Below are 72,089 nucleotides of genomic sequence, written 5' to 3'. Positions count from 1 at the left end.
ATAGCAGCCAGGAAAAAATAGTTAGCTCCATGTTCAGTGAGAGACCCATACGTTAATGGGAAAAGGAACTGAGATAGACATAGATATTCACTTCCAATACCTAGATACACACATATGGGTTAGCATGTGTATTTATACACAAACACCCCCAACCTCCCACACACACACACACACAAATAGAAATTAAAGTCTGAGTAATGTCAGAATGAACTCTGGAGCAGAAGTAAAATTTTAACACTGGAGACCACTAAAGGTCACAGAGAAAAAGAAAAACTTAATTAAGATGTATATAGTTTCAAGAATAGAGATATTAAATATGGAGAGATGTAATTTCTGGAAATTGACCAATGAGTAAATTTTCTCTATTGAATATAGTATTATTGCTTTGGTATACTTAACATATATATATATGTAAATGTTGAGTATGAAGAGAATATCAACATAATATGCACCGAAAAAATTTGAAAAATAGCATGAACAGAAAGTTTGATGAATCCAGTTTAATGAATTTTTAATAAAGTTACCAAGGTGTATGAAGTCAGGAGATCATAATGAGCAGGATCCATCAGAGAGAGGAACAGTGTCATAAAAGATATCCACACCTTTATGATCCCTGACATCTGCTGTGATGGAAAGGCATCTCAATGGAGATATGATTATTTTCCAGAATTAGTCTTAGGCATATTAAAACAATGATTTATCTCAAAATGTTGAAAATATAAAACACCATGGAAAGTATAAAATGGACCATAGACTGATAGACAAATGAGAAAGGAGAAAAACTCCATGAGGAAAGAATGTTCCTCAGTTTAGCAAGTTTGCTCTTCTTCTTCTTCTTCTTCTTCTTCTTCTTCTTCTTCTTCTTCTTCTTCTTCTTCGTCTTCTTCTTCTCTCTCTCTCTCTCTCTCTCTCTCTCTTTCTTGCTCTGTCTCTCTCTCCTTTTCCCTCTCTCCCTCCCCTTCCTCATCCCTCTTTCTCATCTCTCTCTTCAAAAACCACATAACTTTAAAGGAAAATACTTCAGTGGATTTAATGAAAATTAAGATTTTCCACTTCTTTAAAGCAATAAGCAAGTGGGATAATAGAAGCAGAATGGGTGAAGAAAAAATCAGAATGAGAGCAAATAAAAAAGTCATTTGTGAAATGCTAGGATAGAATACAACACACACACACACACACACACACACACACACACACAGGTGTGTGCACATGGCAATGGTGAATAGAATAATATGTACCCATAAAAGAAAATACTGTTTCACTGTAAATGGAAAGAGCTAATTACATAACAATTTGGAAATTTTCCATAATAATTAAATGGAATGAAAAAGAGCAAAAAATAAATATTATACCCATGTGACCTCTTATACTAGAACATTTAGAAATTTCATATTAATTGTCTTAGAAACCCCCACTATGTAGCTCATTTGGGTTGCTCTCTACTGTGCAAAAATTAACCTAGCTTCATTGCATGCATTCCAGCACACTGAGGCCCAGTATCCTATTCTCTCCTACTAGCATAGCATTCCTTGAGGTTAGGGGCAACTGGATGTTCAGTCAATATCAGAGATTCTGTCAGTTATGTCACATAGGGAAGCCTTACAAAGGCATCTACATTTTTTTCAAGGTCCAGAATATCAAGTATCTTCAGGAAGTCCTTCCTCACACCATCCTTCTTCCCTCATTGTTGCTCCAAGAAATTCCAGGAATGGTTATTTGGGGCCATCTATTTTCTAAAGTAGAGAGCCCTAAGTAATTCCCTCATCTCCAGACTGTTCAAACGTCACCTACACAATAAATGGACTTTGCTTCTCCTCCAAAAGTTGTAATCCCCTACAAATCCAGAAATTGTTTTTCTTACCTGGAACTATTATTTCTGTCTTACACATTAATTTTTTAAAAAATTCTGCATGTTTTCATTATTTAAGTTGGCAGTATTGTTTTATTTTGTTTTCCCTGTGAAATTAGAGCCTAAAAATGGCAATGTTTCTCAATCTGTATAATTTAAAAGAGAATTTCAACTAAATAATTTCTCAATAAATACAGAGTAAATTACTACGTGAAATACTTGTGAGTACATACTTTAGAAAATCATTTGGACACAATCGGAGGATCCAAGATGGCGGCGAGCAGTGTGGACCGCGTTTGGAGGCTCCAGTGAACAATTCAGGGAATTGCACAGATTTCTGAGCCAGGAACACCGAGGTCCGAACATCACGGCAGCGGGAGTGCTCCACGGTTCGGAGGGACCAGGGTGCGGAGGACCTGCGTGCCCCTGCACACGGGAGGAGCGTGGTTTTTCTCTGATCGGAGCGGCAGCGGTAGAGGCGGCAGCACCAGCGGCACCAGCAGCGGCGGCTGAGGTTTGCAGCTCATAGCCTTCCGGTGGAGGCGATTGGTGTGGTGGCTGGTGGGAATTGCTGCGGGAGAGGGGACTCGGGGCAGGATTTGGGTCGCGTGGAGCCTTTGGACCCAGATTGGACTCGGCGGACAGTTCGGCCCCAGAGTCCCGGGTATTGGCCCGGCCCAGCAAACAATTCTGCCTGAGGCACTAACTCAGCGTGGCCATAGCTCCCCTGCTGTGGCGCAGGCGTAGTTGAGCACGCTGCTCCACACTAGGCACTACCTCAGCTCAGCAGCAGCTCCCCTGCGGTGACACAGTCTGGGCGGAGCACTTGGTTTCACCACAGGCGCTAACTCAGAGCAGCCGCAGTTCTCTGCTGTGGCGCAGGCTTGGTGACGTGCTCGGTTCCATCCTAGGCACCACCTCAGCTCAGCGGCAGCTCCCCTGCGGGGACACAGTCCGGGTGGAGCACTTGTTCCACCACTGCGCTAACTCAGAGCAGCCGCAGTTCTCCTGCTGTGGCACAGGCTGGACAGAGCTCTCGGTTCCACCAGCTCTAAGACTCTGGTTGGACACAGTGTACAGTTTGAATCAGAATTCCTGGCTGAGATTGGTGGTCAGTTCGGGCCCTGAGTCAATAACTGACCACAGCACGCACTTTGGGCCAAAAGGCCCTAGTGGAGCTTGGTGCGTAGTCCCAGCCCAAAAATTCTGGCTGGGCCCTGTGTGCATTTTGGGCCCAAAATCCCTAGCTGAGCTTGGCAGACGGTTCTGGCCCTGAGAATCTAGCTGAGTTCTGCCCGTGGTTCGGTCCCAGTGCTCCTGGCTGGACTTGGCAGGGAACACAGAAGGCTGTGGATACCTTGGCCTGACCCAACGCTCATTCAGAGACCCAGAACAATTGCAGGATCCACAGCAGAGAGGGACTGAGGATCACTGGCTGTGAGAGACCAGAACAACAGGGCTAACCTCCTAACATCCACACCAGTGAAGCTTTGAGCTCGCAGCCTAGGGAAATCGTAAGAAAACAAGTGAATCTATCTTCAGACACCCTCCATTCAACTCTGGAAGCTACCCAACAAAAACAAAGACGGCAAGATGTCTAAAGGACAACGAAAAAGCATACGCAAAAAACCCCAAAACAACATGGCGTCTCCAGTTTCCAGCTATCCCAAAGAAAACCACCCAGAGAACTCAAATACAACGGAAATACAAGAAAATGACCTCAAATCCTTAGTAATGAGGATGATAATGGAGGAAACAAATAAAATTCGTAATCAAATGCAGGAAGACGCAGACAAACAGGTGAGAGACATAAAAGAAGCACATAGAGTGGAACTGGAAAAATTGCAGGAAAATGCAAACAACCAGATGAAAGAAATAGCTAAAACGGTTCAAGCTCTGAAGACCTATAAAGAGGCAATGGAAGAAACTCAGGAATATACAAAAAATCAGATGAAAGAAATCAAAAAATCAGTTCAAGATCTGAAAATGAAAATGGATTCAATGATAAACACACAGACAGAAGAAAAACGAGAACGTGAGACCTCAGAGAAGAAGGCGAGCAACACAGAGGTGAGCTTTTCTAACAGAATCCAAGAGATGGAAGAACGAATCTCAGGGCTAGAAGATACAATCACAGATATTGAATCAACCATTAAAGAAAATGCCAAATCTGGAAAACTCCTGACACAAAACATCCAAGAAATTAAGGACACCATCAAAGAAGAAATTTGCGGATAATAGGCATTGAAGAAAGAGAAGACATCAGACTCCAGGGCCCAGAACTATTCTCAACAAAATCATAGAAGAAAATTTCCCCAATCTAAAGAAAGAGATGCCTAAAACATACAAGAGGCCTACAGAACACCAAATAGAATTGACCAGAAAAGAAAAACTGCCCGCCACATAATAATCAAAACACAAAACAATGCAGAACAAAGGAAAAATATTAAAAGCTGCAGGGAAAAGGGCCAAATAACATTTAATAGTAAACCTATTAGAATTACACCTGACTTCTCAGCAGAGACCATAAAAGCCAGAAGGTCCTGGACAGAGATCCTGCAAACCCTAAGAGAACACAGATGCCAGGCCAGACTACTTTACCCAGCAAAATTATCAATAACCATTGATGGAGAAAACAAAATATTCCATGACAAAAACAAATTCAAACAGTACCTATCCACAAACCCAGCTTTACAGAAGGTACTAGAAGGAAAACTCCATCCCAAAGGGTCAAGCTACAACCAAAACTACCCAGGAAATAGATAACTATCCCATGGCAAAAACACAACTACACAAACGCTCGACTGGAAACAACATCAAAATTAAGACTCTTAACAGTCACTGGTCATTAATATCTCTCAACATCAATGGCCTCAATTCTCCAATAAAAAGACACAGACTAACCGAATGGGTACATAAACAAGACCCAACATTCTTCTGCATCCAAGAAACACATCTCACCCATAATGAAAGGCATTACCTCAGGGTAAAAGGTTGGAAAAAAATATTCCAAGCAAATGGTCACAAGAAGCAAGCAGGTGTAGCCATTTTAGTATCGAACAAAATAGACTTTCAACCAAAATTAATCAAAAGGGATGAGGAAGGACACTTCATACTTATCAAAGGTAAAGTCAACCAAGATGACATCACAATTCTGAACATCTATGCTCCCAATACAAGGGCACCCACATATGTAAAAGATCTCCTAAAAAAGCTTAAACCACACATCGATCCCCACACAATAATAGTGGGAGACTTCAACACCCCACTCTCACTGAAGGATAAGTCATTGAAACAGAAACTAAGCCGAGAAATAACATCATTAACCAATGCCATGGGTCAAATGGATCTAACAGATATCTATAGAACCTTTCACCCAAACAAGAAAGAATACACCTTCTTCTCTGCACCCCATGGAACCTTCTCCAAAATTGATCACATCGTAGGTCACAAAGCAAGCCTCAACAGATACAAGAGGATTGAAATAATACCTTGTATCCTATCAGATCACCATGCTCTTAGGCTGCAATTCAACAACAACAGAAATAACAAAAAGCCTACACGTTTGTGGAAACTAAACAACTCTCTGCTAAATGACACCTGGGTCAGGGAAGAAATAAAGAAAGAAATCAAGGAGTTTCTGAAATTCAATGAAAATGAAGAAACAACATACCCAAATTTGTGGGATACATTGAAAGCAGTGCTAAGAGGAAAATTCATAGCACTAAGTGCCTTTAAAAAGAAATTGGAAACATCGCACATAAGCATCTTAACAACACAACTGGAAGCCCTAGAAAAAAAAGAAGCAGAAACACCAAGAGGAGTAGACGCCTGGAAATTATCAAACTCAGGGCTGAAATTAACAAATTAGAAACTAAGAAAACAGTCCAAAGAATCAACAAACCAAAAGCTGGTTCTTTGAGAAAATCAACAAGATAGACAGACCATTAGCCAAACTAACTAAAAGGCAGAGAGACAGTATTGAAATCAACAAAATCAGAAATGAAAAGGGAGACATAACAACAGACACTGAAGAAATTCAAAGAATCATAAGATCCTACTTTGAAGGCATATACGCCACAAAATTTGAAAATCTAAGGGAAATGGACGATTTTCTTGATCAAGTTCACTTGCCAAAGTTGAGTGAAGAACAGATAAACAAGTTAAATAGTCCCATTTCCCCGACAGAAATAGAAGCAATCATCGATGGTCTCCCAACCAAAAAAAGCCCAGGGCCAGATGGTTTCAGTGCAGAATTCTACCAGACCTTTAAGGGCGAGCTAATACCGATACTCTTCAAGCTACTCCAAAAGATAGAAATGGATGGAAAATTACCAAATTCATTCTATGAGGCCATAGTCTCATTGATACCTAAACCTCACAAAGACTCAACAAAGAAAGAGAATTTCAGACCAATTTCTCTTATGAACATAGATGCAAAAATACTAAATAAAATACTTGCAAAACGAATACAGGAGCACATCAAAGATATCATTCATCATGACCAAGTAGGCTTCATTCCAGGCATGCAGGGATGGTTTAATATACGGAAATCCATCAATGTAATCCATCATATAAACAAACTGAAAATAAAAAACCACATGATTATCTCCTTGGATGCAGAGAAAGCATTTGATAAAATTCAACACCCATTCATGTTTAAAGTTTTAGAGAGATCGGGGATACAAGGCACTTTCCTCAACATAATAAAGGCTATATACAGCAAGCCAATAGCCAAAATCAAAGTAAATGGTGAGATACTCAAGGAAATTCCTCTCAAATCGGGAACAAGGCAAGGCTGCCCACTCTCTCCATATCTCTTCAATATAGTACTCGAAGTTCTAGCCAGAGCAATAAGACAACAAAAGGAGATCAAGGGGATCCAAATGGGAAAGGAGGAAGTCAAATTATCCCTCTTTGCAGATGATATGATAGTGTACATAAGTGACCCTCAAAACTCCACCAGAGAACTCCTAAAGCTGATAAACACCTTCAGCAAATTGGCTGGATACAAAATTAACTCAAAAAAGTCTGTAGCCTTCCTATACACAAATGACAAGCTTGCAGAGGAAGAAATTAGGAAAACCACACCCTTCACATTAGCCACAAGCAATATAAAATATCTAGGAGTTACCCTAACTAAGCAAGTGAAGGACTTGTATGAAAAAAATTTCAAAACTCTGAAGAAAGAGATTGAAGATGACCTGAGAAGATGGCGTGATCTTCCTTGCTCATGGATCGGGAGAATTAACATAGTAAAAATGGCCATCCTACCAAAAGCAATCTATAGATTCAATGCAATCCCTATCAAAATAACTACACAATTTTTTAAAGACATTGAAAGTTCAATTCTGAACTTCATATGGAAAAACAAAAAACCCAGAATAGCTAAAACAATCTTGTACAATAAAAGATGCTCCGGAGGAATCTCCATACCTGATCTCAAACTGTACTATAAAGCAATAGTACTTAAAACAGCATGGTACTGGCACAGCAACAGGCTGGTTGATCAGTGGAATCGAATCGAAGACCCAGATATGAATCCACACACATATGGTCACTTGATTTTTGACAAAGAAGCCAAATCCATTCAATGGAAAAAGGATAGCATCTTCAACAAATGGTGCTGGTCTAACTGGAGGTCTATGTGTAAAAAAATGAAACTGGACCCATATTTGTCACCTTGCACAAAACTCAAATCCAAGTGGATTAAAGACCTCAACATAAAACCAGAGACACTAACTCACTTAGAAGAAAAAGTGGGAAAGAGCCTGGAACATATTGGCACAGGAGACAACTTCCTGAACAGAACACCAACGGCCCAGGCCTTAATGTCAACCATTAATGAATGGGACCTCATGAGGCTGAGAAGCTTCTGTAAGGCAGGAGACACTGTCAAGAGAACAAAGCGACAGCCTACAGACTGGGAAAAAATCTTCACCAACCCTACATCTGACAAAGGTCTAATATCCAAAATATATAAAGAACTCAAGAAATTAAACACCACCAAACCGAATAACCCAATTGAGAAATGGGGCTTGGAACTAAACAGAGAATTCTCAACAGAGGAGTATCAAATGGCTGAGAAACACTTAAAGAAATGCTCAACCTCCTTAGTCATCAGGGAAATGCAAATCAAAACAACTCTGAGATTCCATCTTACACCCATCAGAATGGCTAAGATCAAAAATTCAAGCGACACCACATGCTGGCGAGGATGTGGGGAGAGAGGAACACTCCTTCATTGCTGGTGGGAATGCAAACTAGTACAGCCACTTTGGAAATCTATCTGGTGCTATCTCAGAAAATGGGAATAGGGCTTCCTCAAGACCCAGCTATTCCACTCCTTGGAATATACCCAGAAGATGCTCCAGCACACAACAAGAAAATTTGCTCAACCATGTTCATAGCAGCCTTATTCATAATAGCCAGAACATGGAAACAGCCTAAGTGTCCCTCAGTAGAAGAGTGGATAAAGAAACTGTGGTACATATACACTATGGAATACTACTCAGCTATTAAAAACAAGGAATTCCCGAAATTTGTGGATAATGGATTGAGCTAGAAATGATCATAATGAGTGAGTTAACCCAGAAGCAGAAAGAATCAAATGGTATATACTCACTTATATCTGCATACTAGCCCAAGGGGCATGTCCCACGAAAGCCTTCACTTACCAGGAAACTGGGACAGAGGGGAAGGCATCCTATTGGGACTCTAAATGAGAGACGCATGGGAGAACAGCAAAATAAAAGGATCCAGAGGGTCCTAGAAATCTACAAGTAGAACAATATGATAGGCAGATTTGGGCCCAGGGGTCCCGCTCAAACTAAGGCACCAGCCAAGGACAATACAGGAGGTAAACTTTAAACCCCTTCCCAGATCTAGCCAATGGTCAGAATATTCTCCACAGTTGAGTGGAGAGTGTGATACGACTTTCTCACATACTCTGGTGCCTCACATTTGACCATGTCCCCTGGAGGGGGAGACCTGGTGGCACTCAGAGGAAGGACAGCAAGTAGCCAAGAAGAGACTTGATACCCTATGAGAATATATAGGGGGACGTAATCCCCCTCAGGAACAGTCATAGGGGAGGGGAATAATGGGAAAATGGGGGGGGGTAGGAATGGGAGGATACAAGGTATGGTATAAACATTGAGATGTAACAAGAATAAATTAATAAAAAAAAAAAAGAGTTAAAAAAAAAAAAAAAAAACATTTAAAAAAAAAAAAAAAAAGAAAATCATTTGGCAAAAGTTTTCCTCCAAAATGATCTCTTTTTATGTTTTTATTTAATTTTATACATCTGTACATTATTTACTTCACTTCTTTCCTTCCTTTAATCCTTCCAGTTATTCCCGTGCATCCCGAACTCTTTTTCAAATTTATGGCCTCTTTTAAAATATGTGTCTGTATTTGTATAAAATAATATATAAGAATAGCCTGATAATACCATATACATAATAATAATATTTAAACATAACCTGATAAGATGATAGATGAATAGATAATAGATAGATAGATAGATAGATAGATAGATAGATAGATAATGTATGTATGTATGTGTGTTTGTATAAAACTTAAGACTGACCATATAAAGTCTGGTATTGGATAAATATAAGTATCTGGCTATTTATATGTCAACTTGACACAAGCTAGTATCATTTTAGAGGAGAGAACATCAATTGAGAAATTATTTTAATAAGACCGGGCTATGGACACACCTGGAAGGTATTTTCTTTATTAGTGACTAATGAGGGAAGGCCCATTTTATAGTGGCTTTTGTTATCTCTGGACTGGTGTCCTTGGGTTCTATAGCAACTGAGTGAGTTACATGGAACAAACCAGTAAGTAACACTCCTCCAAGGCCTCTGTGTCAGCTCCTGCTTCCAGATTTCCAGTTTAAGTTATCACTTTGGGATTCCTAAATGAACTGTGATCCAGTATATGTAAGCTAAACAAACTCTTCTCTTCCCAAGTTGCTTTCAGTCATGGTCATTCATTGTAGAGGAATATTAATTCAGAACCTGGCCGCTCTGGCAAGAGATCAAATCCAGAGACGTTCTAGGTCTGTGTGATCTGGCTAGAATGTCAACAGGCAAATAAAAATTCCTTATACATATGACACTCACTGTGGTTGGTAAAAACATCCAATGTGATTGAATAAGAAGAAAGCCAACAAACATTGCAAAAGCTGAGACCATCTGAAAGAAATGTATCAGAGGACAGGGAATGTCTAAAAGAAAGCCACAGAGGAAAATATCTCCTGGTATCATCTCCAGAGGAAGATTCAGTTCTTTGAATTCTGATGGATTTCCAGAGAATCTCAGGAGACCTCAGACCAGCTGCAGCCTCAAGCCCAGAGCAAACAACAACCCAGGACCTGAGACAGTGAATCACAGTAAGCTACAGCAAATGACAATTTTAATTATATAAGCAGACTTTTTCCTGCATTAAAAAATTGAGAAAATCTATTTCAGATCCCTTGAGAACAAAGGTAGAAGTTGAGAGGATAGAAATGTTTCTTGAAAAAGCCATTGCAGTACTCAGTAGAAATATCACCACTAGAGTAAGCACTTCTCTATTGTCAATTGCAATCTAGATGTTTTTTTCCTCACAGAGAAGGGAAAATAAATAGTTGTACAACAAGAAAAATTAGCTATAATAATACAAAAGCTCGAGAGACATGAGGCAGAGGAACTAAGAGAACAGAATATGTTTAATTGTAAATGTATGGTGCCTAATGAAATGGTGAATCACGGTAGACAGGCCACTGATAACAGGTAGGAAGCCTGGATCAATGGACTAAAGCCCAGCTGATTGGCATGAAGCAGCATGTGGATTTTGAGTGTGTAAATGTCTAGTTTATGTGTGAATTCATAAAGATTTAATTGTACACTAATAAACAGAAAGGAATAATAAGATTATCTGAAAGACACTGGTTTGTGAACTGGGCCTGGTTATGTACCTAATTAATCCCAACCCTCAGGGAGGAAGAGGCAGATGGATCTCTGTGAGTTCAAGGTCAGCCTAGTCTGGGACAGGCAAGGCTGTATAGAGAAACACTATCAGAAAACAAGAACAAAAACAAAAGCAAAACAAGACAAACAAACAAACAAAAAAGAAAAGTACAAGTCAAGGAAAAGATGAAGAAAGACAACAATGCAGATGATGCAGAAAGCAGTTCATCCCCTGCTGAAGTGGGTCAGATAGTTCATCAGACTGGCAGACTGGAAAATCTTGATGCTGCAATGGACTATTGCTGAAGGACAGGTGGTCCTATCAATGGATTTTCATAAAGATACTCGGACTGTTAAGTTTGTGGGATTGATAATTGTTCCTATTGTAAAAGTTGAACTGTGTACAATTTTTAGCTTAAACAGAAAGAGGAAATTGTAGAGGAATTTTAATTCAGACGATGATTTTTCTGGCAAGAGATCACATCCAAAACCTGATAGGTCTGTGTGATCTGGCTGAATTACAAACACACCTTTGATCCAGGAGACAGAGACAAGCACATCAGAATTCAAGGCCTGTCTGGTATAGAGTAAGTTTCAGGTGAAGAACTCACTTATAAGTGGATTTTAGCCCAACATGGATGACCTCTGACAGTCTTCACTCAGAGGAGGTTCTAGACAGATGCAGGGCCTAGCTATTGGACTCCAGGTAAGAGGGATATGGAAAAATGGGTATATTACAGGACCCAGAGGATCTAGGAGCACCACACGAAGACCATCAGGCTGGCAGATCTGGACCTATGGGGGCTGGCTCAAACTGCTATACCAACCAAGGACAATGCATGCAGTAAACCTAGACCCCCGTATCAGATCTAGCACATTGTCCACAATTGTGGGAAGAGCTGGGACTGCCTCTGACATGAACTCTGGTGCCACCTATGTGACCACTTCACCTTGGCGGGGATGCCTAGTGGCACTCAGAGGAAGAGGAAGCTGGCTATGTGGATGAGTCTTGATAGGCTGTGATCATATAGTAGGGGAGGACATCCCCTTCTGTCACAGGTCTAGAGGAGGGGAAGAGGGAGAAAAAGGGAGTGGGGGGACAGGAAGATACAAGTGAGGGGATAACAATCAGGGTGTAGTCTGAATAAATTGTAAGAACAGTATTTTTTTATATAAAAAATAAAGAAAAGATTATGATCCAGGACTGGTGGTGCATACTTTGAAACCCAAACGATGAAGGAAAATTTAGTTTATAGAAGAAAGCACCTATGTGTAATTGATAAAAACATGAAAAAAAAAAAAACCATGATGAATCAGAAAAAAATTTGACAGAATAGGATGCACCTAACTTTTATGAGAAGCTAAAGGAACCAGAAGCTATTTAAAAGGTAATGGAGAGAGGGGAAGAAGGAAATTATTCTCCACATGTTAACAAGTTATGATTTCTGACTTCAGTGAAAAGTTATTTGTATCTGTTAGTATAAAGATTCATATTTAGGATGCAGCTACACATTATACTTAAGAGAAGTAGCAGTAGTAAGTTCTCCACCAGCTTCCATGGCCTCACCAGCTAAGAATGGTCAGCTTCAGTAAGTATATGGGTCTAGGCATGAAATCCCTACCATGGAACAGTTACACAGTTGTTGGTTATCACTGTTATAGGGGCCCCTATTGCACCTTTGGGGGTCACTGTTGTACTCATCTTTATTGCAATTCATAGTTGTCAAGATGGGTGGAAACCCCAATCTCTCTTCTCCCTCAGCAGCTTTCACTGAAACCTCTGCTACTATAAAAGCTGCTGCTCATGGAGCCTGTTCCCTTGTTGGATCCAGTGCGACTCCTCCAAGTTCACTGTTTGAAGTTCATGATGTCTTCAGCATTGAGAGACATCCTCCTGTGTTGGAAGACATTACCAATGGCAGTGGTTATAGCTTAAACTGGTTTGGGAGTGGCATGGGCTCCACTGACCAAAAGCTTGTAAGGACATTTTTCACGCCCGGTGCTGGAGTTTTTGTTAGATAGACTATGATTCTTGGAGATAGCATTCTCATCCCAAGTGAGGTAACCTAATTTAAGCAATATGTATGTATATACACACATTTATATGCAATTATAAATTATATGAAATAACTTTTAAATTTATTTAATGAATAGTTTAAAAATAAATTTGGCAAAAAATTTTTGTTCCCAATATTGATTTTTGCTTAATTTTACTATGCATTTATGTTTATTATATTTGGATCATTTTGTTTCTCCCACTACACCTTTCCAGTTCCCCTTATCTCTCAGACTCCTTTACAAATTCATAATCTCTCCTTATTTAATTATTATTTTTAAACATTTTTTATTTTTTCATATACATTTATATTATTACACATATATACAATAAACTACCTATAGCTAGAAGAGCCATGACACAATCAGGAATTATATCAATGTTACATTCTTAGTGTTTTGGATATTTGTATTTGGCAGCCTTGAAGAAGACATCTTTCCTATTTTAGTGTGTATAGAATTCTGAATGTATATCAGTCTCCATCATATCTTGTCATTATCAACTTAAAACATCTATCTAGACCTAAAAATATCTTAACACCTTAACAACTAAGCTTCAGTGTATAACTAAGCTACCTGGTCTTCAACTCCATCAGAAACTTGAGAAGGAATACACTTGATTACGTAAGTATGCCATGAGTGCAAATTAGTAGCTTTCTAAATTAGAAGATGACAGAGACAGTTTGCTACCTGAATAGTTACTCAAAAGTCTCTATTATGTTGTAGCATCTTCTTCAGCTTTCTGTTCCAATATAACTGACAGAAATATTTGTGAAGAAGGAACTATTGAGGACTTACCACATCTTGGCAGAGTTTGGCCGTTGACTCTGCCGGCATCCAAGCTTGCCCTTTTTTACGCATAATTCTGTCTGTGGTAGAAACTAGGATATTTTTCCCAGTGGCCTGTTTGCCACATTAGAAGCCATCTGCATAAAGAGGTTCTTTGATGCTCATAATCCTCTTTGAGGTAGGCTGGGTGTTGCCTGGAGTTAACCTGTTTCATTGTCAGTGAATCTTTAAAATAATAAAAACATTTTAAATGCCATATTCTGCATGTCTCTGATGTTCATGAAGGCATTATCTACCCTCATACCTTATATTTCTATAGAATCACATAATTTAATTATTTTTGTTGCATACACACACACACATATATATTATATAATTAGTATATAAACACAACCTGTTAAGCTCCTTTAGTGTTGCTATATGTATGTGTGTGTATATATATATATATATATATATATATATATATATATATATATATATATATATATATGACCACTTGATATTAGTTGAACCATTGTTTAGATTTTCTTTAAACTATCATGCACATAGAATATAGAAGAAAATATACATGAGACTTTGGAAATAGTAAAGTGTTTCAAAACCATACTTATTAACACAGGCATATTTGCAGATTTCTAGTTAGTTCCTCTCTAAACCCTCTAAAGGAACTCATCAAATAAAATAACTTTTTGCTTTTTAAAGAGTAAAATAAGATAAAAAGTGTTGCTAAACCACATAGACTACCATCAGTAATCATAATAAAAACTTTTAATAAGTATAAAATTATAACTATTAAGAATGAGCCACCTGCAAAGGCTGAAATGAGCAAAAACATTATTATTAGATGGAGAACTAAATACCTGCCAAATAAGCATATGGTTTCTTTCAGATTAGCAATAAAGAAATGCAGAGCCAGGAGTCAGAAAAAGTCATGTTTCATATTTCTAAAGAAATCAAAGTGAAAGGAGTACATCTTTTAAATGCTATAGAATGTCATATAATGAGTAGATGACAGGTTGTGACAGATATTGAAAAAGTTATACTTATAATAAAAATGAAGGTGTCATTTTCTTAGTTTGATATGTGTAATTAATCCACTACATCTGGAAATGACATATTACTACCCAGATGTTCATCAGAAACAAATCATTTTAATGGAGTATAATAATTTGTATCTAGTTCTATTCATTGCTTTTCATTATTCACCATAATCTAGTAAGCAGGGCATCTTTTATAAATAATATTTTTAAACAGAAAAGTAATTTTAGAAAAGCATATTTCTTTCAAAATTGTTTAGACAAAAATATTTGCTAATATTTGTAATATGGAACTTTAAATGTAAGTTTTAAAAACTGTATAATTGATCAGTTCAGGTAGCATAAACTCATTGTTATATAAGAAAAAACATATATATATATATATACATATATATATATATATATATATTTGAAATTTTATCAATATCTTTGGTAAACATTATTTATTGGGTTATGTAATGTCTGTTGGGAATATGCTACTAAAGGGAATATCACAAATTCTATGAGTACATATTTTATATTATTTATAGTTTTTAAAAAATGATACATCAAATTGAGTGTATAGTTACATCCTTCTAAATAGATACTGGAGAATCTTTACAAGTGAGAAAGAATTGCCAATATCAAACATTGTTGAAAGTAATGCTTGAATCTCCCTCAGAAGGGGAGATAAAATAAACATCAGGAGTGGATAAAGAGAGAGAACTGAGTAGATGTGGAATGAGGGTGAGGTCTGGTTGAGGGAGAAAAGTGGTGGGAGGTAAGAGAGTTGAGAGAAAGAAGGGAAACTGGTAAGAGTGCATCTCTGGAACAAGCTGGATGCCCCAAACAGGGTAGGCTCCTGGGACTATATAGGTGTGACTCTGTCTACAACTCTTAGCAGCAAGAGGTAAGGAAACTGAAGTGGTCACCTTCTATAGACAGGCAGGACTTCCAAGGGAGGGGGACACCAGCATACCCATAAAACCTTTGTCCCAAAATTTACCCTGCCTAAAAGCTATGCCGGGATAAAGATGGAGCAGAGATTGAGTGAAGAGCCAAACAGTGACTGGACAACACGAGACTCACCCTGTGGGAGAAAGCCAACTCTTGACACTATGAATGATACTATGCTATGCTTGCAGACAGAAGGTTAGTATAACTTTTCTATGAGAGGCTCCACCCAGCATCACATGGAAAAAAGACTCACATCAAACATTAGGTGAAGCTTGGACAGCAGGACAGAGGAACATAGAGGAGACAAGAACTTCGAAAGAAAACTAACACAGTAAAGTAACTGAGGCCTATGGTGACCAACAGAGATTGAACCAACAACAAAGAGCATGAATTGCCTGGATCTAGGCTCTCATACATACACAGTTGATGGCAGCTTGGTTTTCATTGGGTCACAAAAAAGTGAAACAGGGGCTGCCTTGACATGACTCTGCTGCCTGCTTTTGGATCGCTTTCCACTAGCTACACTGCCTTGCTAGGCCTTAGTAGAAGAGGATGTGCTCAGTCTTGATGAGACTGGATGTGCCATGGTAGGTTGGTGTTGCTGGGGTGGGCTACCCTTTTCTGAGAAAAAGGGTAAAGGGGGAAAGGGGAAGAGAGCCAGAGGGTGGGCGGGACCAGGAGGAAAGGAGAGAGAGAGAGAGAGAGAGAGAGAGAGAGAGCGCTGTGGTGGTGATGTAAAGTGACAAAATACATAATTTTAAAAAAAAGAAAAGAAAAGAAAAAAGAATTAAGGAATAAAGGTGATGGGTGTGGTAGATCAAACTTTTAATTCCATCACTCAGGAGGCAAAGGCAGGTGAATCTCTGTGAATTCAAGGCCATTCAGGTGTACAAAGTGAGTCCAGGACATCCAAAGCTACACAGAGAAACCTTGCTTTGAAAAACCAAAACCTAATGAATAGTAAATAAACATAAGTTATGGGAAACAAAAAAAATAATTATCTCTGAGAACCTTTATTTCTGCATCTGAAGTATGAATTCTTTCTTATGAATTCTCACTGACGAAATTAGCTTAATGACCAAAGGATATCAGGATTATAAAAATAATCCTTACGATTTCAAAAATTAGGAAGCTTAGAGAGGTGACCTTCATGGCTTTCCTCCAAACAACTAGGGTTGATGCTTCAAAAACTATGAAAGCCTATTCTTCTTAAGGATTCTGCTCACCATTGGTTTGTTCTAACTTATAGAATATTATAAGGTGAAAAGCCAAATCCTATTTCTGAGACTGTTATGATTACAAGTCTTCCACCCAGTCACCTAATTTGCTGGTTCTCACTTTTATCCACATCTGAGGCAGAATATCAGCAGCAAAGTATTCAGTATCACTATTCCTGCTCGAGTTTGTTAGAGACACAGGAGTGGGTTATGGCAAAGGAGATATACATAGACAATTTGATATCAGTCTCAGGCATCTGCCTGGAAAGTAAAACCTTACAAATAAACGGAGAAGAACTTTACTCAATATGAAGTGTTTCAATGTGTAAGAAACAAAATCCATAGGATTAAGTTTGCAAGACTATGCTAGTTAGATTTTTCACTCCTGCTGAAGCACTGGCATGTCTTCATTGGTCGGTTTCTTGATAATCACTCAGAGAAAATGAACTCACAGATTCAAGAAATTATACAGTTGTAAAGCAGAATTGTTTATAAAGGCATTATACTAGCCTTCTCATATAAGCTTACGTCATTGGGAAACTATAAACTAACTTAAAAAATAACACACACACACACACACACACACACCTTTGTCCACAGAGAATACAAACTTATTAACATTTAAAATATATGACTTCTGCAAATTAGTAGGTATTTTAAAGAAGTAAATAATATGTAATTTTTGAAGACACACTTCAATAGTTATAGAGAAAAAAGGTGAAAAGTTTAACAGAGAATTTAGCTAGATATGCTATACTAATTGTGAGAACTATCAATTTAAAAGGCAATATTGCAAATAATGTTTTTTAGTTGATCAAGATGAGATGTGATAGATATGGTTTACATTCAGAATTTTATATGCTCTTAGATAGGAAATACGTTTTCTTCAAGGTTGCCAAATACTATGAATATAACATATATAATTTCTGATTGTTTGTGATTCTTCTTGCTGTATGCAGTTTATTACTTATGTGTGTGTAATAACATAAATGTATATGAAAAAAGAAATATAACTTTAAAAACATTCAGAAAAGAAAATTAACATATTTCCTAATATGCACAAGTATTACAGAGTGAATATATAAACATGTAGCAATGATAACATTTCACACGATAGTGGTCAAATGTACATGTTCATTTTTAAATACAGACAAGAATGTTTTTTTTATGTTAGGTATTTTTATTTAAATCCGTACTACTAAACATAAAAGCAAAATCAGAACTGCAAAGTATATGAGATCTTACTGTCTTTATTTAAGAGTTTAATAAATGAAAACATGCTGGAGGATTATTCAGATAATACAATTAAGACACCAGAGATGAAGTGTGATGTGTATTAAAAGCAATGGAAAACCATCTATATGGGATTTATTCGCATGATTTATATAACAGCTTTGGAGAATAAAGATGAATTATGTCACTAACAACAAAGAGAATTGTTTTTAGAAAATAGCTTTGTGACGGCAAACAAAAACTCAGAAGAAAACATTCAGGCAAATAGAATTATTTTGTAACAAGTAACCTCTCAAGCATTGATATTATAAGCATTTACCTTAATTCCTGACATAAAATATGAGAGATTTTTAAAAATTCAACCTCCGTGTCAAATGAATTTTGCTTTGACAAATTCACAAGTTTATATTGACAATGTCTAGGAGAGCATTGTGAGTGATATCAGAAGCTAACAGCTCTGTTTTTATTTCTGCTATAGTTGTGTGAAGTTTTATAGGAAGACCTAATGTTTTAGAAGAACACTGTTTTGTTTGGTTTAAGTACTATCAGGAAATTCACTTCTTGTTCGTTGGTATTTGTGTGCTGTTAAGATTTCTTTGGGCTGTGTAGAGAGACAGATATTATAAAAATGTCTTGTGCTTCTACGGATGATTATTTGTGAGGGTAGCATATGCTTATAATAACAGTATTTGAGAGGTTAACAGTGGGAGTATTCAAGTTAGCTCAGTTATATAGAGAGTAGAAGGACAGTCTGGCTTATATAAGCTCTGTCACAGTCTCAATTAAAAGCTTATGTATATTATATGTAAGCACTCTCTCTCTCTCTCTCTCTCTCTCTCTCTCTCTCTCTCACACACACACACACACACACACACACACACACACACACATGCACACACATGCACACACACACACCTATGGATGTATGGGTGTGTACAAATATAAAGTATATATAATAATTGTGCACATGTGTCATCCAATCATTCTGTTAATAATAGTTAATTTTCTAAAACAGAATAATCATTTATTATTTATTAGCAAAGAAATGAAATCAAACACAAGTTAATCTAAGGTACATTGTGCATAGTTGTTTACTCAAATATTTAGTTTTGATTGATTTTCATAGAAAATATTGTGCATTTTAACTTTAATTTGAGGATAGAACATTCTCAAAAAAAGATCCTGAGCCAAGATTCTTATCTCATCTTTAATCCTACGGAATCAAAAAAGTTTCCTTCTGTTAGGTTCATTCCTACAACTCCTATAATAGACTTTAATTTAGTGAATTTTCTTCCCAACTATATCTACTGGATGCTCTAAATTAAGAATGTATAAAGCTTATTCCTAATGTATTTATATTCTCAAGTTTTGTCTCTCTCTCTCTCTCTCTTTTTTTTTTTTTTTTTTTTTTTGCTATTATATAACTCACTTTCAAAATACCAACTAGTGAAGTATTTTTCAAAAACAAATAAACAAAGAAACAGTGCCAGAAGCACTATTAGGTCAGCCTTAGGCAAAAGATGACATAGGGCTCACCAGACTCTTTCTTACAGTATATTTTGTAGATACAGAATTTATTACCCCGAGGCACTGATACCAAACTCTTCAGTTAGAAAGTGTGAATGACTAGTTGGCCAGATGAATATAATTAAAATTGAAGGAAGGTTTTTGTTATTCACAGATTTTATTACTTTACTTTCAAGTAGTAAAATTATATTTAAAACTCACATGTATACTGTTTTTGTAACATGCAACTTAATTTTGCTTAACATGGAAATTCAATTATTATATATATAAGATTCATGCAGATAATAGCATATAGATTCTCAAACTTGATACATTGAAATAGTTGAAATATTAGTATAAATAGAATAGAAAAAGTGAAATAAAAATATATAAGAAGTAGAATAGGTTACACTGGAGTCCTGTTGGATGTTTGTGACACGAATGACTCTAGATGACATTATACTTAGTGAAATAAACCTTATGTAGAAATACAAATAGTTTATAATCTCACTTACATGTATATCATAAATGACCAGAATCATTGAAGCAAAGAGTGCTATACTTTTTTCAAGGGCCTTTATGGAGTCCCAAATAAAATTGTGAAAGAGTGATTAAGCAAGCTAGCAGTAACATTTGTGTTCTAGCCGCTAAATAGTGAGAAATTTTAGCCTTAATATAAGTCCTATTTAGAACAGTCTGAACTGCTGGACCAATTGAAAGCAGCAGCTTTCTTCAAAGCTCTACTGGGAGAAGGCTTTGATGAGCAGCAGTGAGGCTGGAACATGCAAGATGCTGGAACAAACATGTCAGTCCACAGCATTCAGGAAGATGAATTCTATGAGGTCTGATCCAGCGTCATCAGTTTCTGGTTCTTTCATTCTGAAAATACCTCATTTCTCACAAGCATTATACAGCACTGAAATTATAAATATATGAGCTGTGCAGGATGTACAGGTCAATTAAGGATGGTTTCCTGCTCTTTGTATGAGCAGAAGAAAGAACATTTGTTTACAGGTCTTCTTTATTTTGACCCTTTTCAAAGAGAATATATAATATTACCATTACCAAAGAACATATAATCTTTATCTAATTGAAATCAAAACAAGATTATATAGATCTAAGTGACATTCTCTGGGCTCTGTGGTGCCTGATGTATCAGTTGAGCAGCTACTTGTCTACCGGAGAAGACTTCCTGTTACAGACAAGTCAAAAGGCATTGTTTTAAATTAACTTTACATAAATTTCTATTTAACTTTAGTCTTCAAGCATACCCTAGGCATCCCGTACCTGTTTAGAGGTTTGTGCCTTGTGTTCTGTATTTACTGTTTTCATCCTGCATCTTTCCATATGGAATGGGTGGTAATGTCTTTATAGCCAAACTTTATGTAAATTTCTTTATTTTCAGAGTTTGAGTATACATTAGGCATATTGAACCTGGGGTTTTTTTTCATTTGTTTTGGCAATCTTTGACTTATCACTTTTTTCATAGGGAATGGGTGGTTATGTCTTTTAAACATGAATTGTAGCCTTAGAGTTTTAGGACTTAATTTAGGCTGGCAAGTTATTTTTTGCTGCCTGTAAAGTCCTTGGGTTTCTTTGTGCCAGGGATGGTCATAACCTGTCTCCTGCGAGGAAGAATCTCATGTTTAAAGAACAGGCTGATTCCTAGAGCAATGTGACATCTCACCTTAGTCAGTATTCAAAGCTTACTTTACGGCTGGGTGAGGCTTGTTTGGGTGCAGTTTTAGGCCTAACTCTGTCTAAAGGCTGACGGCCTCCAAGTTTCACCTCTCCAACCCAACATATTTCTGTATGTGCCACTGTCCTGTGAGATTGGAGCTCGTAGAAAGCTGCAGGAGGCAGTACTCAGGGTGAAAACTTGGAATCAAGGCCCATGTTGGATGCTAATATGTTGTGGGTAACATAAAAGTATGGTGTAGTAAATACTTAATATTAAGCTATAGTTATAACAGTGGTATTATCTAGCCCACATTTACAGTTGATAAAGACACAGACAACTGATGTATTTTAGAATAAGCCTTTACTTGGGAGCAAGGCAGATTATACCTCCTAAGCAACACTTCATTATCTCCCTGTCTCCATCCCATGCACTCTGCTTCTAATAATTTCTATTTCAACTATTTCCCATCCATAATCCCCAAATGCTTGCTAAGGTTGTTCATTTTTGCCACCTCTTTCCATGAGGAACAACAGAGTTCCTTCTCTCTGGCCATGTGGCTATTTTCTTACCCCATGGAAATTCTCTGCCTTCTTCCTCCTCGTCATCTGCTCTCTCTCCCAAGATCCTCTCTGTTCAAAGCCAATTAACCTTCACTCTACTCCCTTCTGCTTGCTTTGCCCAGGTACTTTACTCAGTGAATCAAGCAAGCAAGGTTCAGGGCAGCAGCTTAATCTTGTGAGCCAGTAATCAGCAACAAAACACATCAGATCAAACCTCTAACACTAGGCCTAGAAAGTTTTCAGCCTCTAAGACTTACAGCTAATAAGCAGTTCTTTCTGAACTCTGGCTGGTTTGTTCAATTCAGTTGTTCTGGCTCAAATCTCCTTTCCAAGCTGACTGATTCAAAGTGGTTTCTATCAGCTTCTCATTGAGTTACTTTGCCTAGAAAATCTGCCTGTAAACTCCATGACCTGAACTGTGATGACAGCACTGACTGCAGGAACTGAATCGAACTGAATAGCACTTCAGGAGCTCAATTGAACTCAACTGCATTCAGCTGAACTCTACCAAACTTAACTCTCCTTTCTGAACTCTACTGTATTGTCTCTACCCACCCTCTTAAGTAGATGTTCTTAAGTAGCTGCTATTTCCTGACTGTTCTCATGAGAGTTTGGCCTATCCTATCTCTGACTCATTCTGGCAGATTTTTCTCTTATTCATTGTTTTGCCTGTCCCTCAATTTGACATCACTTTCAAACTTATCTTCTTCCTTCTATAAATTAAGCACTGTTTGGAACTAAAGGTGTGTACTAATAGCATGTCAGTATTCTAGCCATATTGTATTCTAATCCAGGGCATGTCTAGATTCCAGCCTGATCACATAGACCTGAAAGATCTTTAGATAAAATCTCTTGCCAGAGCAGCCATGTTGCTGTATTAGAATTCTTCTACAAATAAAATCCTAAGCCCAAAGTTATGCTTAAGAGACAGGCAGATCTGGATCCTGGGGTCCTCCTCAAACTAAGGCACCAGCCAAGGAGAATATAGGCAGTAAGCTTCGAACCCCTACCAAGACCTAGCCGATGAACATGATACTCTCCACCGTTGAGTGGAGAGTGAGATCTGACTCTCACATGAACTCTGGTGCCCCTTTTCTGACCATGTCCTGTCCTCCGGATGGGGAGACCTGGTGGCACTCAGAGGAAGGATAGCTAGTTACCAAGAAGAGACTTGATATTCTGAGAGCATATATAGGGGGAGGAGGTCTCCCTCGGTCATGGACATAGGGGAGGGAAGAAAGGGAGAAATGGGAGGGAGGGAAGAATGGGAGGAAACAGGGGAAGGACTAACAATCAAGATGTAATATGAATAAATTAATAAAGAAATAAAAAATAAAATAAAATAAAGAAATGATAAAAATAAATAAATAAAATAAAAAATAAAAATAAAAAAGAGTAGATTTTAATTATTCTTACCATATCTAAAAAGAAAAATAACATGGTAATTTTAACCATGAGACTTAAGGGGTGTATTAGTGAGCTTCATTGCAACAATCATTTCAGGATGTGTGAGTTACAGCATTGTTATTTTTCATCTTCTAATGTATTTGTATATAATATTTATGTGTCGTTTGTGCATCATTAAATTTATTACAGGCTAATATGTGTATTAGGAACAAATTCCTGATAATACATTACTGATGAGGTATACTTAAATTGAGTATACACTAGTTATTGATGCATTCAGAAAGATCATTGAAAGTTAAGCCATAGCTGTAACAACAGAGAAAAATAATCAAAATTATTTAGTACATGGTTATAAGATCTGTTGGGAGTTTGGTGAAGATATAGTTAAAGATTTCAAATATCTGTGAAGGTAAGAATATTTAATCAAAATCTCATGCAAAATATAGGTGGTATATATAGGTTCCAGATTCACATTTAATGAAAATTTCCAGCTTTAGAAAATGTATTATTATGATAAGAATATTACTACAATCAGAGAGAAATTACAAATTGTTTCATTCTAAAATAGGTCTACATCTACAACACTAACAAACACATATAGTAACATAGTTGAAAATACTCAGTTTCTCCTATTAATTGTCATATCCTAACCTAAGAAGACAGAGGGAGACTCCCTCAGAGTGACAAGTAGAATAAATGGATTCAAGGAACAGAGATAATGTGTACTGCATAGGAAAGGAAAAAACAAGAAAGATAATGGAAACAGAGGAAAAATAGGCACGCTTGAGAAAAGCATTACAAAACTGCACTCTCTTCAGTGATACCCTCAAGATGGAAGACAAAAAACAAAGATTGCAAACACTAAATAAAGCTGTGCTTTGTACTGGTGCAACAACACTGTGATGTCATGTTTCATGGTAACGATGTGCAAAACAGAAGCTCCTCTGCCCAAGAGTAATTTCTTTTTCTGATAATAAATGAGAAAAAAAAATATTTTTCTGATAATAAAAATTTTTCCAAATGAAATAATGTGGGAAGAGTCCCAGCAGTCACAATGGAGTTATCTTTTATGATTCAGAGTAATTTGTCCATTCTATTTCTCTCTGAAGCCTATGAGTTGCTAGGTTTTAAAATGAGTGTTTGACAAATGTATTAGTTACTACCATCACCTGCATATGCAAAGACTTTTGAAGACTTTAGAAAATTCTATACTCTGCATCAATTGTAGAAGAAATATTAGTATACAACATGAAGCAAGCATTAGGAAGAGATGTAGTATGTCCTGTGATTATATACACTGAGAAATTTACTTAAAATTGTAATGAGATACATCTACTATTTTTACAGAAGCTTTCAGTTTCTAAATTAAAATGAAAAAAAAATGCCATTGAGGGAAATTAATTACCAGGAAATTCGCTATTCTATAAAGCAAGGTTCTGCAGATCACTGCTGGGCCAATTGCTATTGTCTTTATAATCATGGCTCTGCCCATCTGGTATATGTTAAGCTGGTTTTTCAGTTATTCTTTTGGAAGCTGGTAAGAAAAATGAGGCATTATATTTGTCATCTCCTTTCTTCTCCTGACAAATAAATGTGTTTTACAAGAAAAATATTACCAAGTAGAAGTTAAGGAAAAATTACTTCTGTGTATTCAAATTTATGAATTTCCCTCCATTCTGAAGATTATAAAACTCAACATATTTTATTGGTCTTTTTATCTCATTTTTTCAAACATATTAATAATAAAGATGATTGTTTGCCTCTAACATATGTACAAATATATTCCTATTATTCTCCTCAATAAGCTACTGGTAAAATAACAGAGCATGTTATCAAATTTAGCTTAACATACATATGTGCATTGATGAGAAACTAAATGAAATAATGAAAATTAATGACTGTTAGGAAGAATAGAAAATGGACATCACCTATTTCTACAGGATAAAATGTAGAATGCAATCAAGAGATTAAAGAAATAGGAAACTCTCATCCCAGTTCTTCCAAACACTCTCCTTCTCTCTGGATCCACCTGTCTCTCATCTGCGGGTAGGTACTAGTTCAAAATACTCAGGCATGAGTAAACAGCATGAAGCATCCATAGAAAACTAGAAAGTATAAAGTGACCAAGGTGGGGCAAGGAGATTCAGAAAGAACTCACACAATATCAGTGATATGAAATTGGAAAAAGAAAAAACTGAGTGTAGGATCCAACTAGGAAGGACCAAGGAATTTCAAAACAGAAGGAGAGAGAGGAACAGAGAATTAATGACATCAAAGTCATTTGATAAAACCTAAGAGAATCATACTATCTTATATCTTATATTTACCTAACAGTATTCACACACACCCACACATGTATATATATGAATTATGCTACTTGGGCTCAGTTTGTTCCCCAACAAGACTTATAGAAATAAAACCTCAATATCAGGCACTAAAAATATTTCTTTAGATTCGTTTGTCAAGGTCATGCAGTCAGGAGTTGAGGGTGGCTCCTGTTGCTCAGTACACTGCACTCATAGGAACGAAGACTCAGATGTTTTGAGCAGGATATGACATTTTATCTCTTTCCTACAATTTGGCCTCCACAGTACCAAGAGAGGAAAACAATTAATAGACCCACAGAGATGCTGAAATTGTGAATGCTGCCCGGAAATAACATGGCAAGAAAACCATCAAGGTAAGATAAGTTGTACTCACACATCAACGTCAACCAACAACCGTTTAGTTGTACTTAAGATCAAATCAATGTAAAACAGATCCTGCTACTAAGTGCAAAACTTGCCACCTTCTTAGGGCATGTGAGATCATGCATTGTAGGAAAGAATTTACTATTGCACTTTGCTAGACCAACATAATTTCTTTCTTTCTTTTTTTTTTTTTTAAGGTTCTAGATTTTATTTTATTTATTTATTATTTTATTTATTAATTTATTCATATTACATCTCAATGGTTATCCCATCCCTTGTATCCTCCCACTCCTCCCTCCCATTTTCTCCTTACTCCCCTCCCCTATGACTGTGACTGAAGGGGAATTCCTCCCCTTGTATATGTTTATATAGTATCAAGTCTCTTTTTGGTACCTGCTATCCTTCCTCTGCGTGCCAAACTGGGACAGAGGGGAGGACATCCTATTGGGACTCTAGATGAGAAAAGCACGGGAGAATGGCAAAGTAGAAGGATGAAGAGGGTCCTAGAAACCTACAAGAAGAACATTATGATAGGCAGATTTGGGCCCAGGGGTCCCGTTCAAACTATGGCAGCAGCCAAGGACAAACTTCAAACTCCTACCCAGATCTAGCCAATGAACAGGACATTCTCCACACTTGAGTGGAGAGTGGGGCCTGACTTTCATAATTTCTTTCTACAATATATATTTTATCATTATACACACAGATAAATATAGTTACCACCTCTCATCAAAGGAGTCTCTCTTTTCAACAGATGCAAATTATTACAGAAAAGACAACTGCACAATGCAGAGAACAACAGATCATGGATGTTCTCAGCCCAGCAGATATATCTACATCACAGGTTCTGTGTCTATTGTTTTCTATAACAAATTGTGAAGCAATATTTCCTAGAAATGATAGCATAAACAAGTTCAGAACAACAGCAATATTAATGCACATGTTAATATGGAAGAGGAAATTTTGGCAGTATGCCCTCCCTTAGACAATAACTGCAGGCAACAAAAGACGTCTGGGAAGAGGAGCAGGCTTTCCTAGAGATGAATTTTCTAATTAGTTGTTTTAATGATCAGCCTGAAACAATGTACACACACAAAATAAAAATGAAACTATCAGCATGTATATTTATATATAGATATTTATTTACAATATATAAATATATGTTTTCATATATATTTGTGGACAAATATAGGTATAGATATGTGCACAAATATTTATAAGAATAATGATCAAGGAAAAAAGTTTATCAGAGTGGGAGTGGAAGAAGTATGGTAAAGATTAGAGAAGATTGAAGATGCTCAGTTGAGTAAAGGAAAGAAAGTTATTTAACTCTATTTCAATTTTAAATAAAAAGATTAATAGTAAATAAATGAAAAAGTAATCTTTATAATATAAAATGTCATTATACTTAATATACAAAATAATTGCTCTTTCACAAAAAAACAAAGATACTGAATTGATAAAAGGAAAGTGATTTAACTCTATTTCAGTTTTAAATAAAAAGATTAAAAATAAATAAATGAAAAATTAATCTTTTAATATAACATGTTATTATGCTTAATATGAAATAACTGCTCATTCGTGAAAACTATTTTACAAATCTCAATAGAAAATGGTATGAAATCAGTGTGGAGATCTCCTAATTATTTATTGAGTTTTAAAACACTAACAATGTCAATATAATGAAAATTTAAAAATAGTGATCAAAAACTCTGACTTATATTTCATTAAAGTACAGATGGAATGAGTTTTTTTTCATGTCTTAACTGATCATTTTAGAAGTTATTAACTTGAGGACGTGGATCTCTGAATTTTTGTAGTGTAAGGTTTATGTAAGAAGTTCCATATGTAAATACAACATTTTTTCAACTTTTAAAAAAGAATATGACAACCCACACCATGATGAGATTAGGCATAGGCATGCCCTCAACATTTTATATTAATCCTCAGAGGGATGGCAGAAAGGAACTACAGGAGAATTATCACACATTTTAAATGACCAACACTTAATTATGTCGGCTCTTAAGTTCAAGTAATGTATCTCTTTAAAAGGCATCATATCATTAATTACCACAAACTGCTCTCTTGAAATGATAGTTCATTACTTAATCATGTTCCTTTTACACATATCACAATTTTGGTACTTAAGATGACCGTTTTGATTGATAATGTGATAAAGGAATTACATTGATCAATAAACTTGATCCACAATATTTGTTGTTTCCAATGAAAACATTACTTACCCTTTTACCTAACAATTATCTTGGCAGTAAATCCTATACACTCCTCCAACTTTGTGATTATCAAACTGTTTTGGCATTTTCAAAGTTGTGATATATGTTATAGACATATATAACCCAGTATTTCTATGTAATATCTTAATAAAAATATTTAATAGTTACTTAGCTATCACCCAGTATATCTCAAGATTGCCATGCTCAACTCTTATAGGTTGTTGGAGTAGTAGTTATTAATTTCACTGCTGTAGATTCCATGACTGAAGAGCAGGATCACCTTCCTGCAAGATTACAAATCATACATGAGCACTGTAATTTCAGATGAGTAATTTGATTGACCACAATGGTTACATATTAACTTTATGGAGAAAGCATTGGTAAGTACTATGCCATTCACATATTTTACACTATATGAGTCAACTACTTCTTCATCCAGTTATCAAACACTAATTTATGTTATACAGAAGAGAGGATAGTATTACAGAATAGCAATATTTAAAATCTTTCATTGTTTGTTGTGGCAATTTTAGAATAAAAATAAGACAAGGCAAAAATTCAAATTATGCTGGGGTAGTGGAAGAAAACCTAATTAGGATTTTGCTTATTAGTACAGTTTAGGTATTTTCACCAAGTGGTGAAAGTCAAAATTTGTGGCAATTAATTCATATGTGGACAGTAGAGTCCAGTGATTTTGTATCATGTTAATTCCAACATTATATGAACTCAGAAATATCTATTAAATAGTTTCTCTTTTAACTTACAAAGAATTTTGCTTCAGAGGCTGGGCAGATGGCTTGGTGTTTAAGAGAAAATGCGAGGAACTCACTGGACAGCCAGCATAGCCAAAATAATACACACTCAGTGAGAGACCCTTGATTAGTGGGCGGAATGAAGACACAGTAAGAAAAGAAGGCATCTGGCATGCTTCGTTCTTTATACATGAGCATTTCCACTTTTGTATGTATATGTATTCATATATCTACATACACACCACACACCAACAACATACACACACACACTCCAAACACATGCTTAGAATATCAATTAATAATTTACTAAATTTGCATATTTTAGTAAAGTTCATCACTAACACTTTGGAGTATCCTATGAAAGGATTCTGTGTAATTTGGAAATAGTATTTAATTGTCTATATATAATTAAAAGTCAAATATTCTACTCATGAATGTTTTCTTCTTTTCCTATTTTGTAATACTAAAATAGAGATACTATGAAGATTCCTGTGTATAATTTGGCGTAAAGAGGTATTCGATTATGTGCCAAGAAGAATATATGCTGCTTTAATATTATTATATACCATAATCATTAGTACAGGCTAATAGAAAATAATAAATGTTCAAATATGTGATTATAAAATATAAAAAGTACATGCATGTATACGTATCTATCTTAAACGTGACAGAACACTTTCATAGTACAATAGTTTACTTTTCAAATAAAAGTGTTTTAGCATTATATAATACAATTTCAGAATTTGGGTAAATAGTATAACTATTTTTGTTACAGTGCTAATAGTCAGATTGGACTGGAACTGACTATTACCCAACCTGGTCTTAAACTCAGGCTCCTCATATCCCAGCATCTAGAATGCTGGGGTTACACAGTACATTACCACTTTGAGCTCTCTTTATGCAGACAGAAAAGTACTGAATTATTAGGCTTGTGTTATATAATGAGTTTTAAAATAATATCTTATATCTGATGCTGTTTTTTAAAAAGATGTAAACATTTCAGGCATTCAAAAACCAACAAATATTCTACTGTATTTTAGAAATTTGTCATTTTACTAGGTTTCCTATTATTATCCCTATGCTACTTTTATTAATAATACTGATAAAAAAGTGTCCATTTTCAGTTCCTTTTCTTTCAAAGTCAATGGAATATCTATGTGCAAATTGAATAATTTCTCACAGTCCCCACGAGGACGGTTACAGTGCCCATGACTATTGAGAAAATCAGACTTTGTATTTCTCTACAGATAGACATGTGGGGCCTTCAGGATGCTGTGTAGTACAGGAGAAGATAGCTAGGTGTTCAGAAGACTTCACATGAGCAAAGTCAGGATTTCTGTTTCACCTCAGAAGCTAGGGTGATCAAATGAAAGAAGCCAGAAAACTGAGCAAATCTGATGGATTGTTGGAATGTAGATTTTCTTATTTAATGACATTTGCCCTAGTAAAGCATAAGAGCTATGAATTTTAAACTAATTTCAGGAAAACTGTCCCATGGAGTGTTGACCACAGGCAAAAATACTCTGAGCCAGGAAACTAACCAGGAAAACAGTGTGGCTATGCCCTGACATGCACTATATAGTTTTATGACCAGTGTAACATGTGTAGTTATGAAAGCAAAAAATAATGAATAGTAAAATTGAAAGGAGGCATAATTAAATAACACACTTCAGTGGATTAACCATTTATTCACAGAGCCAAGATAAACGTTCCCTCGTTTTACCTGTCTATGTTGAAAAACGCTCATACACAAGTTTCTGTTGTTTAGTGATATTTCTATCATTTTGCAAAAGATTATTTGTGGCTTTTTACTGGAAGTGTTCAGAAACAAATTTAGAGAGAGAAACATATTATTAAGTCAAATTCTTCATCTAATCAGGCAATTTGTGGCTCAAATTTTATGTCTGAAATCACAAATGCTTTGAAGCTTAAAATGATTTACAATCTCATGTATAACCGGCCTTTCCAGGATTTTTGCCTCCACATTCATTATAAAACATTAAAATACTGTCAAAATCTGATGTATTTTCTTTTTCTGGATGGGAAAATGTCATGGTCAATGTAGGAAGCAATTTACCAAGTGTTCTGAGTACGTTAAACATCGAGCACTTTCATTATTCTCTTTTGCCTTCTTTTATCTTTTTTTTACCTTACTCACTCTAAATTTTCTGAGATATCTTTCATATCTCCCCTTATCCTCACCAGTATTTCTCTCATTTATTTAAATAATGTAAGTATTGTATATTCCTTTTTTGAGCTCAATGCTCAATTAAATGCTTAAAATGTGGAATAGCATTTCAAAATTGGGCGGTAATTTTTAATTACAAACTTCATGACTTATGGTTCACTACCAAATGATCAAAAGGACTGCACTTTAGAAATATTGTAAGAGGAGGTAACTGATTCAGGTGCTTGCCCTTCCACAAGGGTCACCATGTGCTTTCTCAGTTCCATGCACAATCACTCACTACAATGTTACATCCAATACATGAAAAGAAAACAAAATAATTTAAAAATAGATGTAAAAGTTTAATACCGTATTCTACAAAAAAAAAACATTGTCATAGTATATAAATCACCCTAAGCAGTAATAACTTTATAGTCTTTGTATTCTTGTCCATATCTCTCTAAGAGCATTTAAAACAGCAATTTTATTGAATGTCATTCATATGTCACAACATGATATCATATGTATTTTAAATAAGCTAATATTCAGAATCATTGGCACGAACTGGATAAATGCTTTATTTTACAGATCAAAGAATAGATGTGAGAACAATAATTACTCGGTTTCTTCAGGCTATGTCTGGCCTTGAGTGTCACATTAGACTTCAAGGTTTTAGTACTAGTTTCTATGATTTGCAAGCCTCCTCTCCTGTTGGTGAGTATATTGTAACTCATCTCATGCATAGACCACAAAATAAACTCACAGTATCTTAAGTGAAGAAATTCCTCTTCACCTGCCTTGAGTGCCTGTTCTTTATCCAGGACCTTACAACCCGTAATGAGATTTGCCGTGTAGACCAAGAACGACAAGCAATTTATGTAGTTCTTACTAAATTGCATCATCTGAAAAAAAAAACAAATATTAAACATGGTTTGAGAATGAAGAAAATGTTGAGACAGATTAAAACAATGGTTACAAAATATCAGCAGGTACATGAGAGTGAAACTGGAGGAAACTTTCCTACATTTACCTCAATGTAGTATCTACACAGTAATTCGATGATTTATACAAAGTTCCATTTATTTCTTTGATTCATATAAGAATACTGCCTGTTTTTTTAATTATGTAACTTTTAGTACAAGCTGTTCATGATGCCAGTGTAGTTCGATTCCAGTGTCATTACTCTCAGATTTGATACATGAGGAGAGAGAGAGAGAGAGAGAAGGAAGAAGGGAAGGAATTGGAATGGAGAAAAAACTTCTCATATTAACTTGTAAGCAATGTGGATATGAGCATGTGAAACATATTGAGCAATAGTGAACCTTGGTAAATCAGGTCTTCATAGCCTTCTCTCCAGCCACAAGTCACTTGTTGGAGTAATAAGGTAATTTGCAAATTATATTTACATTTGCATATGTAATGCGATGATTATTCTCAAATACAGAAAAGTTAATTTGCTTTAGCAAATTATATTCCAATTTTTAAAACATTAGGTTTATATTATATCAGTTGTTTTTAAAACAATAAAATACATATTTAAAGTGAAAGAATATATGTGTGTGCACATGCATGTGTGTGTGTATGTGCTAGGATACGTTTTTCATTAGAAAATCGCTTTTGCATATGAAACTTGGTTATGGATTACCGGAAGAGACTCAGATTCTAGATGTTTATGTTGGGAATGAGGGCATAACAATATTAAATTTAGAGGGAATAGAAAAAATTTTTAAATGTAGACAGAAAAGGGTTTCTGGCACCTCAAGCTGTGTTAAAGAGTATTACATGCGTTGGACTCTCCATTGGCTTTAGAACAGACTGTGGCTAAGCCTGTGTTTAAGAGCATAAACTGAAAAATAACATTTGAAACAACTGATTCCCTCCTACCTCTGAACTAGATCAGGGTAAAGAAACTGTCACTAATAATATGCTCTAGAGATAACCTTTAATCCTTTTCAGGATCACATTAACTCTGAAAATGTGAGGGAACTAGCACTAGTTCCTTGTCAGAAAACTAGCCTTTTCAGAAGAGAATGTGAGTGCCTGTATTCGTCCCACAATGTTTTTTACAAAACCATTGCTGTGCTTGTCGAGATACGCTGTAAGAATGAGACATAGCGTTTTTCTTTGCAGTGCTATGCATTTGAGAGAATGTTCAAGACAATGCATTAAGGTAAGGTTTGGTCCCTTGAAATTTAAGAAGAATGTATAATATGTATAATATAACACAAAAATATAATTATCTTGAGCAGGAATGTTACAGTGAAGAGTAATTTAAAATTACTTTCCAGCAACAATTTGGTTTGAGCAAAAATGGTATAATACTTAATGCGTCTTTGTATAAAACTGTGTCTATTTACAAATTAAGTCCTCATTTTTCCAATATTTATAAAATAATAAAAACCAAAACAGGAAATGAATTTTGATTATTACTTTAGTTGGTTAAAAGGGCACTTTAATGCCAACATAAGCAAAAAAAAATGTTGTTATTGTTACTGCAAATATGTGTGTGCTTTCATGGAATGACAACATGAAGAAATATATTTATTCTGTCTTATTTTACACAAGAGTTCTCCATAAAGTATTTTTTGCTTCCATTCAGCTTAACAATTATGTAATTACTTGGACTTACTATAAAACAGGCATGAAATGGTTGGAATGTACAATCCAAAATGAAAGTAGGCAGGAAGAACCCAACAACACAGTGAAAATAAATGCAGCCATGGATTTCTTAACAGGGAACTTGAAGTATGTTAAACAACACCCAGTAAGTGCATGTGTAAATGCAAACACACACACACACACACACACACACACACACACACACACTCTTATTTTCGCTTAACTTCAAGAACAGTTTATCACATTGAAACTAGGGACTCATCTATGATATATTGACAACTCCAGAAAAGACATATTTACCGCACAGAGACTACGAATTTAGCATGCATTTCCAAGGTATTATATTTGTGCTTAAATTTAAAAATAATAAAACAGCTTTTTAAGCATATCCAAGGGTAAAGTGAAAAACAAAAAGCATAGTATCACAGTGACAACATTGCCAGTAGCAGAAACTGCAAACCTAGTTACAGATTAGGAGTTCATTGTGACCCTCAACCAAACTTCTGCTGTGGATCTGTAAGGACAGAGATGTCCAGGTCTTGTTTTTGGAATGATAGCTTTGTTTCCAAATTACTTAAGTTCCATAAGCTAGTATGAGTTATTAAGAAGATATACTGAGCCAAGTGGCAGACTGCCAAGTGCTAAGGGACAGCTCGCACCCAAGATCTTTTTCTACTCAGTGCAAGCTGTCTGGTCACATTCCCCTCATGAGTAACTAAGAGAGACGGAGACAGAAGTTGGCCCTACTCTAAAGAAAATCACTCTACAATCTGTAACAGGATTGGCACTTTGGAGTTCTCCTTGAGGCAAAATATTTTCGAAAAAATATTTAACAATATCTTCCCAAGTTTTGTTATAAATAAAGAGAAATAACAGATAAAACAGAAAGCATAAACTAGCAGATCATATTTTTAGAAGGAAAGGGTGTTTTAGAAGATAATTTTGCATGCTAGATATACAGTTGTCGATCCTAATGTAGCCACTCATTCTTGGAGCTCATGCAGGGGTCTTGTATTTTAAAGTTTCTAAGTACTTTCTGGAATACATTCTCTTACCAGAAGATAGACACTGTACTCACCTTTTATTTTCATTTCATATTTCTTTATATTTCATTACAAATGAGAAAGTGTTTAACGTACTTATGTTTAAATATTAAATTAGTATAGGCTATATTTAATCTCTATAAATTTATTATATGACTTTGTAATTTAAAGGTGTATTCAGATGAAATATGTGAAATGTATTTATGGTATTATATACAGCTACGTGATTTTCACTGTTCTTTTGTTAGTAAGCTATTGCGCCACTGTGCAGAATTTCTACAATATTTTCTGCTGCTCTTGATTCAGTCATGCTGTAATGCCTCATTGTTGTGCCTATTACAAACCTGTGTTTCTTTAACATAACATAATTATGCAATGTGCAGTAATATTGTGTTTTAGTAGGTTATTTGGATCATACATCTTTTCTTTTCCTGAATACTCCACGTGCCTCTATCCTATAAGCACTACTAATAAGGATTCTGGGGAGCTGAGATATATTTCATTTATACTGAAAGTGGAGACAAGATTGTGTTTTCTGAAGACAATGTGAAAAAATTTTAAAGCTATTAAAATATAGAAATATTTGTAAAAAAGCTCCCACTTTATTTATTTCACTGGATGGTGTCTTTCAAACATTTACCAATATCAAAAAGTTTATTCATTAATTATAATCACGTGGCCTGTACTTCTATTACTAATGTAATTGCTGACTCAATGAAAGTGTTAATGTGACAGGCTTAAAAACATGCTTGTGATGATCACATTTGCATATATTAGAATTATGTATTTGTATGTGGTTATCTAAATATTTAAAACAAGCTTAATCAAATTGAAGTAATTTTAGATTTTTTAAATTGCTAGTACATAGGGAAACATTTTATAATATAGACCCTTCCTATTCCCAGTATATTTGATCAGGCATATGCATGTAAAGATATTTTTTCTCTTTAACTCCATTAGACATAATTAATTAAATGCAACCAATCTTAGAAATTAATATGCCTTTTTAAAGGATTGAGATTAAACTTCTAGACATTTGACTTGCAAATTTAGCTCCTTTGAAAAATGACATTAAAATTATGAGGAAAATGTAGCACTAAGCACTTTTCTTCTGTACATGTCATGACAAATATTAGCATTGTGTGCCTTCAGCATAAATAGAGTTGACAAATTGTCAGAAGTCATAAATGCATAAAGTTAAAGAAGTTTCTTGAAATTTAGATGCATTCCTTCTTGAAAATATTTTCTTCTTGAAGGACTAAAAAGCACAGGTGGATGTCAAGTAATATAGTAGTGATTAAGATGCCTCCCCACTGGAGTTCCTATGGCGTACAAGCACTTTAAATGTCTCATAAGGGTAAAGAAGTACACACACTATAATCTGTTATAACTGGGGTACAATGATAAATTTTCCATGGAAGGATGGAAAACCATGGTGCAGAACAGTAGACTGAAATCAAAATGAAAAACAAGAAAAAAATATAGCCATACATAACAGAACAAGTACTGTAATTAATCACCACTGTAATTTTTTGAGTTTGTCCAAGAAACAATAGTAAATGGGTATCTATTTCTGGGGGCCATTAAATTTTCCTTTCATGACATTTTGGCATTTCAATGTATAAAATATCAACCAGCATAGATTCTCATATTAGGGAATATATGTACAGGTATGCACAAATCAGATTCTAAGGGCACATGAATACATCTGTCTTCTTTTCCCATTGTTTTCCTCCCAAATGATATAAAATGTGTTGCCTATTTTTCTAGTTTGTTTCATTTGCACATACTTTCACATAATTTGATTTAATTCACAATTTACCACTAATCTCTAATGATTTACTTTTAGTATTTTTAGATTATAATATAATTATCATACTTCTCCCTTCCCTTTCCTCCAAACCATCCCATATTCCTTTACTCTCTATGAAATTCTTAGACACCCTTTTGATTATTTTTCCTGCCCTTCTTTGTCATGGCGAATCCTGTGTTCCATTTCTCAACAATGAATTTTTCTGTGCTAGCAAGAAAGTTAAGATAAAGAAAAATATGTCCTTTATTTGTGCCATAATTGTAAGTGGTGTTTCTTTACTGAAGTTCATGACTGCATGCTTGTAATAGAGACCATTTCTATCTGTATAAAGAGTCATAGTCAGCCACCCTGTTAGTTTATTATAGACGCATTTTTGTTTCTTGCTTAATGGGGAAATCCTTGCATGGGCAGTCCACAGAATTACAGTGCCTTGAGTACCTGCTATAACAACATTTTTGTGATTCTGTACTAAGGTAGAAAGTGTAAACCAAAAAAATTTTTGTCTTGGAATCAAGATTCAATTATCTTCTAGCAAAACATTGTAGGCATTTGAAAATGTATACATAATAATGAACATTTGGTGTAATACAATTAATATTAACTCAGGGCTGTCTTTATCAAACTAGGCATGGATTATTTAGCTTTATGGGCCTTTTATTTGTTTATGTAGAACCAGCTTATTAGGAGTAAAAGCCAACAATTCCAACAGACCACACCCCCAGTCCAAGCTGATGAACGTGAGAGAGCATGTAGTCCTCACGCTCTATACACCCCAATGAACAGCCATCCCTAGCTGGGCCTTTGCATGGATCCAGAAAAATATTTGAGCACTTGGTGATCTGCTTGATAAGCATGCTTCCTTGTGGTCATTGAGATGTAAATTTATAGTAAGTGGGATTGGTGGTGAAGGATAGTTTTTGCTAGGCAAGAGAAAGGGAGGAATGGCTTGACTAAGAAGCTGAGGTAAGGTCCCTGGGGTACCTGCTGATACTCAGTGGGGTACTGATCAGTAATAAGGCCAAGGCTGACAACTCTCCTCATGCATTATTACACATTGTTGCTGGACAATCAAGTACATTATCAGTGCAATTTCTAACCACTCAGATATGTGAATTTTAGCTTATGTGATGAAGGGAACTGATTTAGTGACAAATGCAGTGAAAGTGCCTAATCAGCTACTCACTATGGGACTCACTTCAGCTAGAACTTTCATCTGGCCACCACACAGGCAGCTGTTCCTTGTGCTCATTTTAAACTTTGTCCATTTTGTTTCTGTAACAACCTTAAATATAGATTTAATTGGTTTTTTTTTTCTGAATCTGGTGACTATTTCTAGTAATTTACTGAGCCCAAATGTTGTCTTAGTGATAATGACAATCTTCATTTAGTATAATAATATTTATTTCTTTTTCCTAACCCATAAAATTTATCTTGTTTATTGAAACACTAGATATGAATTATAGGACTTTTATACAGTCTATTTAAGCGTATGCAATTCAAATTAACAAACATGTAAGATGGGAATTTCTTCTATAACTGTGCATTATCAAAAGAGTAAGGACAATAATATTTGTATAAAAATAGCATCAGTAAGAAATGATGACAGTAAGGACCATTTGCTCTGCCAAGTTTAAATTTCATATTGAATTCATGTAACCCACAGAAATATATCTCAACCATGTAGCATGCATAAATTAAGGTCAGGATTTCTATTCGTTTTACATGCAGGATTTTGATTAAAACATGACATTTTCCAAAACTGTTTTTGAAAATGTGATAAATAATGCCGTAGCTGGTTTCAGTCATCAACTTTCAGCAGCCTTGAGAAACTTGAAGATTGGCCAGTCAAGTTGGCCTATGACTAAATGAGATTTCCATAACTGATGATTGAGGAAGGAGTGGCCAGCATATAGGATTGTAAATGAACTCTACTAATGGACATAATACTATTTACACGCATGGGTTTTATTTTTTGTTGGAATATAACTATTCCCTTGTTCTTATATTTTGGAATAGACATGCACATAAAATTATTTCTTTATTTCATGTTAGCTTACATACTTAAAATGATTTTTGACAAAGAAGCCAAATTAATTCAATGGAAAAAGGATAGCATCTTCAACAAATGGTGCTGGTCTAACTGGAGGTCTATGTGTAAAAAAATGCAACTGGACCCATATTTGTCACCTTGCACAAAACTCAAATCCAAGTGGATTAAAAACCTCAACATAAAACCAGAGACACTAAATCAGTTAGAAGAAAAAGTAGGGAAGAGCCTGGAACATATTGGCACAGGAGACAACTTCCTGAACAGAACACCAACAGCCCAGGCCTTAATGTCAACCATTAATAAATGGGACCTCATGAGGCTGAGAAGCTTCTGTAAGGCAGGAGACACTGTCAAGAGAACAAAGCAACAGCCTACAGACTGGGAAAAGAGCTTCACCAACCCTACATCTGACAAAGGTCTAATATCCAAAATATATAAAGAACTCAAGAAATTAAACACCACCAAACCAAATAACCCAATTGAGAAATGGGGCTTGGAACTAAACAGTGAATTCTTAACAGAGGAGTATCAAATGGCTGAGAAACACTTAAAGAAATGCTAAACCTCCTTAGTCATCAGGGAAATGCAAATCAAAATGACTCTGAGATTCTATCTTACACCCATCAGAATGGCTAAGATCAAAAATTCAAGCGACAGCACATGCTGGCGAGGATGTGGGGAGAGAGGAACACTGCTTCATTGCTGGTGGGAATGCAAACAAGTACAGCCACCTTCGAAATCTATCTGGTGCTATCTCAGAAAACTGAAAATAGGGCTTCTGCAAGACCCAGCTATTCCACTCCTTGGAATATACCCAGAAGATGCCCCAGCACACAACAAGAAACTTTGCTCAACCATGTTCATAGCAGCCTTATTCATAATAGCCAGAACATGGAAACAGCCTAAGTGTCCCTCAGTAGAAGAATGGATAAAGTCTCTGTGGTACATATACACTATGGAATACTACTCAGCTATTAAAAACAAGGAATTCCCGAAATTTGTGGACAAATGGATTGAGCTAGAAATGATCATAATGAGTGAGTTAACCCAGAAGCAGAAAGACTCAAATGGTATATACTCACTTATATCTGCATATTAGCCCAAGGGGCATGTCCCATGAAAGACTTCACTTACCAAGAAACTAGGACAGAGGGGAGGACATCCTATTGGGATTCTAGATGAGAGAAGCATGGGAGAATAACAAAGTAGAAGGATAAAGAGGGTCCTAGAAACCTACAAGTAGAACATTATGATGGGCAGATTTGGGCCCAGGGGTCCCCTCAAACTAAGGCACCAGCCAAGGATAATACAGGCGGTAAACTTTAAACCCCTACCCAAATCTAGCCAATGGTCAGAACTTCTCCACAGTTGAGTGGAGAGTGGGATATGACTTTCTCATGTACTCTGGTGCCTCACATTTGACCATGTCCCCTGGAGGGGGAGACCTGGTGGCACTCAGAGGAAGGACAGCAGGTTACCAAGAAGAGACTTGATTCCCTATGAGCATATACAAGGGGAGGTAATCCCCCTCAGGAACAGTCATAGGGGAGGGGAATAATGGGAAAATGGGAGGGAGGGAAGAATGGGAGGATACAAGGGATGGGATAACCATTGAGATGTAACAAGAATAAATCAATTTAAAAAAATACTTAAAATTTTAAAGAGATGCTGTATTATCACCAAAGGCCATGCTGGCTCCAGAAGCCATGTTGATGTGCATGGGCTTTGCTGCTGTTGGGCTGGTGGCCATGTTGATGTGAATAGCCTGGGTAGTCACCTGAAGCCATGTGGGTGTCCATGGTCTTTGTTAAAACCAAATCCATGTGAGTGTCCATAGTCTATGCTGCCACTTGAAACCACGAAAATGTCCAAAGACCAGGATGCTATTGGGGACAATATCAGTACCATGTCAATGTTCCTGAGACAATGATGATGTCTTTAGTCCGTGCTCGCACTTAGGTCTATGATGGTGTCCATGGCTATGCTGCAGCAGAAATCTGTGTTGATATCTGTGGTCGGTACTGCCACCTGAGATCGTGCATGTGATCACACCAGAGAACATGTGGAAGTCCATGATCCAGGCTCCTATAAATGGCAAGGAAGATTAGTATGCCATGTTATCAATGACTTAATCTCACAGTTGAGAAAGAGAGACACAGAAAACTTCAGTGACAGCTTCAATTTCCACCCCAATCCACCCTCAATAAATAGATTAGACAAAGAGCCATAAAAGAGAACTTTAAAAAATGTGATAAGAATGCTGACATATAACTCTCCACAACTGATGGCTCTGCCTGCCTGGGTTTCGTGTAGGGACAGGCCCAGTTTTCTTTAATGAGCTGGTTACTGAGAGTTTGATCATGCTCCTGTGAGTATACAGACAACCCAAATTGTGCATGTTGGTTTTGTTTATATTTCTTATTTCTTTTTTTTCTTACTATTTCTTTTTGCTGAGGGTATCAAAAGAGGGAGTCAGACCTGGGAGGATGGGAAGTAAGTGTGATTAGGGTACATGATGTGAATTCCCAAATAATAAAAAATATTATATAATAAAAACTTTTTTATTTTTTAAAGAGACCATTCTAGGACTTTGTGACATAGACTTTTATTTTTCTATTAACCAGAGAAATTAAGAACAATAAATGAAAGATTATGGATTAAATTGCTGGGGTGCAGTTTCTCAGTTAGCTTCAGCCATCAACTCTGCGCAATTTTGAATCATCTGAGAGATTTACGGTTAAGGAATAGGCCATATTAATTGGCCATGGCCATGTCTGTGAAAGGCTATCTCAACATATGACAAATTTGAGAGAGCCCGGCCCCATGTGTGTACATGATCCCTAATCAGGTGGGTCTGGGCTACATGTAAAGTAGTGAACAAGCAAGCCTGGAAAGAACATTCCTTTCAGGTTTCTGCTTCAGTTCCTGCTTATGTCCGTGCCCTCATTTACTTTGATGCTAGATTGTGACCTGAATGTGTACTTCAGTTTAACTCTGTCCTCCCATAAGTGCCTTTGGTTATGGTGTTTATCACAACAACCAGAAGTCAAATTGGATGGCATTTAATATATATTGATGCTCAAGATTGACTTAAATTGTCTTTAACTTTGGATCCATATATAGAAAAAAAAAATACAAAACCTGCTAAAGACATTGATTCGCTGCTCAGATTTATTTGGAGTCACTTTACTGAGTAAGCTTTAGGCTTCCTTCATCACACCTATATGGCTGAGATAAGCTCAGAACTGAGTCAATGGGAGAAAAAGCTAGCACATGAACTGTATCAAGGCATTAGCATGAATCAGAAAAGAGACAATGCACTTAGGATACCTTTGTTTTCTGATTACAAATGGATACATTGTTGTTGTTTGTTTTCCTTAGTTAGATACGTTACAGCAGGAAGAAATAGTTTTACGAGGCAAAATTTATTCCTGGAAATGTGATTGGATATTTAATACACTTTCGATCATTGTGTGCTCTTCTGCTTGCATTATTTGAGTTTAAACCTCAGAGAAAATTTTCAGATGCCTGAAAGCCAACTCTAAAAGCTAGGCATTCAATATGTGGAAGAAAGAAAATCACCATTAATTTACAGTGCTTCAGTGCTTCATTTACAAAGCCTCTAAAAAGTAAACAAATGGACATCAATATTTTAAAGACTTTCAGTTCTAAAATTTTCTTCTGCGTCGATATAAACACAAGTAAATGCAGTACCAACTTACCTAATGAATACCCAATTTACAAGAGTGAGTTTGATTTACATACAAGGTATTGTCAAAGTCTAATGCAGTTTTGTTCCAAAATGGTTCTTTATGTTTAGTTCACCATGTGGAAAACTCAAGGCAAAATGAGATTATTAACTGGAAATATAGTTCTCTATGAGCACATAAAACAGTTGTTCCGACACAAGATTCACTTTAATGTGCCCACTTTGAATCTTGTGTTTCCTCACCTTAGTCAGAGTCTCTCTAGAGCATCAGCATAGATCCATAGCAGATAGGTCCAATTTTCTCTTTCTGAAAACAAAGAAACAGGCAGAAACACATGCCAAAACACAGGGCAGTGAAACCCCTGTTATCCATTATAACTCCTTCATGCCTCAGGCACTTTGTAACCTAGAATGGTAAGTGAAGGACAGCAATAAACCACAATTTTGCTTTAGGTTTTTCAAAGACGTTATAAGCTTATAAAACATTAAGTCAAGCCATGCCACTTAAGAGTTTTTATATCAAGTTACTTTTATATGAAGAAAGTAATATGTATTTTTGTGTATGTGACCAATCAGTCAATCAATAAATCTGTGATCAGACAATCAACATAAAATAAAGATGTCTTGTGTTTGAGACACTTTTTTACAAGTTAAGACTTAGAGTTTTTTGCTACATTTAAACATAATTCATAATTGTTGGTTACAAAAACCAGTATACTTAATCTTATATCTTATTTGGTGAAAGCTATTGTTGAAACTTATATAAGATACTAAATAAAAAATGCTTTAATCTTTAATGTATAAGCCCTCTATTGGTGAAACAACTATGAGGAAAACAAAAACTGTTTTCATTAATTAATAATAATAAATATAAGAATGGAAGCTATCCAAAACATAATTAAAACTCAGGATAATGAATGCCATTATATTATTTTAAGTAATTAATGGATATACACATATACATAAGTTTATCTATATATGTATATAGTATATATGTATATGTATATAAATTTAGTAAATAGTAATGATAGAATAAAATGTGCCTTTGGTTCTATCATTTTAGCTAATGTTTGGTAAGGAAATGTAAAAGAATCTTCCCTACTCTCCAATGTTTACCTGAAATCGCTGTTAATTTTCTGTGAATATTCACAACATGAGAATTCTATATAGTGCATGTTTTAGTTTTGAGTGAATCAGAAATTGTTAAAGTTTCTGGTGCATTTGTTTCTCTCTTCCAAATTTAAGGCAAGATACAGTTGACTTAATGTAAAAATTAGGACAAAAGATAGTCAGACAGTGATAACTCATGCCTTTAATCCCAGCACTCCAGAGGTAGAGGCTGGTGAATCTCTGTGAGTTCAAGGCCAACTGAGTCTACAGAGTAAGTTCCAGGAAACCAAAATCTACACATAGAGAAACCCTGTATGTATAAATAAATGAAAATTTAAATAAAATCCAGGCAGTGGTGGTGCACACCTTTAATCCCAGCACTCAGGAGGTAGAGGCAGGAGGATTCTATGAGTTTGAGGCCACCGTCTTTGACAAAGTGATTCTGGGACATCCAGGGCTGTTAGAGAAACCTTGTCTTGAAACACCAATAATAGTAATAATAATCATCATCATCATTATCATCATAATAATCAACAAATGCATAAGTAAAATACAATAAAGCTAAAGAGAGCAAGTCAGTCAACTGATCACATTTTATTAAAAAAATGATGTTAAGTTTCTATCAGTTAGTTGACATTTGCTTTGTGTTGGATGTTGGCTGAATTGAGCAGGCTAATGAAACATTCTTTTAGGGTTGTAAAAATTTAGGATAATTTTATATCACCCTTCGACAGTTGATCTAACCTTGATCATGAGCTATAACGTGTTATCTGAGTGATTCCCACATCATCCCATCTGGAATATTTCTTTCAATTACGCCTCTTGACATCCTAAATCAAAACTCAAATAAAATTTCTGCTGAACAAGCAATTGTCCTGTAAATAAACATCAGCAAAAAATGACATGGCTAAGGGACTGGAGAGATGGCTTAGTGGTTAAGAGCGCCACCTGCTCTTTCTAGAGGTCCTGAATTCCATTCCCAACAACCACATGGTAGCTCACAACATCTTTAACATAATCCGATGCCTCTTCTGCAGATAAAATACTCATATATAGTAAATAAATGTTTAAAAAATGACATGGCTCTATAATTTCTTAATTTTTCCAGTACATTAATAATTCTACTGCAGAGAATCTTGACATTATAGAATGACAGTTTTGTTTAATTCCAGATTCATTCATGAAAGGGTCTCTACAGTGAAAAAGGCACCTCTCTGTTCCTAGAAAACATTTTGTTTCCTTCAATATTTTGGAATTCCAGGAATGCAAATAAATATGCCCCAATTTGTGTTGGCCACTCGATGATCAATGTCTTTCGGTTAAGTTCACTTGTAGCTAGTGCAAATTGCATAATGGATTGATGGATTAAGATGATTTTTGGCTGACATTGCCTCCTCACAATAATATACATTGTTTTTCTATCACACACTATGTCATGGTACTACCCTTCCATTCTCAAACAATAGCCATCACCACCACATAACAACAACACATTTAATTTCTTTGATCATCTTTCAATTGTCTCCTATCACTCTGTCTTCATTTTTTAAATTTGATTTTTAAAAGACTCATTATAGAACACTTTGCACTTGGTCTAAAGTTTTCTCCAAATTATTTTTAAACATATCATAACAGGAGCCAGGAATTCCAGGATATCTTTTCAATATCACTAATGACCACTACTTGACTAAATCCAATCATCAAAGCACATCTCTCTCTCTCTCTCTCTCTCTCTCTCTCTCTCTCTCTCTCTCTCTCTCTCTCTCTCTCTCTCTCTCTCTCCTTCTCACCTCTGGATTTTCTCTTCTGGGTTATTCTTCTCATGTTGCCCCTGAACAAACATTCTAAGTTTCTGTCTATCACACACCCTGATCATTTTTGTTTTGTTTAGTTTTGTTTGTAATTATTTTCCACATGGACTTGATTGTAAAAAGTTTGGTGGCCCACATCTTAATCCTAGCACCCAGGAAGAAGAGACAGGCAGATCGCCATGAGTTCGAGGCCAACCTGTGTACAAAGGGAGTCCAAGATAGCCAAGGCTACACAGAGAAACACTGTGTCAAAAAAAAAAAGTCTCAGGATTCATCTTTTCTTCCTTCCTTCCTTCCTTCCTTCCTTCCTTTCTTTCTTTCTTTCTTACATTCTTTCTTATATATTTTATGTGTATGAGTGCTCTATCTGCAGACACACCTCCGTGACAGAAGAGGGCATCAGACCCCATTATAGATGTTATGAGCCAACATGTAGGTGCAGAGAAATGAACTTAGGACTTCTGGAAGAACCCAGGGCTCTTAACAGCTGAACCAATTCTCCAGGCCTTCAAACTTTACTTTTCAAAATTAACATTGTTGAAAATGTTTTCTGCCAACTTCTAGTAATCCTGAAAGCATTTCAGTAAAACTAAAGGGTAAAAATTATTAAAGAAAAGTCCCAGTTCCACCCTCGATCCCCTTTCCCACTCTCCTCTTCCATGAGCTGCGGAAGCTCCTAAGGAGTACCAACACATCCTGGAATCTCAAGTCACAACAGGACTAAGCTAATCCTTTCCCACTGATACCAAGTAAGACAGCCCAGCTAGAGGAAAGGGATCCAACAGAGTCAGAAATAGTCCCTACTCTAGTTGTTAGGGGACCCACATGATAAACAAGCTGCATAGCTGCTGCTTATGTATAGGGGATCTTAGTCTAGCCCATGCCCTTGGGTTAGTTGTTCAGTCTCTGTGAGGCCCATTGTGGCCTGGTTGGTTGTTAAGTCTTCTTGTGGTATCCTTGCCCTTTCTAGTCCCCCCAGTTCTTCCTTCTATTATTCTACAACACTTCTCAAGTCCCCTAATATTTGGTCGTGGGTATTTCTATCTGTTTCCACCAGCTTCTGGATGAAGCCTTTCAGAAAACAGTTGTGCTGGGCTTCTTAGCAGAGAATAATTAATAGTGTCAGGTGTTGGCTCTCTGTCATGGGGTGGGTCTCATGTTGGGCCAGTCGTTGTTTGGCTCTTCCCTCAATCTCTGTCTGATATTTATCCCTACACTTCTTCTAGGCAGAACAAATTTTAGATAGAAGGTATTGTGGTTGGGTTGGTGTCTTTCTCCTTCAACTGGAAGACCCTTCTGGCTACAGGCCTTGGTAACTTCAGGATCCACATCTCCATTGCTAGGAGTTTCAGCGAGGATCACCCCATAGATTCCTGGATGCCTCCCTTATCCCAGAGACGCCACCCACCCAAAAGTTATGTTAGAGAAAAAGGATGTCAACTAGCCATGGAATAATAGGATCCTAGAGTATCAGTGTATTAGTTACTTTTCTATTGTTGCAGTAAAATACCACGACTCAGGAAACTTATAAAAGGAAAAGTTTAGTTGGTTCAAGCTTCCACAAGGAAACTCACAGCAGAGAATCATGGCATCTGGTAGACATGATGGCTGTAATGGCCAATTGAGAGTCCACAAGCAGGTATCAAATGATAATAGTACAGAATATTCAAGCATCAAAGCCATCCATCCCCCATGATGTATTTCCCCCAGGAAGGACTCATAAACTTACTGAAACAGCATGTATAACTGGAGAGCGAGCATTCAAACATCTAAGCCTGTGCAGGAAATTTTCTTTTAAAACGTAACATATAGGTACCAGAAGATAGAACGTAATTAAATATGTGAAGCAAGGTAAACAAAATGGGCAATGGAGATAGAATGATATGTAGGTAATCTTATTAGTAGAATACTACAAAAATACATAATTTTATACCAGATTCTAGGAACATGGAAACATATGTAAACTGTCAAAAGATAGATGTGAATGATAAACAGGTGATACATAGCTGATTGTTAAATAGTTGTTTATATATATATATATATATATATATATATATATATATATATATATATATATATATGTTAATATCTGATGAAATAAAGTTTAACTGAGCCAATTCTCACCTTCTCACACTTGGAGTCATCTATTTTATAATATGTCACATGCCCTGTGACTTTACGGAAATGTAGTGTTTCCCACAATTCCGATATGACCTATAGCCCTTTGTTCCAGTGGCCTCTCAACAATGACAGTGAAATATATTATTCTTCTTTAGAACAATTAGATACAGGTCTAAAATTGGAAAAAAACTCAAAGTAGCAATTAAAGGTATAGAGAGATTGTGAAATCAATGGAGAGTCGGTTAGATCTATTGCTCATTGAGTCAGCTAAGCTCACAGAAGCAACTATAATCCTTTCCGTGAAGTACACTAAGGGAGTCAGTGTATTTTTCAGTCAGTAGAACACTTACATTAATTAGTCTGTATGTAAATGCTATTGTGATAATACAAATGAAACATACTTAAACTATGATGCTTAGACATAATAGCGGTGAAAATATTATATATCACATATTTCTCTACTGTAATCTATTGATGATGAAAGCATAGTGAAAACATACCTAAGTGAGAGTCTCAATGATACACTTTTCACTCAAGAAAGAATTCGCTGAAAAAATATTATATTGTATATGTGGAAGGAACCCATTAATTGTATAAGTGTACTATTTCCTAGAAAAAAAGTACAGCTAATGAAAATCATTATATTTATCTGGAACCATATTACAGTGCCGTATTACGCTTCTACTATAATATATTCTGAAAGATACAGGGACATTGGGCACTCCATGAAGCATCATAATTTATGACGAATTAACAGCTGTTGTATTTTAATGACTTTCTTTAAGAAATACCCCATGTCACTTTGCAGGCTAAATTTTTGCTAAGTGTGAAATGAGATCTATAAAGTTTTGAAACACGCTACAAGAGTAAAGTTAGAGGTTAAAATAGGAAAGTCAGCAAAATTATTGAAATTTATTGAAAAAATTAAAAAAGCAATGTATGCATAGAATTTCCAACAGATATGAGCTGACAAATTGTATTAGTAATTTTTCTTGCTATTGCAACAATTTTTAAATTACATCAGTCTATTTTTATCACTTTATTGTAATCTTCACAAAATTATATATGATCAATTGAAGTTGTTTTCCTGATTTTCTATGAAACTTGGACTCTTAATACAAGTGCTATAAAAAAAGCTCACAGATTGAGATTGACTATACCATATTTTTTTATAACATTTCTGTAGTGAAGGGGAATCATTTGCAAAAAAAAAATGTACTACAACTATTAACAGAATTGATTAAATGCATACATCAACTACCTCGGAAATATCTTCATTTGCTGTTACTTTTTCCCAGGATACCTGGAATGATTATTCTGGTTTTTAACAATGTGCCTCAGGAAAGTGAATTTCTACATGACAGAAATATCTTAAAGAGAAGTGCACTGAATCAACTAAAATTCAGTGTTAGGAAGTAGTGATAGACTCATTTAGCTAATGAAAAATCATACACACAATCATTTTTGCCAATAAAATCATATCAGAGAATATATATAAATCATTTTCATAGCTGAAATAAATATATTCAGAAGGAAGTAATAATATTGAAACATCCCTTAGACATGTTTCATACACTCTTCTAGAATGGTTCTTGAACTTTTGGGATAGGGGTTTTGAAAGACAGAGGTTGTCAAGGAGTGTTTGAAAATATAAATTGTTGTAAACAAGAATTCACAATGGTTGTGATTATCTGCAGAAGATCAAGGTGGTAGAGATTTCACTATTGAAAAAGGAGCTGCCCTTGAAGTCCTCCAGTCCTTAATCAAGGAAGTCCTGTGAGCCAATGGTTACTAGGAAAGAAAGAGTCTAGACCATCATACATACTAGCAGCACTAATTTCATTCAATAGCTTTAAAATAAAGAGGGAGGGGGCAATTGTAGGGGTTCTTTTGATGTTTGGAAAAAGTAAATAGGGAATGTATATTATAAAAATCCAGGTTACATCCATATACAACTCTAAATAATTACATATGTATATATATATATATATATATATATATATATATATATATATATATGTATGTATACACATGCTTAGAAATAATATCACGCAAAATATTGTTTTAAATATATGTACATTGTTAGATATGGTAACAGAGCTGATTTTAAATGTTCAAATAAATGTGACAAAGTCTTCCAGTATGATTTGTTTGTTGTTTCTGGTTCTTTCTAGCACTCTTTGAGTAAAAGAGTTACAAGTATCTTCATGATTTCAGGCCAAGAATTTGAATTGTCTCTCTAGTATCTCAGCTTGCTCTGAGTCCCTGAGTTTTTGACATGTAGTTCATCAAATAAACCTGATTCTGACCATTATAAGCCTTTTATCTTGTGTAGTTTAACACAATGTAAGGGGTGGAATTTTGACAGGCAGAAAGACGCCTATCTAAATGCAGCACAGTGATATCCATTTCCTTCAAATTACCGTACTTACACATCATGCATAACTCACCATATTGTAAAAATATAACATTAAGAATGAAAGGCCAAAGTAGTGATTGAGCCAGGAGACAATATCGTACTGAGATTGGTTTTGTTTTATTATTTTTGTATTCTCTCCAGGGCAAACAGGAAATTTCCAGTGTTTACCTCTCAGTCTCACAGATATAATATTTTATAGCCTTCAGCAAAGCTACCTGCTCAATTTATGCTGCTGAGATGACTGGCTATAAAAATGATCATAAATATTTCAACTTCTTTGTCACATTCTTCCCTGATGGGGACTAATTTTCCTTAAAATCTTATTCATATTGCAATAAATAAATACTTTACTGTGAAAAAAACAAATGGAAAAAATTCACAAGATGCTAATTCTTGATTGTCAACATTAATAAGATAATAGGAAATTAAAGGATATGTATAAGATATGGTTATAAACACATGCAACATTTATATAGAGAAATATATCTGACATTTAGTATGCTAATGTGAAGGTAGAATAATAGTAACAATTTGATAGTTTCTGAGTTATTTTCCTCATTTACACCTCTAGCAGGAGACGTTAAATCATGTCATGTATTTTCTACTTTTGTTAGATGTTATTAAAATTCAAAGGTAAGTAAATGAATTTAAATCATACTAATAAACAACATACCCACCTTATATGTACTGTAAAAACAGCAATTTAGGAAAAGTGGCTTATTGAAAGAATCAGTGGTTATTGAGTATACAGTATATGTAATGAATTCTTATAAATGTAAGACAACATATCCAAACTACTTGTCTACATGGAGCTTCTCTTCCAGTCGGAGGTGTCAGAAGATAAAACATAATGTATACACGCTGACAGGTGATTAACTATAGGAGGGAAGGTGGTGGAGACTAAGAAAGATTTTGCACATATGAACAAGATGCAAAGAACAACTTAAGTAGTTAGAAATACAGAGGGGGAAAGCCTTGAAAAAGACAGGCAGCACTCACATATTTCACCGCTATCATGTGACTTAAAAACAAGTGGAAAGATGCCAAAATGAGTGTGCCATTATTTTTTTTCTTTTGGCTTACTCTTCTTCCATATTACACATACCAACCTCTCCTCCCTCCAACGTTTCCATGCAGTCCTGCCCCCACATATCTTCCCTCTTATTCTGCCCCTCTATTTCCTTTCAGAAAAGATGAGGCCTCCCAGAGATATCCATTGGCCTTGGCATAACAAAATATAACAAGTCTAGGAACAAATCCTCATAGTAAGGCTTGGCAAGACAATCCAGTAGAATTAAATGTGTCCCAGAGTCAGGCAACGGGGTAATAGACATCCCCACTCCCACTGTTAGGAGTCCCCCACACAAGTACATCAAGCCAAACAACAACAGCATATATGCAGAAGGCTTAGCTTAGACCTATGCACTCTCCATTAGAATTAGACAGCGAAACAGTCAAAAATTCAGAAACATCAGTTGAGAAGTTTATTTAGACTAAGAAGGACCTGTCAATAGTCTTAGTTTTAAAAATTTGCTTTTAGTGGGAGTGCAAACTTGTTCAACCACTTTGGAAATCAATCTAGCTCTTTCTCAGAAAAATTGAAATAATGTTACCTCAAGATCCAGCTATACCACTCCTGGGCATATACCTGAAAGATACTCCATCACAAAACAAGGACATTTGCTCCACTATGTTCATAGCATCCTTATTTGTAATAGGCAGAATGTAGAAACAACCAAGATGTCCTTCAACCAAAGAATGGATAAAGGAATTGTAGTTTGTTTACACGAAAGACTCTTATTCAGCTGTCAAAGCAAGGAAATCTTGAAATTTGAACACAATGGATGGAATTAGAGACAATCATCCTGATTGAGCTAGCACAGACCCAGAAAAAAAAAAAAATGCACGGTATATATTCACTTAAAAGTGAGTAATAGCCCAACATAGATATCTTCTGAGAGACTCCACCTAGTGGCAGATCAGGTCAGTTACTGAGACTCAAACCAGTCCCTTGGTCAAGAGCTGGGAGTTGTATGGAAGAGATGGGGGATGGAAGGATGAGGCAGTGTGGGTGGATGAGCCTTTCAAAAGCTCCACAAAGAGACAATCAAGGCTTGTGAATCTGGACGCAGGGCGGCCTGTACAAACTGATGCACCAACCAGGGCAATGGCAGGCAGAGAACCTCATCACCTTGTTCAGATGTAGCTTATGGACAGCTCATTCTCCATATGGAGAACAGGAGGGGACAGGGGGCTTCTACCTTTGACAGGAATTCTGCTGCCAGTGATTTCATCACTGACCCTTATGGGAGAGGTGCTGTGGGAACACAGAGGAGGGGGATGCAGGCTATCCAGATGATACTGGATAGGCTGTGGTCAGATGGTGGTTGAGCAGAACCACACCTGCCAGAGGTCTAGGCAAGGGGAATAGGGCAGAAGAGGGAGGGTGGGTGGTAACAGGAGGATAAGAGCAAGAGGATTACAGTTGAGATGTAATGTAAATAAGTTAAAATAAAAATATAGATACAAAGTGAAAAACAATGTTCTTAATTGAAACTGAATTTCATCATTTACCTCTACCTTGCATTACTCCAGAACTTCTCAGACACCTTACATACTTTTTGCTGCTCCAGTCTTAAGTTGATAGATTCTTTTGCTTCAATTGTAATTGTTACATAAATACAAATTCAATCTTTTGGGTCCATTTTCGGAGTTTGTGTGTTACTAGTATCAAGGTTGAGCACTCTGCCTTGGAGAAGATTTGGAACAGATTTTATCAGTGTCATTTATTATATTATAGACTGATTTGACCACTACTGCACTTGGAAAATAATGAAGGAAGAAGAAAGAAGAAACTAGGCAAAATTTGAAAATCTCACACATGGTACCAGTCTGAAGACATGGAAATTGAAAAATTGAGGGCGTCATGAAGATTACATGAGGCCAGATGTCATGAAGTAAGTTTGAACTGTTAAAGAGTGATAAAGATGGTCTTTGTTGATGGAGTAGTCAAAGTTCCAGAGGAGACTCCAATATATTGAAAATTATAGAACTGTAAGATGACCACCAAAGACAATAGCAGATGTGAAATGCAAATACCTTGAGTTTAGGAAATAAACTGTGTGCCCAATGGATGGCAGAGAAGAAGGGCAGGGATGCTTAAGTTCTCTAGAGCCAAGAAGATCAGGAATTAGAGCCAAATGTTAGACAATGAGTTTTCCAGTGTTTGATTTTGGTTTTGCTTTAGTCTGATGATAACTCTCCCTGGTTCTCAACTTTGAAATAAGAGTATACACATTATTTTGGATTTTACAAGAGCCCACACATTTAGATAGGTAGGTAGGTAGATAGATAGATAGATAGATAGATAGATAGATAGATAGATAGATAGATAGATCTTTTAAATGAAGATCTAGGACTTTTAAAGTGTTAAAAATTTTTAGACCTTTGAGACTTTTAAAGTTGTAATTCATTTTATGTTGTGATATTAATTTAAGTTTAGGGCACAAGAAAAGGTTATCATTTAACAGTGCTAGTTTTGTTTCCAGTTAAAAAACATGTTGGGCTTGCTATGGTTTAACTTTCTTGTCAACTGGATACACTCAAGAAGAAGGACCCTCAGTGGAAGGCTTATCTGCATCAGACTACTGTGTGGGCATCTCTATCTGGTAGCATTATCCTGCTGCAAATTAATATAGGAAGAACCAACTCATATTCCTTGGCATCATCCTTGGGAAGACGGGGCTGGATTATGTAAGAAAGATAGCCAAACATAAGCCTGATAGTAAGCAAATACGTGTTTCTCTAAAATTTCTGCACCAGGTTCCTGCTTTGACTTTCTATTTTCGACTTTAGCCTTTTAAAATGGAATAAGTCTTTCCCTCCCCAAGTTACTTCTGGTTAATACTGTTTATCACAGCAATAGGAAGTAAACTTGAATATGTAGATTTGAAAAGTATGTACTGTTTTTGTTGTGACATTTTCTCTCTCAATATTGTACTTTACAATACTGTTGATTATATTGCAGTAAATCATAAATTGATCAATTTTATTTCCTATGCAGTATTCCATTGTAAGAAGATACCACATGCCATACATTTATAGCTGAAGGTTGTCGTTTGGATTATTTGGGCATATGATGAATTGAGGATAATTTGCTAGAAACATAATTGTAAAGGTATACTTAATGCAGCAGCAGGAGTTTCACCTCCAGCTTTCAAATTACACTCAAAACTCTCGGGAAGTCAGATAAATTTAGTGTTTGAAACAGTGTCATTCCCTACTTTGTTACACTCTATGTTCATTGTTCATGAAGAGAACCACTGCATAAGGTCTTTATTTCATATATAAGATTTTTAAAACAAAAAGGATAGGCATTAGATAAAGATTTTTGTATAGTCACCAGTGAAAATATTTATGCTAGTATAAATGAAAAACTTTTGGTTAATGGTGACAATTTTAATATTTGCATTCAAGTATTCGTGGGTTTTATTTCTTCTTAAACTATTCTTAGAAAGATTGTGAAAAGTAAGTGGCCAAGGGTCCCTTCGTTTGAAGCATTCAGTTACCCTGGAACATTTATTGAAATATATATGTTTTTTTCCATTGCATCCCAGTCGAATTGTCATTTTTCATCAGTAAAAATTTCTTTAATTAGTAAAAATGTTTACATCCTATATATATGTATATATGTATATGTATATATGTGTATGTATATGAATATACATGTGTGTATTATGTATGTATACATGTATATATACATATATATATATATATATATATATAGTGGTGTATGAGCACAGACCCATGTAAAATTTTTTGTGCTTGTGTTTGTAGGAGTGCGGCTGGTGGCTCAGCCTTCCTTATGTGTTCTAAAGTTTTGCTGTTGTAGTCTTGATTTTAAACACAGCATCACTCACTGACTAGAGCTCAGAATGAGTGGTCAGAAGACCCTAGGGAAACTCACTTCTCAATCTCTTTTATCTGATTCCTCAGCCCCGGGACTCTAAACCTACTTTTAAAAAATATGGTTGCTGGCCATTGAGTTTGGGTCCTTATACTCAAGTGGCAAGCATTTAATAGATTGGTCAATGTCTTCAGACCTTCCTTTAATTTTTCTGTATTTGTTTTTCTGTCTCTTTGTCTCTTATATTCTTTCTTTTTAATCTAAACAAACTTAGTAAAAATATGATTAATAATGAACTGATGACAGGAAATATTATCCAATGCACATTTTAGACTATCATGTTGGAAGCTCAATGAACAAATTACAATAGACAGAATAACTATAGGATTAATAACCAAATTAATTGTTTACTTGCATAACTACTTACAGACTCACTTGAATAAAAAGTCTACCATCTTGGTTCATATTTGTATCATCTATATCTAATATCTCCACTAGAGTGTTCATTACTTATGTACATATTTATTACTTACACAAAAATAGTGGTGAAATGTCTTTCCTCAGTAGGCTTTTGTTTTTCCAAGCAGCTGTGATTATTGTTACCTTGTAAAATTGGGTGCTTTCATAACAAATGAAAGCAACCAATGCTCACACAACTTGAATGTTTTGATATTTCATTAACTATTGTTTGAAAATATGAATTGTAGCTGCCTACCATGATTCATTAAGTGTGTACTTATTTTATAATATAACGTTTTAGTAATACTTAAGTGTCTGAGGCTTTTGTTATGGTTCTTTATCAAATTCAACTCTGTTTTTCATTAAGCAGAACATATTGAAGTTATTAAAAATGGTGGTGCTTATTCAGCCTGTGAATTCCAATCATGTGTGAATAATGTCACAGGGAAATGAACAAATTACTTAATTAAACTTATTTTATGTAAACCACTTTTATGAATGACTTTTCATTCCTGAAAATAATAAAAATGGTATGTATTTGCAAAAATATTGCATACTAAATTAAGTTATAATGGTTCTGTCATACCCTGGAATAGTGTAAATATTTTACAAAGGTTTAATGAGCTTGAGCTCATGACAGGTCACTAATGGAGTCAACTTAATGCATGTTCCAGAAAGCTCTTAAAATATTTTATATAGATCAGTCCCCTGATCACTACTTTACCTAATGATCAATCACATATAGCAAATAAGTAAATTAAACCGATAGAGGTTAGGTTCACTCTCACTTAGCATTATTTATGTGTAAGTATAAAATCAATGTGTCACAACATCCTGCACTTTTCACTATATAAAATAAATAACAAAAAATACATTCTTCTTATTTACCCACACCCTCTGCTTTGAGTTATCGCTGCAGTATTTATAGTGGCAGATACATGTGGACTAAGCAGCTAAATATCATGGGAAAAGATCATTTTAAAGTTACTACTGGAGATATTTCTATACTAAAAATAATGAATTCTGTACTGAAGATTCATGTGTTATTTCCAAAAATATGACAAATAATACAAAAGATAAGTTTTTCATTCGCAAATGTTTATTTGATAATTATTAACCCTTTGGTGTTTATATAAATATGAGTTGACTGCTTTGTTAGCATATGCATTACGTATAATCAATTCTTTATTATCTTTGATAATATATCACTTATAGCATATTCCTGTTCCAGATTTAATGACTCTATATAAATATGAAGTCTTCTCTGTGTAATTATTCCAAAAATTCTGAAAGTGAACTTGGACTGGGATAGAAAGTATCAGTTACATAGGGAAGCATGGTATAAACTATTTTTAACATCTCTCTATGGGAGACAAAATTATTACAAATGACTCTATAAAGATTATAAAAGAATATATTAGTTAAAGATTGTGTACTGGAAAATATTACTATATATCTCCTAAAATATTCTATTATCATGGGTTCATGCAATCCTTGAGAGTATTTAAACTACTGATGAGTACATAAGGTTTTGGAATTATTCTTCATAAAAATCATGTTGCTTGTAAAATGTACATGACACATGTCTTTGATTCAGTGTAGATCATTTTAAGTGATCTAATGATGAAGTTAGAAAACAGTACTAAAAATTGTATCATCAGACAAAAACTAACATTTTCTGTTATTCATTCTGAATATATATATATATGTATATATATATATATGAACGATACATGCATAATTGTACCTTATATTATATCTTTGTCCATAAATTTCCAATTCTTATACAAACACACACACACACACACACACACACACACACATATATATATATATATATATTACTCAATTTGTAATCATAGGTAATACAATCTATCTGAGGAGAAAACTAATCATCAATCATATGAGCTATGACCATTGTGAATTAGAATAATGACTAGATTGGAAAAACATGACCACGGGTGAAATACAAAACACACATGGGATCTATGAAGCTATTGCCAAATTTCACTTTCCGATTGATTCTGATTGAATTTAAAGCCTATTCCATAAGATAAAATACATACCTGGTAACATTTTCTGCTAATAGCCATTGGTTAGAACCATGAGTCTTAGGGAAAACTATTACTATAATCCTGCAAAAATAGACATCGTATTAAACTGATATTCTCATAAAATTGTTTTGTGCGCAATGTATTTTCTATAGTTCATCTCAGAAGTTCTTATTTGTGGTAGACAGGAATTAACACATTGACCCACAGGCAGAAAAAAAAAAAAAGTAAAGAATAAATATCTGTAAAACGTTTATCCCTGAGTGTCACATATGTTTTTATCACTTTTTAAAAATTTTTATCTCTTGAACATAGGATGATTTCAGTAATCAGAAATTTCACCATTTGAGATATGCTAAAGCCCTACAAAATAAGAAAAAGTAAAATAGTTCATACCACACAATTTTAACTAATATAACCCAACTTTGATACTTTCAAAGATGAATGCCCTCTATAAGCTAGATTTGGTATTGTACCACAACAATGGTAACGTAAGTAATACAGAGAGCAATAAAACAGGAGGGATGATGCTAAGGAGAGCCTAACCGTGCTTTTTTGAGGAATGCAAATGACTCTGGAGTAGAAAAGTAGTTGAATGCTCTCCTGCAGTGCATATGATGCCATGCTAGTACTATCCTGGAAAACAGTTCTATCAGTAATGCAGACTGTGGAACGCTGCCTCATGAGATTTTTGAAAGACGCAAACACATGGACAATGACTGCATTCAAGGGCACTCTTGTCACATTTTGACAACAATGGGGCTTGTTTTCTTGCCATGTCTTGAGAACATTCCTGAGATTATATGATACAGTAGTTAATTAATTTCTTTGGTGGAAGAAATCATAATGCTGACTAAATTTGAGTCTGCGGCATATTACTCTTTCTCATATAGCCAGGATTTGCAGGCTCTGAAATAAAGGAGAATACAGAGGAATGGTTCCATTAATTGTCAATGTAACTGACCCACTAGAAAAACAAATTTCCTCTTACCATGAAATTATTTTCTACTAGCATAGAAGTTTTGCTTATGAAGAAAGTGTGGTTTTTCCTGGAGAAAAAAAACATACAAGAAAAACAAAAGCATTCTATTTGAGCTTGGAAGGAAAGAATTGCCCTTGACCACCACCATAAGTTAAGGCAATGGATAATGGTGTTAGGAGTGACCACAAGGGAATTGAGTCCCTTGCCTAAAATGCAAGTAAAGAAGATTATGTCTAGAGTTCACCATATCTCTCAGGGCATTTCTGTGATTAAGGTCAATAAGGACTGCAGCACAATCCAGAAATATTTTTATAAGAGCTATACCCTCTAGAGATTATTGTATGGGTCAGTCTTACACAAAAATAGCCCAGACTTGCTGAGATAATTTCTGAGAATGAACTAAATACAGAAGATAGATATAAACACCAGCTAAAGACACCTGACAAGCTGGAGAAATAACGTGTAACTGACATGATTGTTTCTGTCCTATTTTATTATAACATATTTTGCATGTATGCATACTTATTAAACAGGTATTTGTGTCTTCTTTGTTATTTCTCTTTAAAATGTAATGCTATTTCTAATATGTAGGTATTTAAAACACTGGAAGATTATTTTATTCTCAGATATATATATCATCTCTGATTTCAGTTTTTAATATATTAAGAAATATTCATAGTCACATCCATACTTATTAGACATATTTACATTCCTACCTGCAACAGGTAAGGGCTCACAACCCTTCACCTCTGTACCAGAAGTTGGTGTTGTTGCTTATTTTCTTTATAACAACCATTCTGAATAGAGTGAAATTACTTGACAGTTGAAATATAATAACCATTTTATTATGTTTGATGTTTATAGTTCTTTGTTTTAAAGATGTCTGCTTATTTTATTATCTGTTATTCAAGCAATAACTTCTTTTGTCTTGAAAATGTACCTAATGAATAATTAATAATCACAATATATAAATAATTGAAAATTTAAACAATAAATCAAATAACCATTCCCAGTCTTTCAAACTTTATTCAGTGTCTTCAAGGAAGAAATTTTGCAAAATAGTGCGCATCAGTTTAATTACTCAACATTTTTGTCTTAATATATCTAAAGTCATAAAGAAGAGTGAAATTTTATGTCCAAAAGAAATATCAAATTTTGAACATTTTTAAAAGTAAGCAATATTTTAAACATTTTGAACCTTAAAAGTCTGCTTTTCGTTTTACTCTTTATGGTATATAGGAATCCTTCAGCTCCATCCTTCAAGTATGACATGGAAGGAGACATACTACATAAGAAATACATTGAATTAAATCAGGTATTAGGGAAAACATGTCTTAAAATTTAGCCTTCAGTGATAACCATTTTTTTCTCCAATAGAATCTTTAATCGGTGTTCAGCTGTCCCATATAAGTAAGAGCAAATTTATTTATTTTTATTTTTTATTATATTTTCTTTTTACATATACATTTATATTATTACACATAAATAAAATAAATAAATACAGCAAGAAGAACAGTAAACAAGTAGGAATTATATAAATGTTACATTCATAGATGATTTGGCTATTTATAATTGGCAAACTTGAAAGAAGCATCTTTCCTCTCTTGGTGAGTCTAAAATTCTGAATGTAAATCAATATTTATCATATTCCTTCTCTATCAACTTAAAACACCTATCTAGACCTAAAAACATATTAACCCCTAAACAACTAAGCTTAATTGTAAGATTAAAATATCTGGTATGCAACCCCATCAGAACCTTGAGAAAGAATAAAACTTAATTACCTGAGTAAATTGGAAGTGTATTTAGCAGCTTCCAAACTGTAAAAATGACACAGACAGTTTGCTGCCTGAATAATCACCTAGAACTTTCAATATGTTGGCACATAATCTTCAGCTTTCTGGCCCAGTATATCTGGCAGATATATTTGTGAGGCAGGAACTATTGAGGGCTTCATTACCCTGACTCGGCAGAGTTTGACTGTCTACACTGCCTGCATCCAAGCTTGTCCTTATTTAGGCAGAATTCTGTCTGTGGCAGAAATTAGGACATTTTCCCCAATGGCTTGTTTTCCACATTTGCAGCTATCACCACAAGGAGGTTCTTTGAGGCTAATCATCCTCTTTGATATAGGCTGAATTTTGCCAGGAGTTAAACAGTCTCATTGTCAGTGAATCTTGAAACTAACAAAAATATCTTTAAATGCCATATTCTGTATGTCTCTGAGGTTTTTGAAGACCTTATCTAACTATCTAACTTACCTTATCTTTCTATATAATCATATCTGTTATATCTAGAATATATATTCTTGTGATAAAAATAGACTAGTAATTGATGCGACCATGATTTGGTCAACTGACGATTAACTTGTATACCTTACTTATTCTAAACAGCATGCAATGGTACTTTCAAAGTATCAGAAGTATAACTTGTATTGTAATTGAGTTGTATGGGTACAATACTTCATAGTAGAGTAGAAATATATATTATGTTTGTGAAGAATAATCTTAAATTTGAATTCTGTACCATCTATATACAAAATTCTATACCAGTGAATTAAAACTAATCTTGTGAGTAACAATTAAAGCATTAAGTTGAGTAGATTCATTAATCTTCCTTTTGTCATATCACCCCTATATATTTCTATATTCCTCCTTCTTTCTTTTCAACCCTTATCTCCAAACCTAAGAAAGATAAAGGAAAGAAGAGACATCCCTGAGACCAAACTTGTTTTCTCTCTAAATAAGACCAATAATAACTTATAACCAAGTTCAATGAAAATAAACATCTACCACCCAAGAAAGCAACCAAATACCTACCCAACTCCTTAAGGAAAGTGCGACATCATTCTCTTAAGGTTTCTTTCAACTGATTTGGGACAAATAATACCCTTATAGAGCCCCAAATAAATTGGGGAAAATGGTTAAACAAGCTAGGGATAGCATTTTTGGACCAGTTTTTAAATGTCGAGAAATTCCGGGATTAATTAGAGCCCTGTGTTGGACAGTCTGAAATGCTGGACCAATCAGGATTGGAAGCTTCTTTCAAATGAAGTTGAGAATTGATCACTTAAGGTCTGTAAAGAATTGTCTTGGAATTTTGATGGGAATTGTATTGAATCTATAAATTGCTTTTGGTAAGATGGACATTTTTACTACGTTGATTCTCCTGATAAGAAAACATTGGAGATCTTTCCATCTAAGAACTACAATGTTTATGAAATAATATTCATCTTTTTTGCTTCCTCACTAACTGAGGGGTAAACTCTATATATTAAGTAACTGATTTGCATAACTATTACCAATTCCCCATTGTTAATATTATTTTATAATCATTATATACGTTACTCTATTACACTATTGATCCAAGTAACTCCAATGAATGTAAAATACAATAGAAATTGTGCAAAATGGAATAAGAAAATTGTGGGATTTGACATCATAAAATCTGACGCCATTAGCCCTGCAAAGAGAAAGTTTATTGAAGTGAGCCAATAGTTTTAATCACCTACACTCACAAGATTTCAAATTCTTTTAAAAATCTAGTACATTTTACTCAACAACTTATAGCAACACGCAACCTATAATCATCTCAAGATCTAGTTTCATATTCAATGTAACTAACACTCTTTAATCTTTTCAGCAGATAGTTTGTTTCAGTGTTCCCAAATCCAGGGGCACACTCCACTTTCTAATTCTAGACCTATGAGCTACTTTAATAAATTCAGCAAGTAACTTTAATATTCTGTTCTTATCGCTCTTGCTATGAAGTTAGAATATTAAACATTTCCTGCAATGTTATGAGAATTAATTATTGAATGTTTATAAAGTTCCTTCCAGCCTGAAAGAATCATATTTCTTATATGTTTAATAAATCTTTTTATAAGTGAAACTCATGGAAATATTACTTACTACTCCCAAAATGTAAAATTTTATATCACAAAAAAAGACAAGGTGAAATGTATACAGTGTCTTATATTGATGATTATTATTATTTGTTTGAGGAATGATTTTTTTTTCATATTTATAGATTTTTGCACCATGATGTGCTATAAACATGCTCATAGGTTAAAGTAGTCTAGCACTGAATTTAAAAATCACTAATGCTAACAATTGTAAAATAATGGTATAACATACTTCAGGGAGAGGTGTGGGATCTGAGGTTTGTGAAAAGAACAATTGGAAAGAAGGCTTCTTTGACTGAAGTTAAATAGAGTCCATGTTCTAGTTAGCTCTAACTTTTCAATAGCTTAGAGTCATAGAAAAGGGAGTCTAAACTGAAGATTTCTTTGATCCGATTGGCCTGTGTCATATTTATGGAGATTGTGTAGATTGCCTTAATCTAGGAGGGCCCAGGAGTTTTTGTTGGTGTCATTCTCTAGGAGGTGGTCCTAGGCTCTATGAAACAGCTACCTTAGTATGAACCTGTTATCAAACACGCAAGCGGTATTATATGTACTTCCATTTCTTTCTGCTTCACATACCTACTTGAACACATGCAACACTTTCTTCTAGTTACGGACTATAATTTAAAAATGGAAATAATTCATTTTCCTTCTTTAGTTACTTTTGGTCATGTTATTTGTCAAAGCCATAGAAATGAAAAATTTTAAATGTCATAACCATTACAATAAAATAATATTTACAAATTATCCACTTATTGGTATAATAGCATAAACTAATGAAAATATTTTGTCTCTTTGTTCTCTATTTTTGTATATTTATTTTAGTATTATGTCAAAAGAGAATAAGGGCAATGAAATTAATTTTAGACAACTTATTTTGTAGTTTTAGCTAGTATGCTGATCAATTTTCAGCATTATAATTTCTAAATGTTTCATTAAAAGTAATTCTACATGAACTTGCAATGAATCTGAAATAGAGCAAGAAAGCTATGGAGGAGTTTTGGGGAGAGGGCAGGCAGAGTGGAATGGTTCAGTTAAGTTATAATTTCAAAAAAATCATAAAATTCATTTTAAAAACTATAGTAAAAATAATGGTAGTATTTTTGTATAGTGATGCCTTGATCAAAGTTTAAAAGGTAAGGTGGCAAGTTTGTGAATTTTTTTAATTTTAATTTTAATGTTGCTATTTTACAGACAAATATTTTAAATTTTTAATATTTCGATAAATATATATTTAAGGATGTTCCATAATCCTATATTATAGTGTACAAAGTGATTAGAGGGCATTAGGATTATGTCAAGAGACTACTTCTCCCTGGGGCTCCTTGGTAGTCTATTTGTGGGAGCTCCTCGCCCCTCTATCTTCACTTCCTCAGTTTTTGAGGACCACTGCGGGGACCCAATATGCATGATATCATCTTCATCCACGCTGATCAGGCTGGTGTTCGAATCAGCAATACCTGCTGGGTGTTCTACTGCCTCGAACATGGCATCCAACCTGATGGCCAGATATCAAATAACGAGACCATTGGAGAGGGAGATGCTTCAGAGAGACAGGCGCCAGAAAGCACCAGTCTCGGGGAGTATTCATAGACCTGGAACACACAGTTATTGATGAGGTTTGCAGTGGTATCTACCGCCAGGTCTTCCACCCTGAGCAGCTCATCCATCACAGGAAAGGAAGATGCTGCCGATAGCTATGCCTGTGCCACTACATCATTGGCAAGGAGATCACTGACCTTGTCTTGCACAGAATTCACAAGCTGCCTGATCAGTGCATGGATCTTCAGAGCTTCTTGATTTTTCCACAGCCTTGTTGGAGGAACTGGCTCTGGTGTCACCTCCCTGGTGGTGGGGTGGCTGTCTGTTGAATATGGAACGAAGTCCAAGCTACAGTTTTCCATTTACCCTGTCGGCCAGGTTTCCACTGCTGTGGTTGAGCACTACAATTCCATCCTTGCCACCTACACCACCATCAAGCACATGGATTGTGCCTTCATAGGAGAACAATGGGGCCATCTTTGACATCTGTCATAGAAACCTCGACATGGAGCACCCAACCTACACTAAGCTTATCTGCCTTATTAGCTAGACTGTGTCTTCCTTCAGATTTGATGAGGCCCTGAATGATGACCCTAACAGAATTCCAGGCAAACCTGGTACCCTACCCTTGCATCCACTTTCCTCTGTCCATATATGCCCCTGTCATCTTTCCTGAGAAGCCTATCATGAGCAGCTTACAGTAGCAAAGATCACAAATGCCTGCCTTGACCCAGCCAACCAGATGATGAATGTGATCCTTGGCGTGGTAAATACTTGCTTGCTGCCTCATGTACATGCTGATGTGGCTCCCAAAGGAGCCAATGCTACCATTGCCATGATCAAGACTTAGCATACAATCCAGTTTGTGGCCTGGTGCCCCACTGACTTCAAGGTTAGCATTAATTACCAGCCATCCACTGTGGTGCCTGGTGGAGTCTGGCCAAGATCCACAGACCTGTGTGCATGCTGAGATGCTGAGCAATACCACAGCCATTGCTGAAGCCTGGGCTCATCTTGATCTCGAGTTTTATCTGATGTATGACAAGTGTGCCCTTATGCACTGGTATGTGTGTGAGGTCATAGAGGAGGAAGAGTTCTCTGAGGCCTGTGAGGACATGGCTGCCCTAGAGAAGGATTATGAGAAGGTTGGGGCAGATAGTGATGAAAGAGATGATGAGAGGGAAGAATATTAGCCCATGTGCAGAAATTTTACACTACCATCGTCTTGTACTTGTCCTACACTGTCAATTTTAAGTGGAAAACAAACAAACAAAAAGACTATGTCGATAAAGGAAATACGAGGAGGGATGAGCCTCTATATTTTGTGTCATGCATGTAAGTGGCTTGCACTCAGGATAAAGGGTAACATAATTGACTAAACACACCACTAACTTGAATGTTCTTTGGTCCACTGTTTAACTGTATGGATTCTTTTAATATATTAGGTTACAATTATTATGTATTTCACTAGTTCGTTTCTAGGTTAGAAATTAACATCATCTCTTCAGTGTATTTTTAAGTGTTTGAATGTGGAGTACAATAGAAAGTATGTAGGGTGTGAGGATGCTATAATATTAAATTATTAATATTAATTAAAATATGCTTGAGGTTATCAATTTATCTAGTACCTTTCACAACCAAATCTCCATTTTATTACAGTAAGGTAACAAGGCTTCAAATATAGATAGACTAATATAGAAAAATATGAGTCAAATGTACTTTTGTTATTCCTAAAGTAGTTTTTAGAACTATTTCAATTTAAATAGCACTAATGAAAATTTGTGTTTTAATAGATAATACATAGTGAAATGTTTCTGAATCAATGAGAAAAATCATAGATCAAGTTGACAGGTGCAGTTGGGATAAGCCAAAGATTTGTTTGTTTAGTTGTTAGAAGTGTCAACATTTCTCCTACAACCTTTTGTTTTGTGAAATGGGGTTTTATCACTATGAACTTTTGGAGTAATAAATTTAAGAATAATCAATAAGAAAAAGCCCATAGCACTAAAGTCATTGCTCTTTCAGATATGATTGATAGAATGGCCTGGTTTAAAAACTAACCTGTCCAGTTTTGTTGCATGACAAATAGCATCAACAAGAATATATTTGGGAGGAAAAAGGTAAATTCCTTCCCAAATGCTATGGTCTGAGATAAGCACAACACCGAAAAGCAGATCGGCATTTAAAATTCCATAATGATGAAAATTTATTGCAGCAAAATTGACGCACAAGGAGAATCATGGCATTTTTAAAGTCATATTCAATTTAAAAGGCTTTTGATCAAAAAGCTAGCTTAGAGCAACAAATCATTCACTGCTCAATAACTTTATCAAATACCTTGCTTGGTGGTTGGCCACAGAAGTACAAAAGTGATTATGCTGCCAATAAGACTAAAGAAGAGTAATTAAACTATGAAAGTGAATGCAAATAGAGTGCTTTGGTATTTCATGAAAACTATAATTGTTTAAATTTTCCCAGGTGACCATGGGCTCATTCAATTCATACTGAAGCAATAGATATGTATTAGATAAGTGTTAAGAAGCTGTTATCAACAAATGCTATGATTTTTATAACCAGTTATTACTTTGAATAAAAATTTACTTAATTAATCTTTCTTTTATCAAACATGAAAAGAAATAGGTGATATTATTATTAATTTAAGTATAAATGAGAAAAAGATTACAAAAATTACCTTTAAAATCACATTAAGATAGTGTACATGTTCTTTGTTAAATGCTAACAAACATTCTAGAAAGTTCTTTGGTGTTGTTTCTCATTGCTGCTGTTTTTAAGATTTAATTATTTACTTTCTGTATATTAGTGCTCTACCTGCATATACACCTGCATTGTAAAAGAGGGCATCAGATTCCAGAATAGATTGTTGTGAGCCACCATATGGCTGTTGGGAGTCAAACTCAGAATCTATGGAAGCACAGACAGTGTTCTTAACTGCTGAGTTGTCTCTGTTGCTTATTTTTTTTAAATGATCTATTTATGAAAGAAAGATAGGCATCCATTTCAAAACTCTATTGATTGAACCTTTTTGGATTACAGCCTATCCACTATACGTGTCATTTTTTGAATATTTTTATATGATTTGTATAGTCAATATACTCAAGTTTTTTCTCTGAATTGTTCATTGTTTTTCTTATTCTTTAGCAGTATTTCCAAAGACTACAGAGTCTTTCTTCTTATATCTTTTACTTGGATGGTGCTTTCTTTCATATCACATATCACATACGCAGAAAAAAATCAATTCATACTCCTACTTCAGAAAAATATCTTATTTAAATCCTCGATAATTTTTATGGTTTAGATAATACTTTGAGTCCCTAGGCATAAATCAAATTATTTCTGGTGTGAAATACATATTTGTTATATTTTTAGAAATTATTATCCAAATGTTTGAGTATTTTTATTAAAAGTTAATGTTCTCATGTTTTAACTGCTTTTTAAGTAGCACAAATTAAGTTTTGCTTTGTTTTTGTCTTATTTGTTTATTTGTTATTCTTTTGAGAATCTCGTTATTAATTTGTGGCTATGGAGATACTTCTGTCTCTGTCTTCAACTCATGTGTTTTGATTAAATGCAAGTAACACACATCTGGCATAAAATTAATTATTACCGTTGAAAAATATCAGAAATAGGTATGTGTGTATTGCTCTCCACTATCTGTTTGATGGATTATTTCAATAATCTTAATATAAATACTACATATTCCCATCAGTATAGTATTATAATTAATTTAAAAATTCTTTCAGGCAATTTAACTGTCCATGTTATTAATGACTTAATTTTAGCATCTTGTCTGAAATTTTTATAAAAAGGTCTCAGAAATTTGGTAAAAAATGACTTGAATTTATGTAGTGATATTGGAAAAAATCACATCCACAATTCCTGATCTCCTGAATCTCGAACAAGCTGTTTTCTTATTCATTTAGATATTAAGTTTTACTGTATTTTCTAGCTTTCAATATCGAAGTCATAATCACACATAGCTACCCTTGGTTATATTTACCTACTAAAATTCCAACACAAATGCCAGTTCTATCTGGATAGAATTTCAAAGAATTTTGCATATTTTGGGTAATGTTAACCTGTCAGTGTGATGTTTTTATTTGTTTGGGACTTTTAAAATATTTATAACATTTACTTTAGAATACACATATCTTTCTTTTAATAAAAATATAGTTTTATGATACCCTTCATTTACATTTCCCCCCTTTAGGCCTCACCATCTCCCCCCAGCTTCTGACATGTTTTTTTTCATTTTCACTAAAGCTCATGGCCTTTTTTACTTTATTACATATAATCACTTTTTTAGTCCCTGGGGTTATTGCAGCCTTTCTACCATCCCTCGCTTCCATGATATTCCCTAAACTTTGGGTACAGAAGTTACATTGCACATGTCTCCCTTGGCACTGGACACCCATAGTCAGTTGATCTTGACGATCATGAGTGGGTTTCTTTAATAGGCTCCATGTGAGGCATTAAATACATTTCACTCAAGGTTCAAAGCTATACTTACATCATGAACTCTGAAGCTAGAATGTGGAATGAAACTCTTTCTCTTCTTTTATTTTTTTGCCTTGGTCATGAAGTTTTATCATAGGAATATAACAGTAACTAAGACAGAAGTTGATACTAGGAGTTAGGCATTATGACAGGCCTGACTATGCTGGTTTTGGGAGGAATGTGGAAGAATGATACTCTGTACAGCAAAGTGGCTGAATAATGTAAGTGGGACTTAATGGAATAACCTAGTAAGAATGTATAAGATAGTAAGGCAGCAACATGGACTATGGAGGCCCAGCTTTAGAGGTTTCTGAAGGCAACAACAGAAACTAGGCCAGAGACCACTTTTGGAAATTTTGACGAAGAATGGAGATGCTTTCTGCCATTGCCCTAATACTCTACCTGAACCTAAATTTAAAATTACTCAATTAATTTCCCTGATAGAGAAAATTTCCAGGCAACCTAGTATTGACTCTGTCACATGTTTAATAGTGATCACTCTTATGTAGATCTATAAAGAAAAAGAAGAAGCAAGGCAAAAGATTATAAAGTATATAGCTTGAAGTGAAGATGAACACTAGAAAATTTAATGATGAAACCAAGGCCTATGCAGACAAAGTTAAGGATATTTAAAAAAGATCTGTTCCAAAATGGAATAAAAGGATGGGTGCCCTCAGAGGAAGACCTCAGTGAGCTAATATTCCAACTTGGTGAAATAAAAGGCATAAAAAGGCACACTAAAGGAAAGTACTGTGAATGTAGTAGGGATACAAGTTCTACTGTAAATGGACATCTAAATATGACAATGATGTCCACATGATTCTGGATTAGTCATAACGGACACAGAGTATTTTAATTTGAGTAAGAATGGCCCCCATAGGCTCATATAACTGAAGGCTTAGTCACTAGGAGGTGGTATTATTTAAAAGCATTCAAAAGGTTAGAAAATGTGGACTTCAAGAAGCAAGTGTGTCATTAAAGGTGGTCTTTGAGTTTCAAAAGCCATGCCAAGCTCTCTCTCTCTCTCTCTCTCTCTCTCTCTCTCTCTCTCTCTCTCTCACACACACACACACACACACACACATATATATATAGACACACACACACATACCTGCCTTTGAATCAAGATGTAGCTCTCCATTACCTCTTTAAACCCATGCCTGCCTGTGTGCCACCATGCTCCCCCCATGCTGACAATGGACTAAATTTCTAAAACTGTAAGCAAGCCCCTAATTAAATTCTTTCCATTTATAGCAATAGAACAGGAACTAAAACACAGGTGTAAAGTACCTGTGGAATCTTCCACCAAGTTAAGGAGACTAATTAAGGAGGCCAGCCATGTAACAAGGGAGAACACGTGTGGATGACCTGAGACGACATTTCACAAAGCTGTGAACATGAAACCTCAATTATGTTGGAGACTCAAAGATGTTGAAGATGCCAGAGCCATAATTTATGTTCTGAGGAGAGCTACATACATGAAAAGAAAGAAGTGTGTTGCAATCACCAAACCAGAAAGGTGGAACTATTTAAGCCCTCTGACTTGGAGGTTTCTTTCTGTGTTTCAGTCTTACTTTAATCCAATATTTTCCCACTGTGCTCTTTCTTCCCTTTTAGAGATGATAACATATATGTTGTTCCAATGTTTGTTGTAAGTAGGTAACTTATTTATTTCTTTTTCTTTTGTTGAGACTGGATATAGGAGGGAGAGTTTAAAAGTAAGAGATTGTCATAGGGGAAGGGAATAAGGGGAAAATGGGAGGGAGGGAAGAATGGGAGGATACAAGGGATGGGATAACCGTTGAGATGTAACAAGAATAAATTTTAAATGATTACAAAAAAAAAAAAAAGAGTTTGTGCTGACCTCAAAAGGGCCTTAAGAGTTTTAATCTATGTGTGATTGAAAAGGTATGCAAAATATAGCCACAAACTTCCAAAGGCCAGATAATGAAATGTGATAATTTGAATAGTAATGACTCCCAGAGTCTCACATACTTGACCACATGGTTCCCGGTTGGTAGAACTATTTGGGAAGGATCAGGAAGGGTGGCCTGTTGAAGGTATGTCATTGGAGCGAGGATTTGAGTTGTCAAAAGTCTCATTCCATTTATAGTCTCTCACTTTTCTCTCTCTCTCTCTCTCTCTCTCTCTCTCTCTCTCTCTCTCTCTCTCTCTCTCTCTCTCTCTCTCTCTCTGCCTCTCTGAGTAAGTTCTCCACTGTTTCTCTGTTCTTCCATCATAGATTCTAACTCTCTGAAACAAGCTAAAATTTACCCGTGTCTTTTACAAATTGCTTTGGTAATGGAGTTTTATCACAATAGTGGAAAAGTAACTAAGACAATAGGTATCACAAGGTAGCATTAATCATTTTTTAATCCCCATAGGCAAGTTTGACAAGCAGTTTCTGCTACCAAGAAAGCTATCCAGCAAGAGAGTGGCCTTCAAGTCAGACCCAGATCAATTCTTCTTAACCTTGTATGTAGTGTTGTTAGCAATAGGGACTGACCTTTAATTCCTTGGAGGCAACATAAAGCAGAAACATTGGGCCATATTGGTTTGGGAGGTTCCCAGGCTCCCCTAAACAAGTCAAAAGAAGTTTTCATGCTGAGTACTGGGTTTTTTGTTAGATAGTCTATGTCTTTTACAGGGAACAATGTCAACACAAGTGGCATAACTCCACTTAAAGAATTGTATGTAAATATGAAATGATATAAATCTTTATGGCCTTTGCAAATACTCATAGTGTTTTCCCTCTTCTTTATCTCTCCTACTAATTGTTCTGCCTCATCTTCTCAATTAGACCTTCCTCCCATTTTCCACTCTCCCTCTCATATTACCGGTTTCCTTTTACACCCTCTTCTATTTGACTCCCATGTTCCCTTTTTCATTTATCTGGTTCTATGGCTACTTCCACCCATATCTAAAGATTTTGGACTATAAATGAAAGATAATATGGTTCAGTCTTCTTTCTGGGTCTGGGTTACTTCAGTATAGTACTTTATAGTATTTACCAGCAAATTTCACATCTTTCTTTACAAGTAAGTTATGTAAGTGTGTATGTGTATGAAATTTTTACTATCTATTCACCTTTTGACATCTAGGAAGGTTATAGTTCATAGCTATTGTGATTAAGACAGCTATGACCATCAATTACAAATATCGGTCAAATTGTATGTCATGTTCTTTGGGCATATTCCCAGGAGCAGTGTACTTAGATCACGTGATAATTTAGTTTTAGACTCTTCAGGATTTTTCATACTGATATTCAGGATGACTGGAATTACATCTCATTATACTGAAAGTAGCTATAATCTTTTAAATAAATTAGAGGGCTTTTTAAATTTTTTTCGGCAAAATACCTAAGATTATTATTGTTATATTCCATTTTCCTTTATGTCTTTAAGTATGAACACAATTCACTCCAATTCACTGAGACTTTGACTTTATAGCAAGTATTATTTTCACTTTTAGTTAAGTATTCATCATTTCATTGATATCTTGCCAGGATCACTTTTATTTTTAATATTTATTTCTATTGTTTACATATGATCACTGAAACAATCCATACATCATTTCAAATATTTCCACAGCTTTTCATCTCTTCTATGCCAACCCAGAACACTCTATACCCCAATCATGACTTAGTAAGTATTGTAAAGGCAGCTTTCTAAATCATGACAGCCTTTACAATATTCAGTTCAAAATGTCTTAATACTGAAAATAATCAATTTCAGTAATTTGTAACAGCTACAACTCTGCTTCTGATATAAAAATGTGGTTTATTCAGAGTTCTCCATAGAAATCCAACAAAAGACAATTAGTTATATAGGTACATAGATAGATAGATAGATAGATAGATAGATAGATAGATAGATAGAAAAATAGATAATAGATAGATGTGGTGCTGTAATGGCCCACGGCTACAGAGCAAGGGTCAGAGAAGTTTCAACCCTGGATATCTC

The 72,089-nt window shown here is 35.3% G+C and overlaps 1 pseudogene; it reads left to right on the top strand.

The window, feature by feature from the left end:
- Nucleotides 1-12,537: 12,537 nt before the first annotated feature.
- LOC127205754 (tubulin alpha-8 chain-like) lies at nucleotides 12,538-64,805 on the top strand (annotated as a pseudogene).
- The last annotated feature ends 7,284 nt before the right edge of the window (nucleotides 64,806-72,089 follow it).

Source organism: Acomys russatus, chromosome 22 (assembly GCF_903995435.1).
Source record: "Acomys russatus chromosome 22, mAcoRus1.1, whole genome shotgun sequence".
NCBI lineage: Eukaryota > Metazoa > Chordata > Mammalia > Rodentia > Muridae > Acomys > Acomys russatus.
The sequence above is the reverse complement of the archived record's forward strand: the minus strand, read 5'-3'. Positions and strand labels throughout refer to the sequence as shown.